General features: G+C 45.0%; 1 protein-coding gene and 1 long non-coding RNA gene across 2 annotated transcripts; one reads left to right on the top strand and one right to left on the bottom strand.

Moving 5' to 3' along the window:
• Positions 1-8,126: 8,126 nt before the first annotated feature.
• On the bottom strand, positions 8,127-14,687 carry EVX1 (even-skipped homeobox 1). The gene is made up of 3 exons (XM_080975174.1): positions 14,200-14,687; positions 10,995-11,251; positions 8,127-9,219 (listed from the first exon to the last, which is right to left on the bottom strand). Exons 1-3 carry the CDS (start codon positions 14,648-14,650, stop codon positions 8,683-8,685), a joined length of 1,245 nt encoding a protein of 414 aa, XP_080831300.1. The 5' UTR covers positions 14,651-14,687; the 3' UTR covers positions 8,127-8,682.
• Positions 14,688-17,019: 2,332 nt separating this feature from the next.
• Positions 17,020-19,956, top strand: LOC308460102. The gene is made up of 2 exons (XR_013978482.1): positions 17,020-18,983; positions 19,852-19,956. It is a non-coding gene; the product is annotated as an uncharacterized lncRNA (long non-coding RNA).
• The last annotated feature ends 45,479 nt before the right edge of the window (positions 19,957-65,435 follow it).

Below are 65,435 nucleotides of genomic sequence, written 5' to 3'. Positions count from 1 at the left end.
AGGCCCATGGTCTGACTCACTCTAAGGCAGGTTCCTATGCTTTAAAGTCAATGGAGCTTAGGTAAAGGTAAAGGTACCCCTGCCCGTACGGGCCAGACTCTAGGGTTGTGCGCTCATCTCACTCTATAGGCCGGGAGCCAGCGCTGTCCGCAGACACTTCCGGGTCAGGTGGCCAGCGTGACAAGCTGCATCTGGCGAGCCAGCGCAGCACACGGAATGCCGTTTATCTTCCCGCTGGTAAGCGGTCCCTATTTATCTACTTGCACCCGGGGGTGCTTTCGAACTGCTAGGTTGGCAGGCGCTGGGACCGAACAACGGGAGCGCACCCCGCCGCGGGGATTCGAACCGACCATGCGATCGGCAAGTCCTAGGCGCTGAGGTTTTACCCACAGCGCTACCCGCGTCCCTCAATGGAGCTTACTCATCATTAAATAGTCGGCGTAGGATCATCTCTAGTCCTGCAGATGACGCTGACATCATCACTAACCATTGGCCATTCTGTCTGGGGGCTGGTGGAGAGAGTTCTGCCACATTTGCAAGGCCACAGCTTAGCCAAGCCTAGTGCAGGATCGGAGTCTTATCTATGTGGGTTTGTACCGAGCCAACCACTGGTCCACTTGGCTCACTAACGCCTACTTCTGACTGCCAGTGGCTCTTCGAGGTCCTTCAGAGCCTACGAGAGATTCTCCAAGATTGAATTTGGGAAGCAAGGTCTACCACTATGTTATTGTCCTTCACACAATATCGTGTGGGTATAGGTCAAATTACTACCTTTTAAGGAGGAAATCACAGGAGTGGCTGTGGACTCCCTCCAGCATCGGAGGCCTGATGCATCTCGGAGCACAAGCAGGGAGAGTGTTAGCTCTTCCGTCCTCCTAGTGGGCATCGCATGGACATCTGATTGAGAACAGGATGCTAGACTCTTTTAATGTTCATATGAAGGTTATGGCACAATTCTATACATGTTCACTATGTTCAAGGAGGCTTGTTGCCCGTTAAGTGTGCATAGGAAGGCAGGCTTAGTAAGTTTCATTGAAAGCAGCGGGGTTGACTTCCGAGAAAGTACCGGGTTTTGGAACCCTTATCCGAGGGTTAGGGGCCGACCTAAGAGACCTCTCAGTTGGTCCCTTCCACTATACTGCCCACAGGGCGACTTTGCACTCTCACCAACCACTCATGCAAACAAACGTATGTATTTTCTCTTAAACCTTCTGAAGCTCAGCAACACTCAAAGAGGGTTGGCTGGAAAAATCTTCCACTTTACAATATCTTGCTTTTTGCTCCGTTCCCGTGCGTGTCAATGAGAATCCCACTGAAAGAATTCCCGGTGGGTTTTTGAGGTCCCCCTTCCCCCCATTTATTTGTGCCTTACTTGGGAAAGTCAGGGAAACTCACTGATTTCAATAGATCCCACTTACGGGGCCACCGCTCCGAGACATTATTCGAAAACGGGCTCCTCTACTTGAAATCAGTGGGATCTTCTTCCTTGGGCTTTAGAAGCAGTCTTGAAATCAATCCGTTTAAGATGCTTAACTGGGTTTCACACTGTGTGTGTGTGTATTTGCTTGACCAATTTACATTACATATACCTATAGAAGTTTCCTTATACCAGCTCAGGACATTTGTTCAACCAGTAGTTAACAAATGGGCATTTAGCCCATGATTACCTATGATCACATTCACACCATACCTTTAAAGCTTCTCACCGAGGGTCCTGGAAACTGTCGTTTATTCCCAAGAACTAATATTCCCAGCACCCTTAACAAACTACAGTTCCTAAGATTCTTTGGGGAAAGGCATGTGATTGACATGTTGCTATGTGACTAGGACCCCGGTCTACTCCTCTAACAGGCAGCGGCTCTCTGCAATATTCTGTCACCTTCTCTTTTAACAGGAGGCACCAGAGACTCAGCTTGGAAACTTCTGAGTGAAAAGCATGTGCTCTAACCACTGAGCCTTTAAGTCGTTTTCTCCCAGTGATCTGGTTAACGAATTTGTCCACCGGACCCAAGATTTGCTGTTTTATGCTAAGGACCTTCGCCTAGCTGTTAAGGGCGCGCACACAGAGAGAAAAGCTCCTATTTGCAGTTCTCGCGGTTACGCAAATATAAATGGAAATCGACGTTTTGGATCAGAAATTCAAGACCGAAAGGATGTTTGAGCTCCCTAGAAAGTGAACTAGCGAGACAGTGGTTGGGGTACAAATTAAGGTGTGTATGTGAGAGGCTGGTGGGGTGTGTGGAGATCAGAAGCAAAAGTGGGGAGAGGGAAGGCTATAGGCAGAGAGATTATTTGCCTGCTTCCCATTTTGTAATCTGCAGTCGTGGATAATGAAAAGAGAAGATTAAGCCATTCTGCTGTGAAGAGGCCAACTAAGCTTGACGTCGTGTTCACCCCCGCGACGACACTGTCGTTACTGGCAGGATCTGGGGCGTTTGGCTTGACATATGGTGGCTAATGTTTGCGGTGGCTCGACTCAGTAGTTAAAATAATATAACCAGCGGGAGCAAGAGAATAATGGGAAACAATAGACACCAAACCCCGTCCCGCTTTCTGATGGAGCCAAACACCAGCACTGCAGAGCTAATGGAGCCACGTGCGTCCTTCTTGCAAGTCTGGGGAAACCAGCTAACCGCCGGGCTCAGAAAACCTGAGTGAAAGACCGGGGAAGGGGAGGGGATCCGTTTTTAGGAACTGGAAAAGAAAACAGCTCAGAGTAGATCCGATTTAAACAGAAAGGTTAATTAATAAAAAGTTTTATCAACAGCAATTTATTTTTATTTTTATTTATTTTATTGTTTGTTTGTTTGTTTGTTTTATTTGTATACCGCCAATAGCCACGGTTCACAATATAAATGGAGAGGCCTTTTTCTCAAGCCACGCAGGTAGCAGCATTTTCTTGTCAATGAAACCGGAGTAATTCTAGTTCACAATCGCTAACGCGGATTAAGAACTCCATTTCCCTGACACCCGGAGAATTCATTAAATGGGTGGGAAACCTATTCTGATTCGATAAAGGTTCTAAACCGGGGTAACTAATCCGCAGTAAGAAGCCTCGCTGAGAAACTACCTCGAGAGACAACAGATTCTACCCAATTTAATCAACAGACTTTCCTCGCTGAATGGTGCGGGGTGACTGTCAGAGCAGCGCTTTACAATTTGGGGAGGGGGGAGAATCCCAAAGACAGGACTGCATGCAAAAGAGGGGTTGAATTATTTGCTAGAAAACCGAGCAATTTAATGCGCGAGCTCCAAGCCCACTGAGTGGGATCACGGAGTGCTCCTCACCCTCTCTCCCGAGCTCATCTCCCTTCCTCCAGTTGCTTAAAATGAGCATTATTCCAAACATATGCAATGCAATCCGTTCGGTCACACTTACAAGAACACGCTTTAATAAGGCAATCAATCACACGCTAACAACCCGCCGCCGGCCTGTTGGAGCCGAATTGGGCTGGATGGAAAGTGGCACCTCGGAGGGGCCCGCAGACAACTGGCGTTTGCTGTTGACGAGGAAGGAAGGGAGGCAGGCAGGCAGGCAGGCAGCCTGGTGCTGCTGAGTGCTCTTTCTTCCCATCCTCCCTCCCTTCCGCATGAGTGTGTCTGTGTGTGTGCAAAATGCCTGGCTTCAGAAACGCACCCTCTGGAAGCAAGCCCCACTGAAACCAAGCAGACTTAACTCCCAGTTTCCTGGGGCGCTAGCATGGGTTTTTAGACCTAGGAGGAGTTAGCTATAAACCCCAGATCTTCTTTGTTACTCTCTCTTGACTTCCTCTCCCATCCCTTTCTGCTTCATAGAGAATGACTTGCGCCAATGTTTATTGAAGTCTTTAATTCCACTAGGGTTTGGGGACCCTCCTTTTCCCGACCCTATCTATTTTCCGTTTCCTATACTTTGCACATTTAAGGCCACGTAGCTATGACCAAACTGCAGCCCCGGCGTTAGTGTGTGTGTGTGTGTGTGTGTGTGTGTGAGAGAGAGAGAGAGAGAGAGAGAGAGAGAGAGAGAATGCAAGAAAAAGGAGAAGAAGGCGAGAGCGCTCAGCCCACCCACTCCACAGCAAAAAGGAAAATTTCATTATGAAGTAATGAGTAATTCCTCCCAGCAAGATGTATTGTTATATCTTCCACTTCAATTTAGAGGCAGAGTGGCTCAATTACCTAGAAAATACAGTCAATTAAAGGCTGCTGATTGGACACGAGGACGGATCATCGATCTTGTACTTTCCAATATTGCTCCAGACACCTCATTTTCCCTCCCTATTAACTGAAAATACGCCTGGCATTACCGCAACCTCGCAGCCTATTTACCTGTCGCAGGCAATCTCTGCCCTATGACCGAATCACGGGGAAAAAATTCACTATCATCTTTGTGCTACGCCGGGATCCGCCAGAGAAAGCCCCATTTGAAAGACAATGGCTCCCAACGGGATAGTGGAGAGAGAGTGGATGGGGTGGTGGGTGGAAGAGCTTGAATGAAGGAGGGGGAGGACAGGGGGAGGGGGAAGGGGAGGGCAGCCTCCCTCTCCGTTTTTAACCAAGAGTGTCAAACTCGCCAGCAGATGCTTGCGGATGGCACCCAGGATTTGGCGTTGTAGTGTTAATCCAGCATCGCAACATTGACGCCAGGTTCATCTTAGCAAGATCATGAACTCTAAAGAATTCTCCTTCCCTGTTTGAGGCTTTGGGAGAGATCCTAACTCTACAACGTTCCTGTCCTGTCCCCGTTTCATGCTCCCATCAAAAGACTTAGCAAGTGCGGAAGCAAATGTGATCTGTGTCCTTAAGTGTCTTAATCAAAAACTCTGCAGCGTTTAGGATGCTGCATGATAAGGGCTCATGTATGACATTGCGGCGCTTTTTATCTGCCGATGACCATTTGAACACCAAAACAGTCCCGAGTATGCCTTCCTCAGCGCACTCACTCGACAGTAAGTCTACTGAACACAGTAGGACTTCTTTCTGAGAAAGGGATGCGCTAAGCAGAAATGCAAAAGGATTCATACGGGTAGGCTGCAATCCTGTGAACCTCAGTTTCTCCTGAGATTTCCATACGCCTGTAGAAATAAATGGGGAAACACTGTGCCGAAGAGTTCAGTGATCCTCGAAAGCCTACATCCATCAACCTAAGTTGGGAAAGTAAAATATATATTGTCATACTTCCTGTAAACCCCCTTTCACCACAATCACAAGCGGTGTATACATTCTTGTTAAATAAAATAAAAATATCTTTTGATCTATTTTTAATTCGTCATTTCCTTTGGGACCATCATTGCAACCACGATGTGCTGAAAGTGAAATCATAGTAGATCAGTACTCATGATCCGCTGTTGCGTGATTTTCTTCTACTCATTACTCCCAGAGGAGGTTGCCTTCATAAGAAGAGGGGTGGACATTGACGCTGTCCTCCTCTGGACTGCCAAATTGTATATGCTTAGGATTGGGCTTGCAATGGCAAGTCATTGACCTCTTAGTGGGGCATGTGCATTGATTTATACAGAATTTAGCTCTAATAAATGCGCTTAAGCCCCCTACCCACCGTCGGATTAGGAACACGCCGCTCTAGAGACACGCGACCAAAGCCTATGAGTATCCTCCGCGGACTGACTAGCATTTTTGCCATGGATTTCAACAAGAACAGGAGAAAAGGAGAATTGGAAGCCAATAGGCGATCTAGCCAGGCGAAGACTGCAGGCTTTAATCTAGGTGTGAATCCTGACAGCCGCCAGTTTCCATCCCACCCAAAAGGTGGGAAACCGCTTCCTTCTCTCTTCGAGGCGACCCGTGTCACCGGGAGGCATCCACTCAAAGCCGAGTTCTTATGATCTCTGCACAATGGGCTGCTTCCACATTTCCAAAATTAGACATTGTTCGCTCGCTTGCATTATTTTTGTCACGTGAGAGAAGGTGATCAATTTTCAGTAGACATTTACACACACACTTAGACGTCTTTTCTCAGAGTGAGCCCCATTGAATTCAGTGGGACTTATTTCCAAGTAAATCAGCCTAAGGTTTCTATAGAAACTTTAGTGTCCCTATTGCAATCTTCTTGTTTGCATGTTTATTCGTATGTGGTGTATCAGTCCATAATAATAGGGACAATATCAAGGAGATATGTATCACTCTCATAGCTGACATTTCTGTGGAAATCTGCCATGTCCTTATTTTACTTTGCTTTGAGGGAATCGCATTTCAACTCCTAAATTTATTTATTTATTAACTCTCCAGGGTCAACCACTTTTAAAATGAAAAGCAACGTTTTGAAATGAAGGTTCATACTTCTTCTTGAGAGACCAATTAGCGTAGAAACCTAGGTTGTTTGAACCCTTTGTCCTACCCATAGAAAGAACAGAGCCTTCTAGAGAAGTTCTCCTGACCTTCGGCGTATCCTGTTGAAATGAATGGGAGTTCCGTGCTTCTGTTTCCCCTTGACCCGAGCTATTCTTATTCATTCATTTCAGAGCTGCTCTTTCTAAGTCGAACTTTTCCGAATTAAGTCTCATCGCCATCCACAATCTCATACTTTGATCTCAGGCCGGCATGAACACTGTTTGGAATGAACCCACCACAACTACCACCGATTTTCTTTGAAGTTGCTTGCCATTTAAGCAAACTTTGGGTCCCCGCTTCAAATAGCCAATAATTCCTACGCTGCGTCTTAACTGATCGGTGGATTTGGACTGCAGATCGCGACAACTCACACACACACTCACCCGAGATTTAACACACAAAACTAGGCTAGCAAGTATGTCAAAAACATGTTTCCTCCTAGCCATTCCCTCCAGTCACCGTTTATTTCCATTGCAATCGGAATGAAAATATAAACTGGGCATGTGGAAACTTCAAGAATGGATTTTAAATATATGATAAATAATAACAGTATTAATAATAATGCCCTGCCGAAAGATGTTGGAAATTGTGACTTGGTTAAAGACACCAGTGAGTTAAATTGGGTGCCTTCATTGTTTGAAATGGCAGATTAAGCAATTGAAGGTAGGGAGACATGACTAGCCCAGTTTAATGGAGGGAGGGAAGTTTTTCTTAATTAAATTGTGGTTGCTATACTTCCGGTTAATAATAATAATACCAACAGCATCTGCTACAGGAACTTCTTTTACTTGATACAGATAGGTAGCCGTGTTGGTCTGCCATTTTTTTTATTCTTTTACTTGAGGCTGTGGAAGAAGCGGGCTGGGGGAGCGAGGCGATTATGCCTAAGGAGCGTCGAGAGACAAGTACAAGGAGAACGAAATGCGAGAGACAAGTACAAGGAAGATGAACAAAAGCTCAGTTCCAAACTCAAAGGCAGCGAATAAAAATGAGAAAGGGGGAGAGAGTGGGGGGGGGTGTGGTGGCGTGGAAGGCAACGGGAGAACTGAAGGTGAACCAGGAAGGAGAGGCAGAAAGCGGCTCGGCTTTAATTTGCAGACCAGTGATTGCGTGAAGAGTTGAGTTCTGCTCCCTGTCACTTAATCTCTTCCCTTGGCGGCTTGTTAGCGTTTGGCAGGCGCACGGTCTCTGTGCTGAGAATACTCTTGCAGCCGACACATTAAAGAGGGAAAGAAAGAAAAAGAAAGAAGGAAGGAAGGAAGGAAGGAAGGAAGGAAGGAAGGAAGGAAGGTGGTGGAGAAAACCAGCACCTTCCGCTACATTATACATCACTTTCTAATTTCGCCGGTGTGGTCACAATTCAGAAACTGACAACGCGACGCTGTTCTTTTAAAGGACAAATAGCTTTGACCCTTCTGGGCTTCCCTCTGGCAATTTCGCTCGCCAGCCCCTTCCCTTTACGCACACACACACACATACACACACACGCCCCGCCCCACCCCATCTCAGTTGGCAAGACACAAAAGATCGCACCTTCCCCCTTTCCTTTCAGGGTAAAAGGTGGGTGGGTGGGTGGGTGGGGTGGGGGGATCTCTCCGGAAAGCCAGCATGGAGCTGGAGCTGGAGAAAGAAAAAGGCACACCGAAAATGTATAGCGAGTTCTGCTGAGTTTTGTTGGTGTTTTTCTGAAGCCAATTAGCCTAATAATGATGATGGGAGTGATAATAGTCAGAAATAACGGGGATGACACTCTGACATGGCAAATCCAACAAAGGCCCTTCACTTTCTCTTTTTAATCTGGCAAATAATAAACCTTTACTTTCATCAGGCATACATTATTCGTTAGGATCCACAATTTCTTCCTTTCAAGTATTTCCCTTTTTAGTCACATACAAGGTTATGCATAAGCTATCGATGCCGCAGTTGGTGGGCATCCTGCCCTCTTAGGCTGGAGAAAAAAGTCCTTCGGAGACCAAAGTTCTCGGTTATTTCCCCCTGTGGTGCAAAAATCACATCTTCTTCCTTCCTTCCGCCTTCGTAGACGCGTCACTTGGCAAAGTCGTCCCCCGCCCGCCCACCAATCAGTTGCAACTCTGGTACTTTTTCCACAGAGAAGAACGAAACAGAAATCCTTCCATTTTTGTTTCGTTTTTGTTAGAATTTTATTTCACAGTTCCGTTCCCTTCCTCTGTCAGTGTTCCATTGGCGTCCATTGCCCGCAATTAAATAAACACGCTATGGAAGTTCTTTGACCGGCTGGGGTGAGGGAGGGTGTCTCTGGACAAGAGTTGAGGGGTGGGGTGGGGTGAGGTCGGGTGGGGTAGGGGAGAGCAGAGAAACCTGAGATGAAGCTTTTTATCTGGTCAAAGGGACTTCTTCCCGCTGATCCAAGGAGACCGAGGAGGCCTTGCTCAGCACCGAGGGCGTGAAGGTGAGGAATGAGTCAGTCCTGGTGGTGGCGGAGCAGCTAAAGTCCGAACTCGAAGGCCTTTGAGGCAGCCCGTTGGCCTGGCTCCCGTGGCAAGCCAGGCACGAGCAAGGGCTCCCTCCGGCGCCGCTCAGTCCGTGCGTTGGGCCAGCGTAGAGGGAAGGGTGTCTGAAGGCGCACAGAAGTTCTGGTCTGGGATAGGGATGAGAGAGGACCCGGAAGGTGTCCAGAGGTCTCAGGGGGGAGCTGAAGGGGGCGGCGGCCGCAGCAGAAGCCGAGGTGGCCCCCAGGCCCATATGGGAGTAGTAAGGGAGCGGCAGGTGTGACGGGAACGGGTACGGCAGGTTGCCGGTGGCCGCCGCGTGGCTCATCATGTAGGTGTAGAAAGCCGGGTCTGCCGGGTGGGGCCAAGTCATGGCCAAGCGCTGCCTCTTGTCCTTCATCCGCCGGTTCTGGAACCACACCTGGCAGAGAGACAGACAGAAGAACCACAGGAAGCTCTTAAAATTCCCGCAAGAAGACGGAGCAAGACCGCGATCTTCACGCGCGCCCTGTTTTTGCTCTGGAGGGAGGCTGCAGGCTTAAGCAAGCTCACTTGGCCTCAGAGAACTCTGTGCGGTCAGAGTTCCGGCCCAACGGGTCTGGGGTTGCAGCAGGACCTATAAAACTCCTGGCTTGTCTAACTGGGCCTGGGATTGTGTGTTGACCAGTGGACAAAAGGACAGCAATAAAACCTAGAGCCTCGGTGGTATTTAGCAATCCACCAAAAGCCTCGGGAGTTTTGTTGCAACACAGCACTATCGTTTCATCTCACAATATTAACTGGTTTTCAGCATCCACTTGCTGAATCGCCCTTCCAACGCCGGGGGGGGGGGCAGGTAGCCCGCTTGGCATTCCCCGGCGTATATATTTAAATATAAATGAAATGAAAAGTGTGCGTGTGGGGTGTCTGTGAGCTTGATCAACTACATCCAGTGATGGAGTTTCACAGTGACTATTATTATTTTTACTACAGTGCTATTATCGTTGCTACAGAACTGCCTTCCTGCTGCATTCCCGTCTGCCTCTGCTATCCTGCCCGCTTTTCAGCCTTTGCAACATGCACCCAGTATGTTTGGAGCTATATGAGGAGACGGGTGCAAGCTACATCCGCTGAAATTGAAAGGAGCCTCACTGCTTCCAGATGAAACCAACTTGTATCCTTGACAGCCTTCGGGTGTGAAATTTCTTTTGTGCCAGTAGCTGCGTCCGCAAATAGTCTGCCATCCTTAGACTGTGCAGTGCTTATAAATTGAAACAGACGCACAGACTCCCCAGGAGCTATGAGATGAAGGAAGGGGAAGGGCGCAGCGAAATCCTGCGGCTGTTTGCACTGACGGAAGTCCCATCGACTTCAAAGGAGCTTAGTCCCAAATAAGTGTGCATAGAATGCAGCCTTAGATTTTCTTCTGGGTTTTCCTTGTTCTGGAGACAACCTGGTCCACAAGATATCCAAGGCGCAGCAGTGCTTCCATCCTATTTAATCCCACTCAAGTCAGATCCCATTCTGTACGCATTTACTTGGGAGTAAGCGCCATTTGTTTCAGTTGCCAAAGTTGGAAGCAACCATTTTACTCGGGGAGGAGGGGAACCCTGAAGGATCAGTAGCCTAACAGCTCCATGGGGGACCAACTTTGAAACATCTCGAAGTCGTAAGCAAGGTTACTCGCGAGTTGGGGACGTTTCAGTCGACCGACCGTGGTTAAAAGCTGCTTTTGGATTAATTTCAGTGGACTCCGAAATAAGTGGTGCGTAAACTGCAATGCTGTGCACACTTATAGAAGCTTTCGTCTACACACCGTCGAACTCAATGGAACTTACTTCTGAGCAGGCGTGTATAGATCGGACCGCGCTGTCGGAGTTGCACCTCTCCAAAAGTACACAGAAATAAGCCCATTGAGTAAAGAACGCGAGCAGGTTTCAGTGAAACTGACAAGCTACTAATGCGGATTGGGATCTCCACTCTGAACGCATGGAAAGGGTGAAAGGGGGTAATCGCTCTGCCTTAAAAGCTCTTGAATGGCAGCTCCAATAAACTGCCATCGGACTTAAATCAGCGCAGGGGAGCCTTGGCCGGAAGGCCACCGCAGGGGAACTTTGCTGCTTGGCTGTAAGCAAGCGTGGGGCGTCTCGGCCGTTGGGCAGACTGTACATGCGTGACATTGTGCTGGAACCTTGAGATCCCCGCTTGCGATCCTACCTTGATGGTGGTTTCTGGGAGGTTTAAGGCGGCCGCCAGTTCGCACCTCCTGGGCCTGGAGACGTAGTTCTCCCGGTAGAACTCCTTCTCCAGCCGAGCTATCTGCTCCCGGGTGAAGGCCGTGCGGTACCGGCGCATTTGATCGCTGGCGCTGCAGGCCAGCGATCCTTGAGAGCCCCCTCCGCCGCTGCCCCCGCTGCCTTTAGGGGGGTCCCCTCCGCTGCTGGGGCTGCCCGCTGAGGTCTCCGAGCAGTGTCCTGCAAGGGCAAGTCGAGAGGAAGACATAGAAAGAGAAAGAAAGACAGCGGGGCTCTGCCAACCTGTGTTTCCTCCCCCCCCCCGCTTAATTTCAGTTTGTCCACTTTCTCCCCTCCCCCCCAGTTTGGAGCCCCTGAGAAATGGGGCTGGATGCCTACGAACACAAACTAGCCCATATTTAGTAACCGAATAACTGGAGAGATCCGAAAGACTAGTTAGATCAACAGCCTAGTTACCTTATTAGGATTTAAATAGATGGGCAGCCCAGTTCCAGACACCTTTACTCAGGAGTAACTCCTCAGTCAGCAAGACTCTATGGGGAGTATTATCTCCTGGGGCCGCGCACTTACTTTGAGGGTAAGTAGGACTGAACTCGTGGGGTTTTCTTTTGAGCGAATATACCTGGGCTCGGGTTGACTGACTGGCTTTAGGTGTACATTAGGCTTACTTGGAAACAATGTCATGGAACCATGGAAGGCCCCTTGAAATTAGTAAAAATTATTATTATTATTATTATTATTATTATTATTATTATTTCAAAGCAGGTGTTTAGCTATGACTACCCAAAGTATTTAGCTCCTGGGTGGCAATCTGGTTCCTTTCTCTTTTTTGTGTTAAGGGTGCAATCCTCTTCCCCACTTACCCGAGAGTAAGCCCTACTGGCTATAATAGGGCCTTATTTGGAGCAAACCTGCCTAGGATCGCTCTGCGCATCGAGGTTTACTCCTCCGGTAAAATTCGCTGAAAGCCAATCGCATTTCCTTTTGTGTTTAGGATCTGGATTACAAGGCCGCATTCCCGAGCGCGCGCACACACTGACACAATTTACACTGAAAAGCGCTGGCCAAACGGTGCCGCTATACCCGGACACGTTTGTTGGTTGTTGTTATTATTGTTATTATTATTATTATTATTTAATCGGGATTCACATCGCATTGAACAGAGGCCAGAATAGGTTTCTGATGGTAATCCCAGATGTTATTTAGATCTAAGGAATGCACACCGGCTTCCATGCAAACGCTTTAGCATCCCTAGTCACTGGGAATGGGGCAGAAAGAAGCAGAAAGTAAGGAGAGCTTTTTTCTTTGGCTCATTTTCCCCAGCACCTGTAGTGGGAAATAACTGGGAGGAGGGAAATAAGTATCAAAGAGGCCTCTTTCAAAGCCTACTGCTTTTTTAAAAAATCCTACTTCTGGAGTAGCATGTGAAATCCCCCAAATCATCTGCTGAAGTAGGTTGTAGTTACACTAAAGTTTGTGCTATAATAAATCTGTTCGACGTCTAGGTGCCTCTTTATTGTTGTTTGGCCTGCGACAAACCAAGGAGGATAGCCTTTCTAGAGAGGCTCTAGAAAGGGTCCACACCACACACAGAGACACACAGAGACCTGAAAGGAACAAATCCCTCAGGACAGTGATCACAGGGGAATGAACTTTCAATACAACGTAGATAGGATAAAGACGTTAAGAGACCTCTCTGACACCACCAGGTGATGTTTCCCTTCTCTGCAATACAAAGGAGATCCTCCAAAGGCTATGGGGGTCCTTAGCGTCCATCTCTGAGGCCTGTTGTCTCTGTGCGCAGAGGGAAGTGCTTGCCAAGGCGATAGCCACCCTCCCCTCCATTTGTTGGCCTCTGATAACCGTCCTTTGCCATACATGACCATAACTGGCAAGTGAGATGGCGGAGTCACCTTTCTTGTGTAATGGCCCCAACCTTCTCCCCGCAACAACAACAAAAACACCCTTCTTCCTTCTGGCAATGGAGATGAAAGAAACCTCCTGGGCCAAACCAGAGCTCTCCCTCATTCCAACACTTTCCCAGAAGATATTTAGGGCTCTGAGGCTGAGGGGGTGGGGTGGGGGGTGCGAGTGATGGTGGGAGGGGGTGGCGAGAAAGAGTCCGTGGTCTCGGCTTCTGTGTGTGTGCGCGCGCGCTTGCTTTCAAATGCAGCCAGTTCTCATTGTGCCCTGAATAAGACCGAAGGCAATTAAAGCCCTGGGACCATTTCCGAGCTGGCGCCACCGAGACACGGAAGTGACAAGGCAATTGGGACATCGAACCAATGTGCAAAGAAAAGGACCTGAGTACTGGGCGCTGGGCAGCAGGGGCGTCAGCCGCTCCCCCCCCCTTTACTGTCCTTTTTTCTTGCGGCTGTTTCGGGGCTCCCGCAGGCACGCTGCATCCCTGCCAGGGGAAAGGCGCGCGCCAGCAGCCCCAAAGAGCAACTTGCAAGCCTGGCCAGCAGGCGCGGAGTTTTTCTTTTGATCTTGGCCAAATCCCGGAAAGTTCGCCTTCTTTCCTCCTTCCTTGGGGGTGGGAAGCTGGGGAGCCCAGAGTACTATAATCCTGGGTAGGTGTGGGCGCAAGGGTGTGGGCGGGGAGGGGAGGGGGGTCTTGCTATGCCCTGGAACAGGAAAAGCTTCTGGGAGAATTCATTACAATAAAAGTCTGGGCTGCAGGAGGGAAATCTGCAAAGGTCATAATTCTCTGTTGCAGCGAGGATGCGATTTCATGTCCCCCATTAACACGTCGTTAGACTTCAAAGCGGGAGATGTGTGTGGGTTATTGCAGATGTCTCTCCGCGGGCAATTAGAGATACCAGGGGACCCCCAAGCCATGGCTCTACGGATCCTGGAAAAGGGAGAAGGTGGGGGTGTGGGGGGGGGAATCCAAACCGAGGCAGCAAACATCATCAAAGCCCTTGAGCCAGATCAGATGATATATGGCAGGCTGCCTCCCCGACAGCCCCCCCACTAGCCCTTAAGCGCTTTGGGGATCGGGTTGGAAAGCAGAGACGCAGCCTGCTTTCCAGTACCAGGCTCTGACTTTCTGCTCCTAAGCTCCAGGGCAGATGGGATGGCCCGTCCTGGGATGCAGCCCGGCCGGCCTCAGCCCCAGGACCAGAGACTGGGAGGCGGGAGGAGAAAGGGAGGGGTTGGGGTACCTTTGCCGTGCTGGTGGTATTCCGCGTTGCCCGTGGCGCAGTCCGGGGTGCAGCTGACCTCGATCTCCTCGTAGAAATCCGACTCTGTGTCCGAGCTGCTCTGCTGGCCTTTGGCGGCCAAGCGGTTGAGCGGGGGCTGCTGCCCGGCGGAGAGCAGCGCGGCCGCCGCGGACCGGCTCTCCGGGACCGTCCCTGTCGCCGGGAGCACTTCCACCTCCTCCTCCTCTTCATCCTCCTCTTCATCCTCCTCTTCCACCCTTCCTCCTCCTCTTTCCCGGGAGGGTAAGGGTCCAGACCTAGGGCTGTGGCAACCTCTATGAATCATCTTGTCCTGCGGCTCTGGACCAGGGCTTCCCACGGCCTCTGCCAAGCTGGGTGCCCTCTTGGCTACTGCCAGGGAGCCAAGTTGACCTCCTTCCAGAAACATCACCATCTCCTTCCTAGTTTCCATTGTGCTGGTCTTTTAAATAAAGTCCGGATTCTCCTCTCCCCCACCCCACCCCACCCCAAGCCCCATCCACCCTCTTGCGCCTTCTCTCCCTCTCTCTCTCCCCCCCGGGCCACCCCACCCCTTCTTCCCAGCAGACCCTCTCCTGCCAATGCAGAAAGAGAGAGAGAGAGAGGGAGCCGCGAGCGGTGGTGAGCCGGGGGGTGACCTTGTGATGCGAACGCTCCACTGTGCAGCGGCGGCTCTGGGAGGGATCTCACCATTGCCCTCTTCTTTCTAAAGCTGTCATCCCTTAATGGTGCAATCGTCATTACAGTACCTCTGGTGACGCCACTCACTTGATTGCCGGGGGATAAATAGAAACGTCTGCCGGCGACGAAGATGAAAGGAAGAGCCGGAGAGAAGAGTTAAAGGGGAGGCGGGGTGGGGGTGGGGGTGGAGGGGGTCGGAGAAGGGAGGGGAGAGATGAGAGATGTACCAGGTGTAACAAGCGCTTAGGATGGATGCGAGAGGCAAGTGTGAAAAGGGAGATGGCGGATGAGATCCAACTGCAAAGCTGCGTTTCTTTTGAGTTCCTCAGTGGGAGAGTTAAGTAACCTTTCGATCTGATTTGAATACCTTTTTCATTATTTTTTTTAGAGGGGGGAACTGCACCTTTGATCCACGACGGCTGAAACGTGCGAAGAAGACACACATTTCCCTCCTCTCTCATCCCCGGGAAATTCTTTATTTTATTCTTTACAGATCGGACGGCTCGAAAGTTGTGCTTGCAAGATAAGGACCCATTCGTGAATATTAGGCCACTTGTTCTGATTAACATATGCCACCTACCCCGTTTATAAAACACTATTTGATTTCGAGTCATTCAAGCCATCTGGTTTGAACTCGAGAATTGGTGGCAATACTGATAGATATACAGGCAAGCAGTTTGATTGATGTCCTAAGTACTTTCCATTCTTATTGTCCTTAATGATAATTTATTTCAATCACTATCCTATATATAATTCTTTTTTTCCTCGCCCTCCACAGGACCAGAAGATGCTTTGATAAGGTTCAACCCGACAGAAATAATCAAGCGGCAGCTTATTCAAATTTCAAGCGACAGAGCAGATATTTGTAGTGCACAGGCGGGCGGGCTTTAGGCTTTTTGGATCTACTTTGTTTGTTTGTTTTGCCAAGATCTACCAACCAGAGCCATCTGCAAAAAAAAAACCACACAAAAAAACCCCACAGAATTATTGAACAAGGTGACTCTGAGCCCTTTTATACAAAAGTCCCTGCCTAGCTAATTGTCTTCATTTCAATCCTTTAATATGGATGACACAAGTCACATAGGTTGTTGCCATTAATACACAGTTGGGTGTCAGAAATTTTTGCTGATCTGCTGTAAATCAGAGATCTGCCAGTAGGTTCAGATCCACATTCTGTCTCCTTTAATAAAATATAATCAGGAATGTGTTGTGGACGTCGGTTTCTCTTGCATTTTTGCGCAGTCATTTAACATAAGTAATCTTTTCAATGTATCCCTCCTTTTTTGCAGTTAGAAAATCAGTTTGTTAAGTAATATCAAATGACCGCTAAACCATCCTATTACCCTTATTTTCAAAGAATGTTAGTTGCGCTGTAATGAACCTTCAATCAATGTTTCCAGTCTGGTAAAGAATTTATGGGCATTTTTGAGGGTTTTTGTAGAGAAGCAAAACAACAAAACGCACAAAGGCAAGTACACACTCCCTCCCCCTTAATAATTTCAAGAGAAAGGGTTGGGTTGAAGGAGCGTAAATGGGGATGGAAGGAGGGGTGAGTCTAAACAAGTAAGCAAAAAAAATCTAGGATCTGTTTCCAGTACAAAGACCAGGGTATTATTTCTGAGGAGGACTAGAAAACCATATTATGCTGAGGAACTCCATGGACGGAACCGCCGTAAGTAGCACATTTTACTTACTGTGGAAATGTTACGTTTTAATTACTCCAGATGCGTTCTTTGTTTCCATGCCTCCGTTCAGTAAATCTTCGTGAAATTATTAGACATTAAGCTCAACAATTTCGGTTTGGCTCTGAGTCAGTAAGGTTTGGTCAGCGCCCTTGTTGCAATCCTAAACGCACTCACCTGGGAAGGTAGGGGTGTCTCACTGGCTCTCAAGTCTTTAGGATCGGGGTGCCAGTTGCGCTGAAAGCTGACAGACACTCATTCCGATCCTAAACACAAAGCAACCTATTTAACAGGATAGCAATATATATGGATATATATATGGGGGGTCGGTTTCAATGGGATTCGTTTGTTGTAAGAGGTTTGTGGATGGAGTTGCAACTATAATCAGCAAGATCTCCGACATACTTCAAGGCGAGAGGCTTAACACCCCAGTCTTAAATGTGTTAAGGCCAAACAAAAGCCACATTCAAATAAATGCGAGGCTAAATACGTTTACTCGGTAGTAAGTCTCTCTGTGTTGAATGCGATTAAAGTCCTTGTTAATTAATTACTTTTATAAGATCAAATGGGTCGTCAGAGGCATGTTCCATAGTTGATTATCCTCTGCGAACGTTGTTGTAGTTGTTGTCGATTGAGAAAGTTTGGGCAGCCTTAAGACCTCCTTGGATAAGTCAAGGGGGATGGAGAGGAAGAACGTGCATCCGTTCCTGAAATCAAGAGAACTGAAACCGCTGTTTCAGTTGATCTGGGGTACCATCTGGGGAGGAGGGGTCTCCTACTACAGGGGGCCTCCGCCCCTCCAGTCACACGCGGGAGGAAGTTAGTGATGAGCAGTTGACTTTTTAACGCCCACCATGGGAAACAAGGAAAGACTGGGAAAACACACACAGAGGGAGGGAGGGAAAGAGAGAGAGCTGGAGATCTCCTCCCTTAAGCTGGGTCTTCCGTGTCACATCCAAAGCAAGGAAGCGCGAAAGAATCATGGAAAGTCCCTTCCCGTAAACAGCTTAAGAGAGTCTTTAAACTGTTAGGAGAAAGGAGTTAATTCAGAGCCTAATGATTTCCCGGGGCAGGGGGTTGTTGGCAAACTGACAGGTCTGTGGCGAGTTGGCACCGGCTTTCCTTGAGAGGGGAGGAGTTTTCATACTGGCCAGACAGGAGGCTCCCCTCATTTTCCTCCTAGGGCGTATACTCAGACCCGGATTTGTTAACACCCTTTAGCCAATGAATGGGTGGTTGTGGTAGTCAAAGCGGAACATCAAGTGATCTATTTTTTTTCACCCCTACTTTAAATCCGCCTTAGTCACAGTTTAAATCCGCCTTCAGTCATAGCCAAAAATTAAGGGTAGGAGTTATTCCGTGTTCGTTAACACGGAACAGAAGAGTGAGGGTTCTGTGTGGCTTCTCAGTCGGGGCTTTTGAGAGAGTAGAAGGTTTTCCACGCTCTTTCTAAAGAGGTTGATTGCTTAGTTCAGCTCGCCTCTTTCTTCCTCTGTGATAGCATCCCGCCTTATCCGGGATAGAGACGCTCCATATTACAATAAGGGCACCGTAAGAAGAACAGTAACACCACATGGGATAAATTCTGACGGACCTCCCTGCCCCCCAGCGCTGATTATCTCCTGACTGGTGGGCGACTGAGATGAAGAGAAAGACAGCCCTATACCAATCTCGGTCCAGCCCCGCCAATGTAAATTGCGCGGCTGGCTGCTTTGAAACGTGGGAAGGGAAATGCTTCCTTGGTTTTTCAAAGCCTTTCCATCAGTGGGCGATGCCTGCGACAGAATACCTTTGGCGGATCGTCTTCAAACCGGTAGTGTAATTGCAGGGAACAGGAAGCAATGAGAGGGAGGAGAGTCTCGGAAGAGGCCCTTAAACTGGCAGTCCTATCCTTCTCCAGCAGCAACCCCCCCCCCCGGGCCATTAGTGGGATGATTCTAACCAGATCTGCTCCCTGACCCTGTGGATTTACGTTATATAGTGAGATTAAGTGATCTGATAAGCCTCCTAAACCACAGAGCCTACCTTGAAACCTGAAGGCCGACTAGAAATGTTTGTCAAAACGAAAGTGCCTGGTCACTGCGCGTTAAAGACTGGGGCAGATCCAATCCCCGGCAGACCTTGACCCGAGTCCAGGCTAAACGCTGATGCCAAAGAGCCCCACTGAGAACCTATGAATGATCTGTTAAGCGCGGGATCGGGATCTCAAGCGGTTCTTCTTCACTCTGAAATTGGGTTGTGACCTCTCTCTCTCTTTCTCTCTCTCCTGCTGTACAATCCCATAGGGTGTCTACACTCAGCACTCGTCCTCGATGAGCTCGTGGGGATCTTCACTCAAGGAAGCGCGTACAGGGCTGCAGCCTAGATCCATGTCATTCCCTTTCTGTCTACCACCTCTCTCTAGTAAGTCCCTAAGCTTCGCCATTTGAAGCCCCTCTTCACATCACACTGATGATTCAGCCAAAGTGAAAGTAAACGAGATTAAGAACTTCCTTTTGTGCTTGGTGCGTACAGTGGTACCTCGGGTTAAGTACTTAATTCGTTCCAGAGGTCTGTTCTTAACCTGAAACTGTTCTTAACCTGAAGCACCACTTTAGGTAATGGGGCCTCCTCCTGCTGCCGCGCCGCCGGAGCCCAATTTCTGTTCTTATCCTGAAGCAAAGTTCTTAACCTGAAGCACTATTTCTGGGTTAGCTGAGTGTGTAACCTGAAGCGTATGTAACCCGAGGTACCACTGTATCTAAATAGGAAATATCTATCTATTTATTTATTGTAGTTGTATCCAACCCGTTTTCCCGTAAGTTCGGGAGAGTGTGCATTGAGGTGGTTGGCTGTGGTGTCTTCCTTCCTTTTTGCCAGGATCACGCCCACCACAGTTCTCTGAGGTTCGTTGGTGAAATTTAGTGAGTGCCTCCGGGTATTATTCATCTCCTCTCGATCTTGAAAACACACACACACACATTCAGATGAAACACCCAGGTGTAAAGTGCCCCACTTCAAAGGTCCAGAACCGTCTGCTGCATCACCCCGGAGCAAATCCTTCAAAGACGACCAGCGCCCTCGCTCAAAGTGAATGACAACCCAACAACCACGCGTCATCCTAAACATCACCTGTTTAATACAGAAAATTGCCTGGAAAGGAAAATGTAATGTGCAGAATATAGAATCTGTTTTAAACGGTTCTTTTTCTATGCTTTTCTGAGCTTCCTTGACTCTTGGGAAGGCGCCATAAAAAGATTTAAATAAATAATTTGTTTCTTCAGAGTTCTAGGAATCTGCACAAGGAAGAAGGCTGGACGCTGGATTGAAATTTTTGTTGCCGAACCTGTAGATCAATGTTAAAAACACTTAATAAAATATCCTTCGGAAAATGCAAGTTTGAATATATTTCATTTGTGTGTATTGTGTTATTGAGAATTCCCAAGAGACCCAAACTTGTCAAATAATAATGTTCATTATGCTGAATCATCAGTAACTAATTTTGGATTTTCCTATCTCAGTCCCCTCCCCCCACATTTCAAACACAACAAATACAAATGTAAAGAAAGGCTCTACTGTCTCTGATCCAACCCACAAAACGTCAAAGAGCTTGATTTGAAAGAGAATCAGATTTAGCAAAGCAGAAAGCCTAATTTGTTAATGGATGCTATTAACTATAATGACGTAATTATCGCTGTTTTATTAAGTCTATTTTTACGACAATGTTAGAGTTGAAACGCTGCAATGAAGGAAATAATCGGAGCATTTATTCTTCAGCTCTCTAGAAAGTCAACTCTGCAAATGTTTTTGAGACAACGTGAAACTGGAAAAGGCAATATGTGCATATATGTGCACATATATTTGCGATATTTGGCTATAAAATGGACAGAACAATTTGTGTATTATTAACAACATCACATTTGGTTCTTTAACTCACAGTCAGAAACAAGTGGTTTTTTTAAAAAAAGTAATGACAGAAGCAGGAAGCAATTCAAACCATATTAAATGGCAAAAGGGGAGAAGAGACTGAGCGGTAGCTGCAATGATGGGGGAAAAAATGCAAACAACACTTTCTTATTAACATTTATTTATATAGCGCCATCTATGTACGTGTCTCTGCACACAATTAAAGTAAGAAATTCTACACCAGGGGCATAGAATCTAAACACATAAGGAGACTTCTATGATTAATCTTGGTAGGCAAAGAGGAGGTGCTTCATGTTATCACTCTTACATACGGAGTATCTTGCCATTTTTCAAGTTAATCCAATCCAAGTCTGCCAACAGGATGATTGCAACGAAGTCAGATTCAGAAGAGTCCTGTTACCCCTTCAATATTTAGTGTGAAAGTGCACTGTCTCCGAAGACTGTCACGCCTGAGGGCTATAGGAGACAGCGCAGTAGTAATCTGGGCATCCGCTTCTGTTTATATGCAGTAAATAAATATACACGCAAACTCATTTCAAACGGCTCAAGTGCATTGTTGTAGTTAGTTTAATCTCACTGACTAATTTTACCCTGACTGGTTAAAATCTAGTTATTGTATTTTGGATTAGCAACAATCTGAACAGTTGGGAAGTCTATAAATCACTATAAAAGCATTCTATCCAAACTCTGGCACTTTTAAATGCAATGGGTAGTGCAATTCTGTGGATGCCTATAACCACTGCGTTCACCCCTAGGAATCTATGTATAAGACTGCAATTTAAAAGCAGTGCGACAAACAATTTTTTTGGCTTTGGCTGGTTCCGACTTCCTCATTTTTTTTAAAAAAAAGCAGCAACCTGTCCTGTCTTTTAAATAAAAGAAATTACTCGAGTTCCTCCTTAAAAATTGAGCATCAACATTGTAATTCTCCAATGTTTCGAATGGATGCCTAAATAAGGCAGAGGGGGAAAGCTGGACCTCGTGTGCCTTTCACGTAATTGTTATATTCCACAACACTCTAAAGGAGGCCCCCTTTGCACCGTCTGCCAGCTTTTACTGCAAAGTCGTAGGTATCTTCCCAGATGCATTTGGGAGTAACAAATATTAATATACACTGAAATCGCGATGAAGCAAATCTGAACAATGGAAGGGTTAATTAGACCTGGGCGGGGTATGTAAAACCAGATTCTTTTGGCTGCGGTTATAAATCACTGCTAAGACCTTTTCCTTACTTCATTTTGAAAGTGTCTCCAAATTATGGGGTCATGTAGAACCGAACAGGTTATTACCTCTTTCCGTCCTTCCTTTCTTCCTTCTTTACATCTCTTGCAAACCTTTATATCGTGCCTTATGTATCATCCGACCTGCCTACATATATGTCTGAAAGAGATGCAAAGACTGAAGGACCGATCGACCCACGATCGAAGAGGTTGCGCGCACGTAATCTATAAACAAAACAAACGTCCCGAAAGTATGTTAAGTCCCTGTCATATTTATTAACAAAGTATGTTAAGTCCCTGTCATATTTATTATATTAGAATGTTAGCCCCCCAAAATCTAATCCCAATAACCATTTCCCATGCGGTAAAATACGCGGTGGACGTAATTTACAAAGCTGGAGTCTTTAGTAAAAGACATCTCGTTCATTCCATGTTTGGTGCAAGCCATGCGAATAACCTCCATAAATTTCCCAGCGCTCTTTCTGCGATTTTGTACACGCACATTTTCATTGCAATTCACATGACGTCTGCACTGAATCATATAGGAAAGGAGAAGGGTGTCTGCATTAGTGAAAACGGTGCATAATTTTCAGAATTGCTGCTGCGGATCGGGGGACACGCACAACGCAAATATTAACTGTATATCATTCCAAGTCTTTCGTTGTCTAGATCTCTAACCAGCTAACTGGTCTAAAAACGAGTTCAGCCGGAGTGCTTGGATTTAATTCAGTTCCAGTGAATCCAGTGGAATTAATTACAGTAGTCTGGTTTATATTTGGTTTAAGGTTCATTGGCGGGCATAATTAATTTACCGGTGTGTATCTATCTGATCGACTTCTCAATTGGTCCATATTTGGACAACTTCTTGATTCTGAAGGCGATTTGATCCGATGTCAGTAATTGGTTTATTTCAACTGATAAATTAAAGCAAACCGGATTCAAGCCAGTGGTTCCTGGGTCAGTCGGTTAATAGGTGCAGGCTGCATGTCGAGCACAGCGCCCTTCAAATGGAGTTGTACAGATCTCAGCTTTTAATCAAAAGAAATCAAGGGGATTTCCTCCCGCGGTTCTTCTTCTACTAGATAAAACACCCCCCCCCCCATTTCCTAACACTATGGACGTGCTTTAGCAGAGACAGCCTTCCCCGTCGAGGTTTCTGATGGAAGGAAATAACAACATCGTTAATGCAGACTTTGGTTGCTGGCGAGGGCGTGGCGCAGGGCATCTGAGGTCAAATCTCTAGTACCAGCTCGATTTGACCCAAGAGATAAGCATCGCTTGTTGAAGGCAGCAGGGAGAGCTTCGCCTTTGATTGGGATGGATGGTCCTGGGCTCGGCCCAGTTCCGCCAGACTAGTGTAGAGGGCTTTGAAAGCCCCAGGGCCGTATCATAAGGTGGCTCTGGGGTGGAAACGGGCAATGTGTCATTAAAGGAAAGAAAGAGCTTTAAAAAAAGAGAGATAATGGTCAGGGTGTCCAGACTGCAGCTTAGTCGGTCTCTTTCATGTCCCATCCTCTGTTCCTGCACCAGTTCCATTGGGGCACCAGGAATCCCATCCTAAATACATACTGCTTGGAAAAGCAAATTGCATAGATGACTTGCTCTTAAGTAAACAGTGCTCCCAGTTCTATCCTAAGAAACAAAAGAATGAGCTTAAATTGGACCTTGATGCTAAGCAGCACGTTCCTCTTTCCACATACTATTATTAGGAGCCATAATCTTCATGGAAGGTTTTGGGGGATACCAATGGCTTTCTTGTCCCAATTATTTATGATATGCTGCCATCAATGGATCATACTATTTTCCTGGGTTCAGGTTAGGGATGCTGGAACTGGTCTATATTCCAGTTTGTAAACAGGTTGCATGGATTTTGCACAAAGGGTTGATACAGATTATAATACACATGTACTTCACTGGGTAAGTCTAATCAGTGGATGACTTTGAAGTGTGAATGATACGAAATACTCTCTCTTGTCCTTGATTTGCGGTGGCCAAGCCCTCGTGCTGATGTTTTAGTCCTGGGGCTATGTGCCTCTGGGAACTTGCCTTTCTAAATTTGTATCCTCCTCTTCCACCCAAAAAAGCCCAGGGTGACAAAATCCAGAGGGCTGTTTCCAGAGCTAGCCATACTCAGAGTAGACACATTGAAACGAAGGAACATGACTAACTAAAACCTACTAATTTCAGTGAGTCTAATCTGAGTAGACCTTAGCTGGATACAGTTCAGAAGTACTAAGTACTGTATGTGTAATCTTAAATATGTATATAATGTATAATTTTCTTGACTGGCATGATTCAGTTGCATTGTCTAGTACAGGAATAGAGAACTTGGACCCAAATCCCTTCAATCACAGCTACCATGGCTATTGACCAAGGATGATGAGAGTTATAATTCGGTAGCATCAGAAAGGCCACAGGTTCCCCATCCATGCACTAGCCAATGCAATTAAAGTAAAGCCCAGGATACAAAACAAATAATCTGTAGTGCTAATAAATATATGAAGGCTGTCCAGTCAGTGTCCCAAGAGTCTTCAGCCTTCCCCCAAACTGATACTCTCCAAATGGGAGGCTAATGGGAGTTGAAGTCCTGAACATCTGGAGGGTACCAAGTTGGAGAAGGCTGGTGAAATTCACTAAACTGGTGAAAGCTAACTTCGAGTGGCACAGCCCAGAAAAGGCATCACCCCTTGATTGAAAAACTGGGCCATAGGAAGAAGTCCAACAATTGTTCTAACAGAAACGCCTCACTAATCTTTTCATGAAAATATCAAGAAAGGGAGATTTCAGTAAAGGGTGATATGCCATAATGAAGCTCAATTTTTCAAAGAGCAGCAGAAAGGAACATAAGGACGTCTGTCTGTCTGTCTGCTCTTTTACATCTGCCTAGCCAAGACACTTACCCATTCACAAGAAAAACCATGTTAGGTGAGAATGGTAGATTACTTTGTGTAAACAGACTCCTTCAGTACATTAAACCAAGAGTCCATTTTGTTTTCTTCAGTGACCAACAAGAAACACGGTACAGAAAGGGCAAAAGTAGGGCAATAAAGGATTATTCCATCTCAACTCTATTCAATCACAGAGGAAACACTTTAGTGGAAGATCTTCTAGCCTATCAAAAGTTTTCGTGGTCTATTTTGGCTCATAATGTAGGGAAATGTGGGAGATCATATGGATCAATGAGACAGAGTATACAGTTCTAGTCACTTCTCCTCAAAAAGGATATTAAAAAGGCAACCAAAATGATCAAGAGGATGGAGGAAGTCCCCAAAAAGGAAAGGATTCCACATTTGGGACTTTGTAACTTAGGGACGCGGGTGGCGCTGTGGGTTAAACCACAGAGCCTAGGACTTGCTGATCAGAAGGTCGGCGGTTCGAATCCCCACGAAGGGGTGAGCTCCCGTTGCTCGGTCCCTGCTCCTGCCAACCTAGCAGTTTGAAAGCATGTCAAAGTGCAAGTAGATAAATAAGTACCACTCCGGCGGGAAGGTAAACGGCGTTTCCATGTGCTGCTCTGGTTCGCCAGAAGTGGCTTAGTCATGCTGACCACATGACCCGGAAGCTGTACGCCGGCTCCCTCGGCCAGTAAAGCGAGATGAGCACCGCAACCCCAGAGTCGGACACCACTAGACCTAATGGTCAGGGGTCCCTTTACCTTTTAACTTAGGAAAAGTAAGAGGTGACATGATAAAAAATTTAAAATTATGCATGGAATGAAGAAAGTGGATAGAGAAAAGTTTTCCTTCCTCTTTCATAACACTATAACTCATAAACAACCAATGAAGCTGAATGTTGAGAGATCCGGGACAGATAAAATAAAGTACCGTATTTTTCGCTCTATAAGACGCACCAGACCATAAGACGCACCTAGTTTTTGGAGGAGAAAAACAAGAAAAAAAATATTCTGAATCTCAGAAGCCAGAACAGCAAGAGGGATCGCTGCACAGTGAAAGCAGTGATCCCTCTTGCTGTTTTGGCTTCTGTGATAGCTGCGCAGCCTGCATTCACTCCATAAGACGAACACACATTTCCCCTTACTTTTTAGGAGGGAAAAAGTGAGTCTTATAGAGCAAAAAATACGGTACTTATTCATGCAGCACATAGTTCAGTTGTGGAACTCACGCCGACAGGTGGCAGTAATGGCCACCAAGTTGGATGGCTTTAAAAGAGGGTTGGACAAATTCACAGGGGAGACGGCTATCAATGGCTACTAGCCATGATGGCTATTTTCTGCCTCCATAGAGGCAATAAAGGTGCAAACCACAAAAGGGGAGAGTGCAGTTGTCCTTGGGTCCTGCTTGCAGCTTTCCCACAGTCATCTGGTTGGCCACAGAGAGAACAGGATAATGGACTAACTAGAAGGGACACTGAGTCAAGCCAGCAGGCTCTTCTATATTCTTACTGTTCACCTAGTCCAGCACCTTTTTTCACAGTGACCAGCCAGATGCCTCTGAAAATCCAACAAAGAGGGAATGAACACAATAGGGTCTCCTGTTCTTCACCCCCAGAAGCATTTCAGAAACACATTGCCTGTGAACCTGAAATTTGCATAAAATCATCACCACTTCTTGTGACCATGAATTACATCATTCAAGAGTTGGATGGCTTCAGGCCTGCAGCGTGTTCAAAATGTTACCACACTACAGATTTGTATCAAAGATTATGATATTGACAGTTTTATTTTTTATGTTTTAAAAAGTAATTCCTTGCATAGAATTAGCCTTCCTCACAGCTGCAACACAGAGTCAATGTTTTCCATTGAGCTACCCAGCATGACCCCAATATATTCCTGGTTACAGTCACTACCAGCTGATAAAATTGTAGAGTTAGAAGGGAGCTTGAGGGTAATGTGGTCCAACTCCCTGCAATGCAGGGATCTCAGCTAAAGAGCATCTATAACAGATGGCCAAAAATATACAGTTGTCCCTCCGTGAAGCAAAGAGTGTGACACACTGTTCTCAGCCACCTCAGTCAGTAGTAAGAAATCACTTGTCCTCGTCAGCAAGATCCCCTACTCCATTGTGGAGATGCTTCAAGCTTTAAGTACGGCCTTGTTGCTCTCAATTCTCCTTTGGAGAGCCAGTGTGGTGTAGTGGTTAAGAGCGGTAGACTTGTAATCTGGGGAACTGGGTTCGCGTCTCCGCTCCTCCGCATGCAGCTGCTGGGTGACCTTGGGCCAGTCACACTTCTCTGAAGTCTCTCAGCCCCACTCACCTCACAGAGTGTTTGTTGTGGGGGAGGAAGGGAAAGGAGAATGTTAGCTGCTTTGAGACTCCTTCAGGTCGTGATAAAGCGGGATATCAAATCCAAACTCTTCTTCTTCTTTCCCACCCCAACTCCATTCTAGAGCCCCATTTGCACTCTATGTTCAAAGCTGTATCATAACACCTTAAGCACTCATGGCCTCCCACAGAAGAATCCCAGAAGCTGTAGCCTGCCCAGAGTGATGAGAGTTGTTAGGAACCCCCTTATTCTCACAGAGCTACTCTTCCCATCCGCGGGTGGCGCTGTGGGTAAAACCTCAGCACCTAGGACTTGCCGATCGCATGGTCGGCGGTTCGAATCCCCGTGACGGGGTGAGCTCCCGTCATTCGGTCCCTGCTCCTGCCCACCTAGCAGTTCGAAAGCACCCCTAAGTGCAAGTAGATAAATAGGTACCACTTTCTAGCGGGAAGGTAAACGGCGTTTCCGTGTGCTGCTTCTGGTGCCGGTTCGCCAGAGCAGCTTCGTCACGCTGGCCACGTGACCCGGAAGTGTCTGCGGACAGCGCTGGCTCCCGGCCTCTAGAGTGAGATGAGCGCACAACCCTAGAGTCTGTCAAGACTGGCCCGTACGGGCAGGGGTACCTTTACCTTTACTCTTCCCATCAATGTATACATAAGATTAGGATCCTGCTCTCCTCACAGGGTGCATAACTTTACACTTACATTGCACAAGATTTGCCATGTTGCTGTCCATTCATGTTGTTTGGAGAGCATATCAGAACTCTTCACTATTTGCTTGGGTATTCAACACCGTGAATAATGCTGATGTCATTTTGTTACATCATGCCCGTTCCTAACTAGGGGTCATTTCTGAATACACTGAATGTACAGATCCTGATACAGATCCTTGGGTGAACCCACATCCTATCTCCCGTTCTGTAAGAACTGCTATTTTTTTCTCTGTTTCTGGTTCCCCCCACCCCCAGTGCTAATCCATAAACAAGTACTAATCCATAAGAGGACTAACCATCTTGTCCCATGATTGCTAAGTTTATTCAGGAGGCTTTGGAAAGGAATCGTCAGGCTTCAGGGAATCCTATCCCTCCCACTGTGACAGCCAAGAAGCAGATAAACAAGAAGAGTTCTTACCAAGTAGTTTATTCAATATTCACAGAGAGAGACGAAGGAATGTTGTCTCTCTTAGATAATGGCGTTGCCACCCCCTCAGTCTCTCCTATTCTATGTCATCCCTCCACCGGCTGATCTGTGCTTTCTGCCTCTGAGCTTTCTGTTCTACTACTCTCAATGCACACCTGGTCCTGGGAGGGGGCGGCCAGGAATGCTTTCTAGAGGCACTGAGTCTGTTAGCTGTCTCTCCCCTGGTGCTTCTTCTTCCTGCTGCTTTCCCAATATTTCCCAGTATCTCCCCTCTGCAGCCTTTGAATCTATACTGTCCTCCTCTTCTCTTTTTTTTTTTTTAAAGCAATTTATTAAATTTTACAATAAAAATAGACATAATAAACAATGTAACATCATTCTTGACATATTTTCACATTTTCTTTGGACTTCCTCACATCTCCCGCTCCCATTTTCATCGTTGAAACATTTTGTCAGCAATTTATCATCTTATTTAAAATCTTATATCCCTTCTATATTTCATAATCATATAATTCTCAAAAGGAGCTAAGTTTTCACAGTCTTACTTATTTTCTTAAAAAAAACTTCTAAATTTAGTGGTGCTCGGTTATTTTAGTCTAGCATCTTATTTAGCATTCACTCAAATTACAATGCTTTTGTAAATAGTTCTTAAATTTCTTCCAGTCCTCCTCAATCCTCTCTTCTCCCAGGTCACGGATTCTGCCAGTCATTTCAGCCAGTTCCATGTAGTCTATCAGTTGTATCTGCCATTCTTCCAGTGTGGGTAGATCTTGAGTTTTCCAGTGTTTTGCGAGAAGTATCCTTGCTGCTGTTGTTGCGTACATAAAGAATGTCTGGTCCTTCTTTGCCACCCCTTGGCCGACAATACCCAAAAGGAAAGCCTCTGGTTTCTTAGTGAAGGTATATTTAAATACCTTTTTCAGTTCATTATAAATCATTTCCCAGAACGCCTTCACTTTAGGGCAAGTCCACCAGAGGTGGAAGAACGTTCCCTCGCACTCTTTGCATTTCCAACACTTATTATCAGACAGGTGGTAAATTTTAGCAAGTTTGACTGGGGTCATATACCATCTATAAATCATTTTCATTACATTTTCTTTCAGGGCGTTACATGCAGTAAATTTCAATCCATTACTCCACAGCCTCTCCCAGTCCTCAAACATGATATTATGCCCAATGTCCTGTGCCCACCTTATCATAGCCGATTTAACCGTTTCGTCTTGTGTATTCCATTTCAACAGCAAGTTATACATCCTTGAAAGTACCTTAATCTTTGGTTCTAACAATTCTGTTTCTAGTTTCGATTTCTCCACCTGGAACCCTAATTTCTTATCATTTTTAAAAACTTCTTTGATCTGAGCGTAATGTAACCAATCTCGCACTTTGTCTTTCATTTTCTCTAGACTCTGCAATTTCCATTTGTCTCCATCCTTTTCTAGTATTTCCCAATATTTTGGCCATTTAGCCTCCATATTGGGTCTTTTTCGGGCCTTGGCTTCCAAAGGTGAAAGCCACCTTGGTGTTTTATTTTCCAGCAAGTCTTTATATTTTGACCAGACATTAAACAATGATTTTCTGACAATATGGTTCTTAAAGGCCTTGTTTGCTTTAACCTTGTCATACCATAAATATGCATGCCATCCAAAGGTATTGTTAAACCCTTCCAAATCTAACACATCAGTGTCTTCAAGAAGTAGCCAGTCTTTTAGCCAGCAAAACGCTGCAGCTTCGTAATACAACTTTAAGTCTGGCAGGGCAAAGCCCCCTCTTTGTTTTGCATCGGTTAATATCTTAAACTTAATTCTGGGCTTTTTGCCCTGCCAGACAAACTTGGAAATGTCTCTCTGCCACTTCTGAAAGCACTCCGTTTTGTCCAGAACCTGAAGTGTTTGAAATAAGAACAACATCCTTGGCAATACATTCATCTTAATAGCGGCAATTCGGCCTAACAAAGAAAGTTTCAATTTTGACCAACTATCTAAGTCTCTCTTAATTTCTGTCCAACATTTTTCATAATTATCCTTAAATAGACTTAGATTTTTTGCTGTTATGTTTACCCCTAGGTATTTTACTTTTTTCACCACATTAAGTTCCATCTCATTCTGAAACCGTTCTGACTCTGTATTAGTCAAGTTTTTCCCCAAAACCTTAGTTTTCTGTTTATTTAATTTAAATCCAGCCACCCGACCAAAGTCATTAATCAGTTGTAATACTCTTTTCGTACTGGGCTCTGGCTTCTGCAAGGTCAAAACCAGGTCATCTGCAAAAGCTTTTAATTTATATTGTTTCTGACCGACCTGAATTCCTTCCACCAACTGATCCCTTCTAATCATGTTCAATAGCACTTCCAGAACCGAAATAAATAACAAAGGGGAGATAGGGCAACCTTGTCGTGTCCCTTTTTCAATTTTAAACTCTTCCGTAACCACATTATTAACTATCAGTTTAGCTTTCTGTTCTGAATATATCGCCTCAATCCCATTCTCAAAACCCCGTCCCACTCCCATCTCTTTTAAATTTCCCATCATAAATTTCCAGGAGATATTGTCAAAGGCCTTCTCCGCATCTATAAAAATTAAAACTGCTTTTGTATTTATATCTGTTTGCAAAAGTTCCAAAATGTCAATAATGTTCCTTGTATTAGCAAACAGATGTCTTCCTGGGAGAAAGCCAGCCTGGTCCTTATGAATTACTTCATTTAAAACTTTTTTAAATCTATTTGCCAAAATGTCTGCAAATATTTTGTAATCCACATTTAAGAGAGAGATGGGACGGTAGTTCTTAAGTTGTGTCTTTTCAGCTTCCGACTTTGGTATTAATGTGATAAACGCTTCCTTCCACGACTCCGGTGCCCTCCTCCCCTCCATAATTTCATTGCTGACCTCCATCAAAGGTTGTATCAAGTAGTCTTTCAATGTCTTATAGTACTTGGAGGTCAGCCCATCTGGTCCTGGAGATTTGCCAAGTTGCATGTTCTGGATAGCTTGTTCAATCTCCTGTCGTGTTATTTTAGAATTCAGGATTGTCCTATTTTCTTGTGACAATTTAGATAATCCGTTTTTTGCCAAAAATTGTTTAATCTCAACATCATCTTGCGGCCCTTGGGTGTATAGTTTTTTGAAGTATCTCTGGAAACACTTTCTAATGTCCACTGGATTCTGAATGTTTTTTCCATCAACCTCTAAGTTTGTAACAGTATTTAATCTTTGTCTTCTCTTCAACTGCCAAGCTAGCAGTTTTCCACATTTATTCGCCGACTCAAACGTTTTTTGTTTCATTAATTTAACCTTCCATTCAATTTCCTGATTTATCAATTTAGAATATTGTGTTTGATAGAGTTTAATTTCTCTCAAAGTTGGCTGTGACTTCGGATTCACTCTTAGTTTCTTCTCTAATTCTTTTATTTTATCCAGGATCTTATCTTTTTTCTCATTTTGTGTTCTCTTCTTCACTGCATTCTGTTGTATCAAGAATCCCCTCATTACAGCTTTGCTTGCGTCCCAGATTATTCTTTTTTCCACCATATTATTCATGTTTATCTCAAAATAATCCTTCAAAACTTTTTGGGCCTTCTTGGTAATTTCCTGATCTCTAAGCAAATTGTCATTCATCTTCCATCTAAAGGATCCAGTTGGTAATAGTGTCATATCCATCTTTACTGCATTATGGTCGGAACAGGTCTTTGGGCAGATTTCCACTTTTCTGACCTTAGGTGCCAGGCCTCTAGAAATCCATATTTGGTCGATTCTTGTCCAGGTCAGTTGGGCTTCAGAAAAGAATGTTCCCTCTCTTCCTAGTGGGTTCTTTGTCCTCCAAATGTCAATCAAATCCATATTGTCAGTCATTTCAAAAAAGGTTTTAGGTAGTCTGCCGTCTTTTGTAACATTTTGACTTTGTGACTTGTCCATGTTAGTTGATACGACCCCATTCATATCTCCCATCATTATGATGTTGTTGTAGTCTAGATAGTCCAGCATTGTCTCCTGCAACTTCTTGTAAAATTCCGATTTCCCTTCATTAGGTGCATAGATTCCTAATATCAGCAGTTTCTCTCCTTGATATTGTATCTCAATAGCCAAAATTCTTCCATGTTCATCTTTGAATAGGAATTTAGGTGACAGGCTCTCTTTTGCATATATCACCACGCCTCTCTTCTTAACTTTGTCCGACGATACAAATTCCTGGCCCAATCTTTTATTTATTAACACTTTTCTGTGGAGCCTCGTCACATGTGTTTCTTGTAAACAAATAATGTCCAATTGTTCTTTTTTTAATATATGAAATATTTTCTTCCTTTTTTCCGGAATGTTACAACCATTAATATTCCAGCTCAACAGTTGCAGAGACATCCTGATCTATCTGGTTATTTTTCAAGGGGTGGTATCTTCTCAGGGTCTTCAGGTTCCACAGATGCTGGTGTTGGTATTGGCGTTGCCTCAGGCCCAGAAGGTAGTTCAATTCTTTTTTGAAGGTCCTCTCCGTGTGTAGACAGGAATTTGTCTCTCTCTTCCAGTGTTCTCACTTTGACCTTTCTCCCTCTAAAGGTAAAAGATAATCCTTGAGGAAATTCCCACCTGAATGGAATTGCGTTGCTCCTTAGTAGTTTAACAAGTTCAGAATAGGCGGTTCTAAGGTCAAGCAGTAGTCTTGGGATATCTTTATAAATTTCAATTCTTCTATCCAACACCTCCAGTGATTTTACAAAGTGTAGTCCCAAAATCTTATCCCTTTCCTCCTTTGATCTCAATGTTATCAAACAGTCTCTGGGCCTCTCCTTCTTTATGAATCTTCCAAGTCTGAAAGCTGACACAATTTTAAAGTCCTTTTCTTCCAAGTTCCAGAACTTGGAGAATTCTTTGGTCAAAAACTCAGTTAGATTTCCTTCTTCTGCCTCTTGTAGTGATCTAATCCTTAAGTTGTTCTCACGGTTTCGCAGTTCTATCATCGAGAGATAAATCTGGTGTTCCCCAACTTGTTTAGTGAGTGGTCTTACCTCTTGCTCTAAATTTTCAAATCTTTGTCTGGTGTCCTCAGTCAGTTTCCGATTTTCTGCTGAAGCCTCCGTTAGCTGTCCAATTGCTTGTGCATTCTGTGCCACTTGTGTGGTTAATTTATTTAGACATTCTGTATTTTTATCAATCTTTGCTGATTGCGCATCTGCTTTCTTGTCCAAAGCTTCCAATTTTTCAAAGATTTTGTCTAGTACAGAAGCAGATGCTCCTGAGGCCATATCTTCCAGTTGTAACTGCTCTGCTTCGCCCTCACCCTCTACTTCTGAGGGCAAAGTAGGCACAGATGATCTGCGTGTCTGTGAAGCTGAGGTTAGAGTTGTTAGAGTTGTTTGTTTAGCTCTCCCTCTTTTTCTTGTGCCACTCATTCCAACGTTATCTGTCAGTCAAGGTCACACTGAGTTGTTCCCATGGGAATGGAAAGGTCCAGAGCAAGCAAACAGCAAAGGAATCGAAAGTAAAAAGTGTATGTAAAATCACTGTTATAAACCAATCCTCTAGAGGGAGCTTAATCTGTCTTTCGGAGTCTAATTTAATGTCCAAGAACCTTCAAATACAAATGTTTAGCAGAGTTTATAAATGGTCACCTTGTTGCAGACAGTGCTTATTTATCTCCAAAAAGAATGTTTCAAGTTTAAAAGGTCTCAATACCCTCAGATTGTTTCAAGTTCCAATATACAGTATCCAAATCTGCAGTACTGACAGCTCCCTTAGTACTCAGGCAGCTCCTGACTCTGGGTTTCACCTTTTAATTTGTAATCCAATAAGAGGAGGAAAGTCAAGTGCAAATAGAGATCCCAAATCTTTAACTTAAAGTCTTTACTTTAAAATGCAAGTTCAAGTAGATGCTTAGAACTGTAAAACTTAAAGTCTCTTTCTTTCAGCCTCCACTCCTCCAGCTGATTGCTTTTTTTTCAAGTTCAATGGCTGCGGAAGACGGACTTCCTGCTTCCACGTCTCTCCGCTCACAGCCAAGTTCAAGCCAATTCAAGTTTCCCTTTTAAAATCTCAAATTTCAAGTGATTCAGTCTTTTACTCACAAATTAGTTGCTTTTTCGTCCGAATCCGTAATTTAGCAGGAAAAGGGATCAGCGCTCACCGACAGTAGCAGCGCGGCTTCGCTCCTCAGGCTGTGAAACAGCTCACAGCGCCGCAACCCCCCTCCGTGCTCCGGAGCCCCTTACGGGGTTCCTTCTGCACTTGGAGGGTCGCTCTAGGCGCCCACCGAGCCTCAGGACCCCAGGCTCTTGCCGCCTGGGGTTTTCCGAAGTGGGTCTCCGCTTCGCCGTAGCGGACGACCCGTTGCCTGCGGAGCCTCCTCTCCCGGTTAGAAGAGGACCGCCATTGCCGTTCGCGCCGCCCCCGGAAGTCTGTCCTCCTCTTCTCATGAAGGTTCAGGAAGAGAGGGGGAGGTGGTCCCCACTATTCCTCCTCAGTCCAGTCCCTGACAGGAATTTTGTTAAAACCTTTTCAGAAGTCTAAATACATGCCTAGTTGCAACATTTCATGTCTGTGGCAATCTCAAAGCTGAACCTTCTAAAGTCAATCATCAGTAATGTAGCTCTGAAAACTATATCTGTAATGACGGATGGTTTTAATGTTGCACTGTACCCAAATATTAGGCTCAAGTTAGGTTGAAGTATACACTTACCTGAGAGTAAGAGAATTGTGCTGTCATACCCTTCAACATTTCTGCAATGAAAATAGGGACATCCTATTATTATTATTATTATTATTATTATTATTCTCCACCCATCTGACTGGATTGCCACAGCCACCTCTGGGCAGCTTCCCACATATACAAAAACATAATAAAACATTTTTTTAAAAAACTTCTCTATACAGTATAGTTACTTATCTTCTTGGCTCAGGGGGTTGCATAACTCCATATCCTACCACATTTCTCCAATGAAAATAGGGACGTCCTAAGGAAAAGCGGGACATTTCAAGATCAAATCAGAAACCAGGATGGCTTCTGTAAATCTGGTACTGTCCCTGGAAAATAGGGATACTTGGAGGCTTGTTTAGCCTAGAAAATAGTCTCCTGTGCATTAATGATGATAGGCCTCAGGTCAGTTGGGCATTTAATAGCATTAAAATTGTAATATATTTCATGAAGATCTACCAGTTTATCCCATTTTAACCAGGCTATAGCATCCCCTTCCCTCCCTCCCAACAGCTGTATCAAATTACTACAACCACCACTACTCCAAGGCAGGGACGGCTTGATCAGTGACGAAAACAATGTAATTTGAATCACTGGAAATTCATCTCTGCTGACAATGAGACTGAAAGGATAATAGTTCATTTGGGTTTTCATGATCAGAGCAAAATGAAGCACAGATTGGTAAGAGGTCAGAGGAGTAATTCTTACACTACACTAAGTTGAACTCCCCCTATAAATATTAGCATACTGTATTATGATTACCAGGTTTGAATATCCATCTCTAGCTGCTACTTTTTCCCTGCAAGCTATTTAAAGAAAAGGGAAAATCCACAGGTTAGATTATGAAGTGTCATTCTTTTGGTTTGTTATTTAAGCACGCATTTGCACTGTGAATGTTGTGAAATACTAAGAGTGTCATATATGGTTGCCTTTACTAAAAATCGAAATGCTCTTGTAAAGAGAAAGAGTATCTAACTCTCTATGGAAACCTTAAAAATATTTCAGATGGAGTTTTACAACATTATCAAAAAGAATTTTATATTTTATTAAGAGGAGGTGCTTAGAACCAAGCTGTGTATTGTACACATTTTAACTCAAGGGCCTTTGAAGAAAGACTGGAGGAAACTGGAAAAGATTTGCATCTTAGTTAAAAGGAATACAGGGGCAGCTAGAAAAGAGCCACAGATTTAATTCAGTCGAAGATCAGAAATATCCCCACATACTGGCAGGATTTATGAGCTGGGCTCACAAGACAGAGTTTTGTTTTGAATCCCACAAACATGAAGCAATGGTTTAAAAAAGTGAGCATGTGCAGAGCGATTCACCAATGAAAACCCACAGTCTACTCTCCCAAACCTGGGATTATGGACAGGGCTTTGGGGAGAGTGAGCATGACCCACAGGGAGCAGAAATTGCATCCTTCCTATTTCAAATAAATGAAACACCAGATAAATGATATAAGGCAATTTGCAGTGCATAGTCACACCTTGGCACTTCAGTTAAGTCTGGACAGTCTTTGGAAACTGACCATTAGTTTGCTAAGGTGAGAAGATAATCCTTTTACTTTACTTACTTGGAGAGAGGAGAGAGAGAGAGAGCTGTTGTCACTATTCCATTTTGTATACAAATTAGGGCATTTATTCAGTTCCTTTATTTTAGATGGAGACCTGCTGCATGCAAGGAATTTTTGGAATCAGTTTGTTGCTGTATTTCCCTAGATTCAGCAGACAGATTGAGAGCAAAGTATTTGCAGAGATAAACTAGAGCTCCACTTGCATTCATAAAATGGGTTCAGCAAAGGCTCACTCTTTTCCTTGTTATTTGACACACCAAAGAATAGCTCTTCTCCAAAACAACAGGAATAAACATTCTAATAAACTGTGGAGCTCAGTCAAGCATTGCTACAAATATAGCATGGTTTTTCAGAAAATGTAAATAACATTTTAAAAGGCAAACAAGCAAAGAAGAAAATCTTTCTCTGTGGGAAGTCCAGCAACTCTAATGGCATTTACTCAGGGGAAACTTAAATAAGAAAAGATGCACCCTGGCATTTTAAATGGCACACTCCTGCATTCTGTGGTGCCTTACAATGACAACACGTCTCACAGAAGTAGCATGTGAGGGCCTGAAGATCACTTTCTAATATCACATGGATATTGTCTATGTTGGCCAAAAACAGTCATTTCCAAGCTTCCTACCATCTGTCAAGGAACATTTTCAGTCCTCATCCATCAATCAAGGATGCTCTGCACTCCTCTGTAACTTCAGTACATTGCAGACAATTCTGGGGCACGTCCCAAGTATGGTGACCAGAACAGTAAGGTGTTCGGAAAACAAGTTCCATAAGCAATGGTTGAAGGAGCTGAGTATATTCACCTTGGAGAAGAGAAGATCACGGAAGACATAATAGCAGTCTTCCCATATCTAAAATTACAGCCACAATGAAAGGGAAAGGACATCAGAGTTGGTGCTATAAAACTCTTCATCAACCATCAGAAGATATTTGAGTGGTCCACCATCAGTCAGTATTGTGTGAGAGAGATAAAATAATCATTATTATTATTATTATTATTATTATTATTATTATTATTTACTTATACCCCGCCCATCTGTCTGGGCAGCTCCAGCCACTCTTGACTGAAGCTGGTTTTCTGCTGACATTTATACTCCTTCCTTATTATCAGCTCCCTGCCTTCCCACAGCCAAGATGAAAGTGAGGAATGAGATTTCTGAATGGTGGGGCCCTGGGTGCAAAAACATGGCACAAGCCAAGGAATGGCTGGCTGGTAGTGTCACTGGGCAAAGAGATCTTAGCACTTTGAACTGTGCCTGGAATTTGTGCTTGGGAACCAGTGGGATTATTTTAAGACTGGTGAAGTATGTTCTGTTTGTCAGATTCCAATCAGAAATCTAGCCACCATCACTTTAATCAAGTGATACCTCTCATCTGTCTTCAAAGGCAGCTCCATGTACTATACACTGCATTAATCCAAATGGTATATTATGAACATGTGGATAACTGTGGCCATGACACATCTGTCCAGCACTCAGCCAATCCTACTCCAAAAATAAAGCTACAGCAAAGAAGTCCCCGCCCCCCTTGTATCTCTGGGCAGAAAAAAGTTATGACTATGTTTGAATTGTACAGGGACAACCTCTTCTCCAACCCCTGCTAGAAAGGCTCCTACTCCAGCTGTTGTTATGAGGAGTGACAAACAGTCTCCGCACTGGCCTGACTTGAAGGGCAGTCTGAGCATGCTCAGAGCTATTTTCTTGAAAGCTACACCTCAAAGTACATTTTTTGTAGCTAACCAGGAGAAGGGATTTGGTTACAAGTTTGAGCAGCTTGGGGTTTTTTTAGTTGATTGTTAAGAGAGAGCAATGGTGACCCAGGTGAGTATCTTTCTGTAATATTTATGTTTTACTTAATCATTCACATTCAGTTTTGAGAAGGATTTGGAGGGGAAATGGTGGCTTTTGTGGGTATTGCAACTTTCAACACTTAGGTTTTATTGGAACTGTAAGGTTAGTGTATGTTTCTAGGTTTGAGAGAAGTATGGCTGTCTAGCATTCCTGAAGACTCCAGCTACAAAAGCTGAGGTTGATGAAGAGGCCAGAGACCACCTAGGGTTGTGAATCCTGGAAGACCCATTCTCTGCACTGCAGGCCTTTTCCCTCCTGGCCATGGAGGGCAGGGCCCTGACTGACTCCAGCTACAAAAGCTGAGGCTGCTGAACAGAATATTGGGCTAGGGTATTGTCTGTGGGGGTTGTTGTGGGGGTGTGTGCTGTTATTGATTTTTTGTGTGTGTATTTATTTTAGATCTTAAGATTTATGTGGAAATTATTCAATGTGGTTATGTATTTTTATATGGTATTGTTTGTAACTACTTTTGTTATGTTGTAATTATGTGTGTTTTCATGTTGTAAGCCGCCTTGAGCATAGCTTGAACTATGGAAAGGCGGCATACAAATAAAATTACTTATCATGTATGTATGTATGTAGGTTTAAAAATTGTTGTGTGTGTGTGCTTGTTTGGCTACTGTGAAAAGAAGATGTTGTACTAGATGGGCCTTTGGCCTGCTTCTGCTTCTACAGTGGTAGTTATACTGTTTATACAAAGGTTGAATGATGTGGGATTGATCACCTTACTCAATACAAGCAGAGGTTCCTCATTTGATGACACAGGTGCACTCAGAGCATGCTTAAGTCATTTTTTTCCAAGTCTCGTAGTTCCTAATCATGACTCCTCTTATAGGAGCCAACTCCTAGGAGCTGTGAGGGCTTTGGCCCCCACAATAAAATATTTGTGGGGTCTGGGTCCCCACAAAATTAGTAGGCATTGCCATTCAAACGGTGTGTTTACGCCATGCCATGTAATTGATTATGTGGGGTGGGGCCTACCTGCCCCCCCAATATTTTATTCAGGTTGGTACCCCTGACTCCTCTGTTCAAGTCTGTCTGTGAGAAGAGGCTGTGATTTGTGGTGAGGAGTCAGTGGTGCTAATACATAATCTCTGAATCACACTTTGGGGAGAATAATTCCTGAAGACACCAGGGATTGAACCTTGTGTGGGATGTAATCCTCTGGGAGCAGTCAGGTACAACATTCCTTGTAATGCTAGAGAAGACATGTGAGGGAATGTTTGGTCCAGCCAGTCGAAACTTCTGGTTCCTCCTGGCTGGAGCATCCTTCCTTTTGGATGTGATAGAAGGTGGGTGTGACCTAACTTGTCCAGGTAACAAAAGGATGAGTCACACAGCACACCTCTTTCTCTTTCACTTCCTTTGTTGTTTGAGCAGCTTTTAGCTAGGACTGCTCTGCTGGCTCTCAGCTAGCAGAAGCACCGGGATTATCCCCCCATATGGGGTAGATCCACATGTATATATTTGTAACTAAGTCTGCCTTCAGGGACCCAACTGTGAACTGATGTAAGTAAACTTCTTTTATTGACTTTGAATAAGGTTGTGGCATCTTTATTCTTTTAAGAGGGATTCAGGGGAACTTACCAGGAACGTACAATTCAATCTGAAGACAGAATGAATTGTATAATAGTGAGAGGCTTACACAAGCCTGCAACCAGCAATCTGCTGTGCGTGTAAAAGGGGAATGTAAACTCTGCTAAGTAAAGGAACTTGCTAGCACAAGTTAGGATGGATATTAATAAACAATATACCTCTCCTGCCACCCTGAACATTCCCATACCTTGGACCCGCTGCATATAATGCAGATGCTCTAATCCTGAGCTGTGGTGAGCTCGCTCATTGGTTTCATGTAGAGGTCAAACAGAGGTCAAACAAGACGAAACAGAGTCCCATGACATACCAAAGTCATACTAATAAGGGGCAGAGCAATAGTTGCCCTGCACCATCTTCCAGAAATGGTCATCCAAATAGGCTGGAATTACTCAAGCACATTGTCCCCAGTCCCCACCACAGACAACTAGAGCAAAATTATACCAGTGGCTTGGGTTTGGGTGACCTGGAGAATGGAGTCCAAGCATCATTTTCATCACAGACTTCTTGTTGACCTAGATCAATTCAAAGTATCATCAGAAAAACTGAAATAAATGAGATGCCTCTTGGAAAGGGAAATATATATTTTTTAATTCTCTTAAACCCCCCCCCGTGAACTTGATTTGCAATAAACTTGAAACAAATGAAAGGCAAGACTTGTTCACACCATGCGTAATTAACTTGTGGGGTTCAATGTGTGCAGTGTTGGGTTTGAATTTTGGGGATGCAGGTTCAAATCTTGCTTCAGCCACAGAGCTCATACTGGGTGACCGGGGGCCAATAGCTATCTCAACAACCTAGGCTACTTCAGCCATGGAAGAAGTTTGGGCTAAAAATGAATTTTATAATAATGAAGTATGCTAATGGCTGTGCCTACTGGTTTTTATAAAGGGATTAGACAAATATAGTATGAGCCCACCTCTTGTATTCTCTTTGCAAAGCCCTTTGCAAATTTGATGTTGCAATGATGGGCTAGAAATCAGGGGTGCTGTCAGGCAGTGGTTCAAGGGAGCCAAGCCCTGGATCTTGTGTGATGTGCTCTCCTATCCCTCCTTTTTTAAAACAACTTTGTTTAGTGGGTGGCTGGGTGCTGATGAGACCCATATCCACCACCATAATTTCCCAGATGCAGATTTTACATACAAAGTAGCATATACAAGCGGTATGCAAGTTTGTGTCATCGGTCTGTGCCACAATCCTCTGAGTACTTAGCAACACCTCTGCTGCAGATACCCCACCCAAAGGTACTTTAAGTATCAAATGTGAGCATGCTCTTCATTGCCACTACATGCACGGGGAATCCAGGTAAGTTGGCTTGTCTACAGCGCTTAATTTGAGCGAAGTTCAACTCTGGAGCCACTTCAGCGCCTAATTCCAGAATACGTGGACTGGAATCAGTTGGGGGCAAGTTTCTTATCAGGGCGCTGATCATTTGCAGAAGAAAGTGCCTCTGCACATCTGCAAAGTCCTCTAGCTCCAGCACTCCTGAGTCACCACACACACACCCTCTATAACTGTGGGTTTGGGGAGCCCCTGACACCTCTCCTTTCAGAAATTAAGTGCAGTTCATCCGGAGCGTGTTTCGGACACCAGCAGCCCTTTCCACTAAACTGAATTTTTTGGCTGCTCGGGCCGCCCGTGGAAAATCCGAACACTTCTGAACGACCTCATTCTCTTTAGGCGGGCACTTCTCGTCCTTCGGTTTGGTGGGTTGTGTGCAAGAGTCTGTCATCGCAGCCCGGAAAGGTAGAGTTGCTCTTCATGGTCAGCGACCACCGACAAAAATAAAGTAAAATAAAATGCCGGTTTCACGTGGATGGCCGGATATCAGAAGGAAAGTAAACCCAAGCTTTCTTGTCTTAAGGAGGGCGCCTGGAGGGAATGGAAACGGGGTGGATGAGTTTGATTATTATTATTAATAGTGGTGATGATGCTAAATATAGCGCATGGGCAGTATGGGTGCCGCCCCTCCCCTCAGTCCCCCTCCCCACCATTTCCATCTGTGTAAATTCCAGATCTCCTCCTCCGCCTCCTCTCATTTATCACAAAGGCTCGTCCAAACTGCTGTCTTCTTGCGCCCCCCACTGCTGACGAGCCGCAGAGATCAAAAGGAGCCACACAGCCCATTTCTCTCTTCCCTTTCCTTCCCTCTCTCCCTCCCGGCACTGCGGGCTCCGTTTGGCGGCCAGGCTTTGCTTTTGTGCGCGCGTTTGCTGCCTCTCCCCGGAGCGACTTCTCTTTCCCCTGCAAAAGAAACCTCCTGCAACTTTGCCAAGGAGGAGAGGAGAGGAAAGGACGACGGCGCAAAGATATTCCGAGTCCTTCCTGTACTGCAGAGCTTGGCAACGGAGCCTTTCCAGGTGGGGACCGATTCCTGGACGACCCCCGGGAGCGAAATTTGGGCTAGTCTAACAGGTCCGATTGCCAAGCAAAGTCTGAAACGGCCCGAAATTTCCACGCTTAGCCCATTTCCTTGGAGGAAAGGTGAGAAACGGGGGTTTCTTTGTTTCTGTTTCTTGGGGGGTGGGGGTGTTTTAAAAGTAACAGGAAAATAGTAATGGTGAAGATCTAGGGCAGGAACCCGTTTGCCCCCACCCAAGATATTTGTTGAACTCCAACACCCAAGTATGGTCAAGGGTCATGGGAGCTGCAGTCCACCTGTCTGGAGGGCCACAAGTTCGCCATCCCTGACTTAGAGAGGTGACTTCAGCAATGGACGATATGTGCTTCTTTTATATTTCAGGCACTCGGCTTTGTTCTCATTAACCTGCAGGAAGGTCAGATTTTCAGGAACCGAATTAATGCAGACTCTGCTGGTCCTTTGTTTTTAAGAGTATCTGAGCCCTTACACTCAATCATTACCTATCATCATCATCATCATCATCATCATCATCTCTGTACTACGGCACAGAAGTATTCTGTGTAAATCCAAAACTTGTCGCAACACAGTCAAGGGACCAAAGTCTGATGTCAGCAAAATTATACACAGCCAGTCAGAGAGCATAGAAGGGAACCCTTAAGACTGATTCATCACTATTTGACTCCCCTCGATCAGCTTGCATTATTCAGCATTGCAGTGGTAAAAAGAGGGGGTTTTCTCCAAATATTGTGGCTATATTCTATTTCCACTGTCAGAACCAGTATGCCTCTTAATATCAATTGCTGGGCTTCACAAACCGGGAGAGTATTCCTCCGCTCAGGACCTGATTTGGGGCATCTTGCTGGCCACTGTAAGAACAAGATGCTGACTAGATGACTCTGTGGCCTGATCCAGCCGGACTCTTCTTACGTCGCTGCCCTCTTAATGAAGGATTACTGGCAAAGGGGAATTCTGACTCGCTTTAGCGACTGTGAAGCCCAGTCCCACCAAGCATTAAGGTATGTGGTGTAAGATGCTGATCTATCTATCCCAATGTTATTTTCCTGTCTAATCCTGTTCTTCAGTCCTGCCCACAAACCAGTGAGGCCGAAGCACTGGACTCCATCGTTTAGAACAGCTGAGTCTTCTGGGCGGCGTACGGTGGACACGGAACCGTCAGCGATTCACAGGTCGCGCAGCCTGGAGACCCTTGAGCGCTTTTGGGCCAGTCAGTCTGCCTGCCTTTCTCTGCCTCTGCCTCAGTTTGTCTTCTCTGAAATGGGAATGTTTAATCATCTAGGATTGCCGGATTGCCTCGAGAGTAAGATGCAAACTGCGAGGCGCGTTGTACGGCCTGCGCAAAACAAAACCTAGCGAAACGCTTGAGGAGCTCGCTCTTCTTAACTCGGAAGTCAATCCCACTGTTTTCAATGAGGTTTCCTCGCTAGCAGGCGTGTTTAGGGTTGTAGCAGAATCCCAGTGGCAGAATTAAAAGAACTGTTGCATTGAAGCCAATGGGACTTAAAGGACTTAACTTGGCCTGGGCTTTCGCGCCCAGTTTAATTTCGGGCTCATCTGACTGAGAGATGGACGGTTGACATCCGATATCAGTAACAAAGAGCCCGGCGGCCCCTGAAAGACCAGCACATTTTGGATGGCATTTGCTAGTCTCTCAGGTGCCGCGGGACCCTTTCTTTTGTTTTGCTGCAACCAACTAACATGGCTACCCGCCCTGAAGCAGAAATGTATCCAACACACTTCCGCGTATTTGAATGGACTTGCTGTAACGGCATGGTAATAAAATCTGCTTTTCCATTCATTTTAAACTGTTTATTTGAAAGGTGTTTTTTTATTACGCGCGTGCGTGCGTGTTTGCTCGTTCAAAGCCCCGAGTCCAATTTTAATCATTCCTTTACTGTTTTACTGTTGGTAATTAGGGTAATTTATTAAAGCAAACAAACTTCGAAACTAATTGCATCTGGATTTTCCCTCTTGCATAAGTGTATATCCGAACCTCGCTCCTTTCTACTTTTCTAGGTGGCTTCTGTGGGGTGTGTGAAGAACTCTGAAGGAAATGAATAGCCCCAGCCTGAAATAAAATCCCTCCCCTTAAAAAAAAAAACACAAAAAACACCAGGACACCACGTTTGTACTATAGTAGGACGATAGAAAGGCATTTTCCTGGTTGCAGTTGGTGGAACAAGAAATATCTACCAATACCAAAGGTGAGTGGGGAGTCACACTGATATTTAATATCCACTTTTTTTCTTGAATGGGAAAGCTTTTAATGTTTGATGGACTACTGTATTTTAATATTTTGTTGGAAGCCGCGCAGAATGGCTGGAGAAACCCAGCCAGATGGGCGGGATATAAATAATAATAACGTATTATTATTATTATTATTACAATCTAGCCGCACCAAAAAAAGTTAGGTGAAATCCTACTTGTTTGAATGAGGTTGTTTATAATCGCAAGTTTCTTGAAGTTGCTTTTGCTTCCCAAACAAAAGAATCGGGGAGAATTCTGAGACACAGTTAACCAAGTATAAATCGTTTCATCGATCACCTTGCATAAATGAACCAATGGATGCCTCCGGTCGCCCACCTGGATTCGAATAAAGTAATACTGAGTTTTGTTCAACCAGTTGTTGTTTCGAAAATGTCTTCCAAAAAAAACAAAATTAGACAAGGATCGATCAGGGTCCACGATCCCATCAGAAAACCTATTCAAAACCAGGAAGGTGATCGGAGAAGTCAATATATTTATACTCGATAAATGAAATGGAGTCACGAGGAATCCTCATTCTTGCAACAGAGTTTCTTTCAAACCCCTGAGGAATCCCTTGTAATTTCATACACGGAGAAGGACGCAGGTCGCCATCCTAGAATAATTCTGTACTATAGTTTACCATCCTATAAAACAGGTCACCGTCTTTTTACATAGAGAAGGCCTTCCTATCTTAACAAAATAGTGTTTAGTTTGTTTAAAATTGTGCATTTGTAGCCAGGACAAACACCTTCTTGAAAAACTCTGTTGATTGAAATACCACCCGTGGAAGAAAGAAACAGAATATTGCGTTGAAATTCGGAAAAGACAAGAACTACCGTCCACCAAGCATTTACTCAGGTATTATCTCAGTTACGTCAATAGAACGAGGGCGAAGTATTGCAGGTTTCAGTCCAAAATATTCCCCATTTGATTGCTTCGCGTTGTCATGTTGTCCACGATTGGGGGGAGGGAGGCTGAAAAACAATGTACAGGGGCGGAGCCTTGTCCCGTTTCCCCATTTGTGGTTTGGAGGGGTGTTTTTAAACCGCTTTAGTAACTGTATATACCGAACCCATGGATTGGTCTGATCTTCTGGTGCGGAATAAACACGCGCGAACTTGGATCTGCTTCGCCCTGAGCTGTAGGGAAAGGAGCTGAGAGCATCAGATGACAGAGGGTTAAAGGAGAGGAAAAGATGAACCCCTATATAAAGGAAGAGGGAAAACAGCTGGTTCGTCCACAGCTGCCTGGAGTTGGGGAAGTGAAGAGACAAGCAGAGATAACTTTCGCAGGAGCAAGAGGAGGAGCCAGAGAGCAGAGTGTGTGTGTCTTTTTCTTTCTTTCTGCCTGCCTCAGCTGGCTGGCACCGGGGAAGGTGGATCAACTGCCCTCCCCCGTTCCTTGCATTCTGGAGGCCAGATGTTCATTTTTAAAAAAACAAAACAAAACCTGACTTCCACGGAAAGGCTTTTCACCGAGTCTCAAAACGTTTTTCCGAGATCTTCTGAATTGTTTCAAAAATGCCTGTTAACCTCCCACAACAGTTAAATGTGTGGATGGGGACATTTCTCACTGCCCTTTCCTTAATATTTTTTTTCAAGAAGAGGTGAAGAGAAGCGGGGGACAGACAGGCAGGCAGGCAGGCAGAGACAAAGACACCAAGGGCACTATTTTTCTTCTCCGCAAGGAAATAGAAAATATAGTTAAGCAAGAATAAAATCCACCCAGATTACTACAACGCCTTCCACTAAGTACTACTAGTATTACTATACTGTTAGTATCTTTGGTTGGGGGGGGGGGGAGGCCAGGAGAGCCCTGCCGCGCAAGCTCCTTACTCAGATGTAAATTGCACTGACTTTTGTTTTTTTAGTAAATCTGTTTCAAGAAACCAGGTTCTTCGGTGTTGCGACCAAGCTGGCTTGAAGGCCACCAGAATGGCCGCTCACCTCACATCTCCGAAAGAAACAGTGCCCCTCGGATGCTCTGAGGCTGCAGGAGGCGTCTCTTTCGTCTATGTGCCCAGTCACCGATAAAGCGACGCTCTCTTCCTCAGAACTTCTTCGGTTTCTTGCGCCAGGAGGTTTTTCTCTCCTCGGAAGCAGTACCTGAAGTCAGTCTGTTCCAGCCATTGCAACCTAGAGTCTTCCGGCACCTGGAGACGAACTAAGTTGTTGTCGGCATATACTTTCCTGGTATGGAGCGCGCTTCATGGAAGGTTATCCCAGGGTATGGTCATGGTCTGAAAATACATGAAGCCACCACCTTACTGAAGCTAGGTCAGTCTTTTAGTTATGGCGGCACCTGTCCTTTGGACCTTCCGATTCAAGTCTTGCTGATTAAACCTACCACCACCACCAATTTACAAGGGACCTCCAGCAAGCCCACCGATACGAATTAGTGACCCATATTCGCTTTTTAAAGTTCTTATGATTCCTTATAGGTAACAAATGAGTCGCCTATATTGGTTTTCAAAATTTCATTCATTTTTATCCGTGTCTCAATGATTATTTTATGTCTATTTTTTATTTTTAAAATGTCGATCTTAGCTGCGTTTTATCTACAGTCTTATGGTTTAGGGAGCGTTCTGATTAAGCTGTTTCTAAACAATTTCCGAAGTAAATAAATATATAAGCAAACAAGTCTGGCTCTGGTGGTCAGTGCCTAGACTACATGAGAACCATGTGTACTTTGTCCTCAATTCCATGATGGAAGAAAGTAGGGGCATGAATGTAAAAAAAAAAAAAAGAAGTTGTTTTTTTAAAATAAAAAAAAATTACAGGTATAATTACATGTAAACTGTAGGCCCCAAAGGCCATGAAATGCATAGGGTACAGGATGTGGTCTGAGAAAGTAGGTACAATATGCATCTGCAGTTTGGAGACAGCTTATAAAAGCTGCTACTACGTTACAGATTTGCTCAGGAATATAAACATTTCAGGGGCAGGGGTGCTTGCAACACGGTCATTATATTTTTCTGGAGGAAGAAGAAGAAGAAGAAGAAGAAGAAGAAGAAGAAGAAGAAGAAGAAGAAGTTGTTATTATTTCTACCCCGCCCATGTGGCTGGGTCTCCCCAACCACTCTATAATTTTTCAATTATAGTCCAATGTTTCTCAATCCTTCTGAGCTTCATCTTTTCCCCTCCGCCCCACATACATTCAGTGTCGCTTCTGTCCCCATCAACCAGCTCCGGGAGCCACCCAATTTTCTTCTGCCCCCCTTTAGAATTTAATGCCCTGTCCACCACGTGATCCACGGTGGGGCTGCCTGTCTTGCCCGGAAGAAGAGGACGTGATGCCCAACCTCTCTTCCAGCTGTCCCGCATCAACCTTTTCCACCGGTTGAAAAACTAGGGCAGAGGGATAGTCAACGTGGTGCTCTCTAGGAGTTGCAGCTCCCATCATCCCTGGCCATTGGTCATACTGGCTGGAGTTGATGGGCGTTGGAGTCGAGAACATGTGGAGGACACCGCTTGGCTAGCTCTGAACCAGAGTGTAATTGTTATTTCATTACAAACGCCCATGAAAACGCAATCCACCTGGAAGTTCTCTTGCCCAAGCATAGGAGCCAACTCCTGGGGGCCGATGTCCCTCCCCCCCAAAAAAAAAATTTGAGGGGGAGCCCCCCCCAAGTTAATAGGCATTGTCATTCAAATGGTGTACCTGCCACGTGTCTTGCAATGCATTATGCAGGGCGGGGCTTACCTGGGCTCCCCAATATTTTATTCAAGTTGGCACCCTTGTGTCCAAGTAAGCCCAGTAGGAAGGCAATTTGGAACTGCTGCTTAACGTGTGTTGCAGGGTGGGGACCGTGCCATTTAAGAGCCCCAGAGGGCAGTAAAACTTCACTTGGTCTAAGTGTTGGGCACGGATGGATCATGAAAGGACAGGATGGGGATCCCTTCTGTGATCTAAAGATTAACACAACACAACACATACCCTCCCTGATCCTGATACATGTTTCTGCTGTACACTTGGTATTTTACAACAGTCAGGAACTTTCGGCTTCTCTCTGTTTTATGTCAAAGGAAGCGCTGCTGTGTTTTGATCCGGGTGGGATCTGAAGAGCCCCAGCGCAAACACAATACTCTCCAGATAAGTCCCAGAGCGCAGCATGCGCTTGCCTATAGCCAGCCCCCCGCTCGGCGTTCACTTCCTGGTTAGAGTAACCCCGCCCCTGCTGCAAGCGTCCAGCAGAGCCCCAGAGGCCAATGCGGAACTGAGCTTCGGTGGGTTAAGCTCAGCCTTTGCTTTCGCTAAGATTGTCTTTCATCAGCTTTAAACTCGTGGTGTGGCTGCTGTTGGTGGTAAAGGAATTAGTTTAATTTTCTGCACCGCGACTGTTCCCTTTTAGACTTTCTGCAGTTTCACTTCTGAATCGGCCCTGCTAAAGCGAGAATCCAGCTGTCTGGCTTAACCACCCATGGCGCTCAAAAGACCTCCCAGGGAAACAATACCCCCTGGTTTTGCAGCCTGACGAGTCACGGGAACCAACTGGTTGTCACTTGGTACATGATCAACAGGCAATTTTCATACTCTCTCAGCACCAGCTTCTGTCTCTAAATCACCAAGTAGCTGCAATCAATACAGTTGTGGGTTATCCACACAGCAGTATGGATTACAGGGCTGTAGACAAGGAGGAGCCCAGGCCTTTAAAACAACAACAACAACAACAACAGATGCTTCCAGGTGGGAGTTAATTGTGGAACCAGTACTGCTCATGCGCAAAAGTTTATCACAGTGTCCAAACGACATTGTCACGATTGAAATGCCAGACTTCTTCTTGTTGTTGTTGTTGTTGTTGATTTAATCAAATGAATCAAAACAACCCATTATACATCCACCATCACCACTGGCATGGAAGCTTGTGAACACATGTTGAAGGGATGAATGGTTTGGGACCTGTGTGGGTGGTCTTGATCATCACACTGTTACATCCATTTGCTAGTCACCTGAGCACAATCTAGCCATTTTTTTACTCTGATGGCACCCAATTCCAATCAAACTACGATTGCTGCATGGTGACGGCACATCCCAGTTTCAACAGTACGGTTCGGCAGAGCTATTCCTCCCCAGTCTCCACCCAGTAAACATGGAGGTTTTCTTTGGAAATTGTCATCACAGTACATACATCAGACCTTTTATTAAAGCAGGTTTCATGAAAGATAATAATTGCTGCATTTCAATAATAATAATAATAATAAAAATAATTTTTTTTTATTTATACCCCGCCCTCCCCAGCCAAGGCCGGGCTCAGAGTGGCTTACAAGCAATAATAAAAACAAGATGAATGATTACAACTTAAAAACAAAAATAAAATACAACATTAAAATAATGGAACATTAAAATATTAAAATGTAGCCTCATCGCAGGAGGAGAAGAAAAAGAAAAAAGAAAGAGAGGGAGGGAGGGAATCAAATTGGCCCCAAGCCAAAGGCCAGGTGGAACAACTCTGTCTTACAGGCCCTGCGGAAAGAAATCAGATCCTGCAGGGCCCTGGTCTCATGAGGCAGAGCGTTCCACCAGCCGGAGCCAGAGTTGAAAAGGCCCTGGCTCTGGTTGAAGCCAATCTAACTTCCTTAGGGCCTGGGACCACTAGGGTGTTGTTATTTATGGACCTTGAAGCTCTCCGTGGGGCATACCAGGAGAGGCGGTCCTGTAGGTACGAGGGTCCTAGGCCATGAAGGGCTTTAAAGGTCAAAAGCAGCACCTTAAATCTGACCCTGTACTCCACTGGGAGCCAGTGCAGCTTGAAAAGCACTGGGTGAATATGCTCCCATGGCAGAGACCCTGTGAGGAGCCTCGCTGCAGCATTCTGTACCCGCTGGAGTTTCTGGGACAGCTTCAAGGGCAGCCCCACGTAGAGCGAATTACAGTAGTCAAGCCTGGAAATCACCGTCGCATGGATCACTGTGGCCAGGTCGGGGCGGGAAAGGTAAGGGACCAACTGCTTGATGCGGCGAAGGTGGAAAAATGTCGCCTTGGCTGTTGCTGTAACTTGCGCCAATAAATTGCTGCAGCAGTTTTTTGGGTGCATGGAGAGAATGCATGGTTGGGTTAATGCTCACATGGAATGGACATGCATAAGATAGGAGGGCAGGGGGCAGTCGTCCTCCCCCCTCCGTACAATTCATTTTCCCTGCATTCCCAGCTTTGCTTTGCTTTGCTTTTGTGGAACAAGTCTTTAGCCCTTGTAGAACCCAAGATACAGGGCAAAATCTACAGGCATGATTCTGCTCATTGGTTTTGTGGGAAATTAGCCTGCTCCCACCCATCATTCAGCCCAGACACTGAGATCCAGTGCCAAGGGCCTTCTGGCGGTTCCCTCGTTGCGAGAAGTGAGGTTACAGGGAACCAGACAGAGGGCCTTCTCGGTAGTGTCACCCGCCCTGTGGAATGCCCTCCCTTCAGATGTGAAGGAAATAAGCAGCTATCCTATCTATAAAAGACATCTGAAGGCAGCCCTGTTTAGGGATGTTTTTAATATTTAATGCTGTACTGTTTTTAATATTTGATTGGGAGCTGCCCAGAGTGGCTGGGGAAACTCAGCCAGATGGGCAGGGTATAAATAAATTATTATTATTATTATTATTATTATTATTATTATTATTATTAACTGAACAGAGTCATGCTCAAAATGATGGATATCTTATACTACATCGAAACCTTGCAAAGCCATCAAACCAGATTGGGGAGGCGGAACTTTCATTTTTCAAATGCTGGACTGACTGGCTACAAGTTCCTTATTATAGTGGAGCTTCTTTGCCTCTTTTGTCCTTGAATATCATTCCCCAGTGTGTACTGCCTCCAAAAAGTGCAGGCAAGAGTGGACAGCATCAAGCATGCAGAGAGGTGGCATAAACTGCAGCTTAGAAAGAAGACAACTTATACCATTCCAAATGGACTTATTTCTGAAAATTAAAGAGGAGGGTTCGTGTCCCATGGAAAATTTTGGCCTTCAGAAAGCACACATTGGGCAACCTATTGCCGCTTGTCTCAAGAGAACCTGAAGTGTTATTTCACAGGGGAAACTACAAAGATAGCAAAAGGAAGTGTTTTGAAAATCAAATACAGTGGCACCTTGGTTCTCAAACTTAATCTGTTCCGGAAGTCCGTTCCAAAACCAAAGCATTCCAAAACCAAGGTGCGCTTTCCCATAGAAAGTGATGCAAAACAGATTAATCCATTCCAGACTTTTAAAAACAACCCTAAAACAGCAATTTAACATGAATGTTACTATCTAACGAGACCATTGATCCATAAAATGACAGCAATACTGTACTATACAATAAATAAGACAGTATTGTAGATGATAAAAATTAAAATTATTTTTTTTCTTAGCTGCACTGATGATAGTCATTGTTTGAATGGAGGGCTTTTATCCATTTCCACAGTCACACAATCAATCAATCAATCAATCAATAGCTGGACTGGGTTCCACAAAGTCACAAAAACAAATTAATGAAAAATCCTCAAAAACAAAAACACAACATAAATAGCAAAAACAAAAGCACTAAACTTAATTCGTTCTGGAAGTCCGTTTGACTTCTGAAATGTTCGAAAACCAAGGCACAGCTTCTGATTGGTGCAGGCGTCCTAGAAACAATAGCTGACAGCTGCATCGGATGTTCGGCTTCTGAAAAGCGTTCAAAAACCAGAACACTTAACTTCTGGGTTTTTGGCGTTTGGGAACCAAGGCGTTTGAGTACCAAGGTGTTTGAGAACCAAGGTACCACTGTATGTATTCTGCATGTTTTGATTTGTTAACATCACCAAATCTGCTTTGCACAAATCCTCCCTGATTTCACAATTCACTCTGGCAATATCACCAAATCTGCAGTTAGGACCACTTCGATGTTTGGGGAAGTCTGAGATTTATAGGTCTCTTGCACCCATTTAAAACATAGCAAAACATAAATTACAAAATAATAATAAAGGCAGACACAGGGATTTCTGTTGTTCTGCAACTGAGAAGGGAGCAAGAGGTGGACATTAGCCAATCACATTCATTCTTTTCCCCCTTGAGTTTTCCAAGGGGAAACTCCAGAAATATTATTTGGTTCAATTTGTTTTTCCTACCCCCTACAGCTTTAAATAAAGGAAAATAATGAGACTTGGCAAGTGTGTAAAATCCTTGACTAATAATTGCCATGCCTAAACCCTTTCAGCTCTCAGAAATCCAAACTTGCGTATGAAATATCAGGGTGAAATCAAATGGCTGAACTTGGGGCAGCTGTTATTAATGGCTTTGAATGCTAGAGTTCCCAAAGGATGGGCAGAATGAAAGAGCTATAGGTAGCTGGATACTAAGCAGAGCAGAAATAAGTGGAATCCCACACAAAACAAGCTGCAGTGTCTCCTTGACTGCTTGACTTCACCCTTGGAGGTGCACCCCATTGCCTCTTGAGATGCCAACAACATTCCAATTTCTGCCTGGTACAGTACTAGCAGAACAGCTCACACACACTGCAGTAAAATTGTATGTCCTTCTTCACAAACTTTACACAGTTTCCCCCCCAAACTTCAGTGTATAAATTGTCACAGGCGTGTATGTGAACCCTAAATGAGTCCAATGCAGTCTTTGCCCACCCACTTCCAACAGTGTTTTCAAGCAGGCTCAAAAACTGAAGATATAAATACAAGGCCTTTCCAAAGTCATTTTATGTCACCTATACTTCCAACCTCAGCATTCCAGTTTTGGCAAACACAATCCTATGCTAACCCCAGCAGTTTCATAAAAGTGTGCAGGTAAGTTGAAGACAATACTGGGTTTCGTGTGATGCAACCAGTTCAGGTGAACAAATTTATCACAATGATATCTCTACCCATAGCAGACTGACTGGCTGGAGCAGCTTATTCAGAAGAGAAACAACACAATAGATATATGTTTGTTTGTTTGTTTGTTTGTTTGTTTGTTTGTTTGTTTGTTTGTTTTACTTTGGGGCAATTTCCATGGCTGAAGGTAATATTCAAGATGGCCATGCCATTGCTAATACAATACTGCCAATACATTTGCAATGCAAGCACAGTTCTACACCTCAGCACAGTGTTGTGTAAGCTGTAATCCACAACCATTTTATGTCAATGCGTGGGCTTAGCTGGAGGTGCAGGGGGGCAGCTCCTCCCCCCCAAATAAGAAAATAAATAAAAATACTTAACCAATAGTTGAAATAATCAGAATATTTGAAATGTCTCGCCAGATTTTTCTGAGCACTTGGGGTCAAAAGAAAGAAATTTAAAACAACTGTTGTTGAGACATTTCATTCCGAATCTGCTGGACAAGAGTAGGATGACAAGTGGGTGGTCCTGCGCACGCGCACCCCAACCTAAATCCTGGGTATGCCCATGTGTCAATGGGACTTATTTCTATGCAAGGTGTATAGATTTATGGTGTAGGCCAAGTACTCTACTTCCTTATCTATAGAGGGAACCAATAACAATAAATTTCATCTTGGAAATGTCACATGTAAAACAATTACTAAACAGTACTAAGTCGTTCTGATGTTTTATGTAGACAGGCCGCAGGCAAGACTTATCTTCAACACACCTGGGAGAAGCCCTGTGGAGGAGAAGTGTTTTTCCAGACCTCTGGTGAAGGTTGAGAAAACTCCCAGCCAGGAGTCTTGGCTAAAATCCACAGTAGCCTTTTCGTTGTTTGTTCGTTCGTTTTGCTATAACAGACAAAAGTTGGCTGAACAAGTCCACAATTCCGTAGCTACTTTTCCATTGGAGAAGCTACTGCTAGGAGCACTTCTGGTCAGAGAAGTTCTGGAAGATGCATGTCCCAAGCCCACATATTTATCCCATCTCACCTCTCTCTCTCTCTCTCTCTCTCTCTCTCTCTCTCTCTCTTTCTCTCTCGCACACATTTCCTGAGGAAGTCTTTGGGCGACTACAGCTGTTGCTTAAACCTCTAACCACCCTCCCCACCATAGCATAGTGTTTGTATGTGTGTCAAGGAGAGAGAAGAAAGGGAGAGGGGGATGTGTCTATGGAAAAGGAAGTGAAGCCAGTACATACCAACACTCTAGCAATTCCTGGCTGCAGTAGTAGCCTCAGGGAAATTCTACCAGCTGGTCTAGATTACAGTATAGAAGATATATGCTTTAAATTGTTTGGTGCTGGGCTGGTAGGCAATTGGCCACAGCAGCAAAACACCCCCTTCTCCTTAAAGAGCATTTGCTTCTCTCCCCATAATCAAGCACCATATGTGACAATGTGGACGGTGGGCAAACTGGCCCAAAAGATTCGCTTTTGGATGTGGCAAAGCATTTTCTTGTCCGAAGTACCAGTATGCCTCAACAAGCATGCTAAGGAAATATAAAACACAACTCCATCCCCACCCCTTAAAATAACTTCAAATTCCTAAAACCATTAAAGACCCTTTGCAATAGGCCCCATAACTCCAGTTGTTATAAGTTTTATTGCAGGAGTTCATAGAAAACCTTTCCCAAACACCTTACAAAGGCTGACCACATCCTGGCTAAGACCTAGTGTTGTGTGATAAAATGTCTGTCTGGAACAAACCACAGCGAATTCATCACAAACAGGCTTCTGCTGAAAACAATCCCTCTGGTTTGCTCAGAGTAAGCAATCTGCATCTGAGAGTGGAATACGTTTGGTCAAAAGATAGGGTTAGAAAACCCCCTCTTCTGCCCATCATATACATCTGATGTTCCCACAGAATTGTTTCAGCTCATGCACACAACCTCCACTCCACCCCAGACAGCCTGATGGTCTCATGCCTTAGAACTCATTGCCTCATTTCCTCCTTGCTCCTATCCATAAGTCACATGGCTTCTAACCACACCCACATCGCAACGATGTGCTGCATTTTCTCAGCATTATGCCCTGTGCGCTATTTAAAAGAGGAAAAACTTGGAAATCAAAATGTGTGCCATGCACCTGTTGTAACTCACATAAGCCAGATTTTCCATTCCAAACCTCTGCTTTGAAGCTCCTGTTTTTCACAAGAAGCAAATGCTAATACAGATGTGATTAGACTACAACTCCCACCATCCCTGGCCATTGGTCATGCTGCTTGGGGCTGATGGGAGTTGGAATCCAACATCTGGCAGACCGCAGATTTCCCATCCCTACTATAAAGGCATTGGCATATTATAGACAGTGATAGGACTGGGCAATGAATATTGAGGAATCAGTTCATGTCTTGGAGTTACATTTCACATTCTGGTTCTTCAGACATTCTCTCTTGAACTAGTTGATAAATATGGTAACCCAAAACCTCACCTACAGAGGGATGTGGCTGCTATTAATACAAAAATATAGAATCATAGAATTGTAGCATTGGAATAGACCCTGAGGATCATCTGGTCCAGCCTTTCTCAACCTGTGGGTCTCCAGATGTTGTTGAACTACAACTCCCATCACCCCTAGCTAGCAAGGCCAGTGCTTATGGATTATGGGAGTTGTAGTCCAGCAACATCTGGGGACCCACAGGTTGAGAACCACTGATCTAGTCCAACCCCCTGCATTGCAGGAATATGCAGTTGTCCCATATGGGGATCAAACCTGCAACCTTGGTGTTATCAGCACCACGCCCTAACCAGCTAAGCTATCATGGACCATGTTCAGCAGAAAGATCCAAACCACAGTAGTAGCAGTACATTTCAAGAGTTCAGAATGTTTCACATACATTGTCTTAATTATGCTTACAACAACCATGCAAGGTAGGGCATTTCACATGGGCAAAGGGCTGAGTACTTGACTCAAGGGAGAGTAGAAATGGAGACTTATTGGCTTACAACTTGCATGCTTACAAGCTGTACCATCCTCTACTGCACTTCTCTACACCCTTGAAGTACGTGGAGACCAAGCTCTGTCATATGATAATGGTGCAAAAGCGGAGATGCATCATTGGTATCCATGATACATCTAGAGTTGGAATAATCCACTTAAGGGCGCAAGTGAAGCTCAAGTGGTGGAACACGTCTTGCATTTCTTTTTAGTCAATCACAAAGCATTCACAATAGAACCAGCCAGCGTGGTTTGGTGGTTAGAGTGTTGGACTAGGACCTAGGAGACCAGGGTTCAAGTCCCTACTCAGCCATGAAGGTCGCTTAGTGACCTTGTGCCAGTCACTGCCTCTCAGTTGAACCTACCTCACAGGATTGTTATGGGGCTTAAGTGTGGAGGGAGAGAAGCAAGCAGGCCACTTTGAACTCCTAGGAGGAAAGTGGGGTATAAATGTAATAAAGGAAGAAATAACTTTGTTCTATCTGAAATAAAAGCTCAATGGACATAGAAAACTAACATATCAGGGCAGTCGGGAATGCTAGACTTTAGACAATATTCAAGAGCAGGGGACAGTTTACATGATTATGTGCATTCAATTACAATGGTACCTCAGGTTACAGACGCTTCAGGTTACAGACGCTTCAGGTTACAGACTCCCCTAACCCGGAAATAGTACCTCGGGTTAAGAACTTTGCTTCAGGATGAGAACAGAAATTGTGCGGCAGTGGCACGGCGGCAGCGGGAGGCTCCATTAGCTAAAGTGGTGCTTCAGGTTAAGAACAGTTTCAGGTTAAGAACGGACCTCCGAAACGAATAAGTTCTTAACCCGAGGTACCACTTTATTTCAAAGTGTGGTAAAGCAGTATTTCAGGGCTCTGCTGTTCATTCTGCTGAATTTCTGCCTCCAAAGTCCTCCTCCATCAGTACCACTAGTTAGGATGAGGGCTCAGGCACTCACAATCCTCCTGGCACGCTGGTTTTCTATGTACACATGGCGGGTGCTTACTTGTTTTTCATATAAGGAAGCATTCAATCATTGGATTCCCACACCTACAGCCTCAAATGGGCCATTCAGCAACATGTGAGCGTGTTGATGGTGGAGCTGGCCATTTGTGGGGGCGGGTGGCTGAGGAAAGCCTGGCCTTGTGACTGGAGCCAGGAAATTAAACTCCTTCCCCTCCTAGTCCCTCCTTGTGTGTCATGCCTTTATGACTGTGGTGACAGCTTGATGGCTCCACTGAAAGGTCCCTTCCTCTAGCAAGTCCTGTCCAATGTTCTACTTCATTCAATTCATAAAGGCTGGCTGAACACTGCAGGATAGCTGTGGGACCCTTCAGCTACCCTTCTGAGATGCAAGGACTGAGAAGCCCCCTTGCCCCCCCCCCCATCATTCTTTTTCTATTCTTCTACCTACCTGTCAAAATCCCACAACAGCTTTCTTTTCCTTGTAAGAGGAAGAAATCAGCTTCCTGGAGCAAAATCAGGGCTCCCTCTGCATTGAGGCCCCACCCAAACCTGTATTCAGGGTCAAGGCAACTCTAGATTGTTAAGTAGGTAGGTTTGCCAACACAGAGAGGGGGGGGGCAAGGTCCTTCTGTCTTTAAAGCTACATGAAATTCAGCATGTGAGGCTTTTTCTGCCATGTAGAAGTGCTGATAAAGTTTCACCCAATAAATATATATCCATGTCACACCATAATTAAATGCCCAAGACTCCAGCAGAGTGTGGGGGATATGTTGTTCAGTTTGGTTGTGTATTTTTTTAATGTTTTATTTCTTGCTTATGACTACTTTTGTTATGTTGTAGTTAAGTATTTCTTCATGTTGTAAGCCAGCTTAAGCATGCTTTGAACTGTGGAAAGATGGCATACAAATACAATTATGTATGTATTTTTGTGCTTTCCCATAGGTAGATTATGATAGATAAAAGATAGACAGAGAGAGCAATATATATTCCAATATACAGTGGTACCTCGGATTAAGAACTTAATTCGTTCTGGAGGTCTGTTCTTAACCTGAAACTGTACTTAACCTGAAGCACCACTTTACCTAATGGGGCCTCCTGCTGCCACTGCGCCACTGTTGCATGATTTCTGTTCTCATCCTGAAACAAAGTTCTTAACCCGGGGTACTATTTCTGGGTTTGCGGAGTCCATAAACTAAAGCGTATGTAACCTGAAGCATATGTAACCCGAGGTACCACTGTACTGACACACCGTAGCTGTCTGAGTTTAACCAAGGCAAGGGTGTCTTTCTACACAAGCACAAAATGTCATTACAACAGATCCAGTTAAACATTTCCCTAGCACCAGTGACACAAGGAATCACTGAGATGACCTACACAATTATTGTCCAGAGGGATCATAAACCGCAATAGAACAACAAGATTTTGGGAGCAGACAGTAATGAGTTGTGGAGATGATATACCAAAAAAACCCCCAACCCTCTCTCCCCTAATGGGAGGGTGGGAAATGCTGTCCAAATGACCTTTTATTGCTTTCTGTAATTGATTTTAGAAAGGCCTTTGGGCTGCTCCAGACATACTTGGCTATCTGAACGGCTAGGGAGTTCCCTTCAAAGGAGACCTACCAAAGGGGAGCTAAATGTTTCTCCCGAGATGAAGTTAAACATTAAGGAAAAAAAGAAAGCACCGATCTGTGGGGTCAGATCTGTTTTGGCTGCCTGTCCCTGGTTTAAATTACCACTGCTGTGAAAGGCAAGTTTACCAGCTCAGCCGTTCTGAGCGCCTACAGCGAACAGCGAGAACGAGTTTCAACTGGAGCGCCTAAAAGCTTTTTCTTTGCATTACCCAAATTTATTACTTGGAAACTAAATATTTGTTCAAAGAACCTCTGGAGGTGTTCGAGTACATAGGCGATTCCACCCCCCACCCCTCCCGTCTTCTTCTTCCTCCTCCTCCTCTTAAGGGAGTGGGAGAGAGCTTAGATATTTCTTTCTTCTGCGATAGCCACATGCGCCACCCATATTCTCAAATCCTTTGATTAAACAGGGAATGTTTCACCTCTGTCTTGTTCTGTGGTGGGCTTTTATGACTTCTCCATGATCAGTTTTCAAAGTGCTTTGCAATCTCTTTTTAACTGTAGTCATCCTTGGAACCACCTGTCCTGGGAGGGAATTGGCTATTGTCTCCGTTTTGCAGTTGGGGGAACTGAGCCAGCAACATAGCATGGGTTACTGGCACCCGGGGCGGTGCAAGTATTCCCCCCACCACCAGCGAACTGGGCAGCTGGGGTGGGGGCTCATGCAGAGCCCACGTGGAGGGTGAACAGAGCCTGCCTCCAACAGGCTCCTTGCCCACTGCCTCCATCCACCTGCCCACTAGATCATCCCACCTGCCGTTGCACCTCAGCTGCCAAGGCTCCATGTCTGTCATGGGGGCACCTCCTCAAAAATGTGTGCATGGGCCGGGGCCTGCAGGAGGCCCCCCAGCCTCCCTATGCTATGCCTCTGAACTGAGTGTAAGGTAAAGGGACCCCTGACCATTAGGTCCAGTCGTGACCAACTCTAGGGTTGCGGCGCTCATCTCGCTTTATTGGCCGAGGGAGTCAGCATACAGCTTCTGGGTCATGTGGCCAGCATGACTAAGCTGCTTCTGACGAACCAGAGCAGCACACGGAAATGCCGTTTACCTTCCCGCTGGAGCGGTACCTATTTATCTACTTGCACTTTGATGTGCTTTCGAACTGCTAGGTTGGCAGGAGCAAGGACCAAGCAACGGGAGCTCACCCCGTCGCGAGGAATCAAACCGCCAACCTTCTGATCGGCAAGTCCTAGGCTCTGTGGTTTAACCCACAGCGCCACCCGCATCCCTTCGAACTGAGTGTAGCATAGCCCAATTAATTAGATACTACCCCACTCTTCCTCTAAGGAGGTGAAAGCAAACGTGTAAGGTTCTCCCACCATGGCCCATCATCCATGGCCTGGAGACAGTGATAACCATGATTTCTGACTGTCAGAGAGGAGGCAGATAAGCTCTGATAGATGGTACCAGCCCTATTTGCAAACTATATAATACTGTTACACACCACCCCAGTCTCCGAGAGGTGCTGGATTCCAGGGCTCCAGGCATTTACCCAGGGTTCCTTTGGGAATGGGGCACAGTGCAGACTGTGGTGTCTTTATGATGCATGGCTTACACACATTTACACATATATACAACCTGAGCCTATGATGGAGGGGTTCAAAGTATTACACTCCCAAAAGGTCCCCTCTCTCCCATTACTGTTGCCTCTGATTCAAACAGGCAGCCCACATTGTGTTCTACACACACACACACACACACACACACACACACACTCCTGCTTGTAGGGCCGGATTTTGGTTTGATGAGGCCCTACGCTACTGAAGCTAATGGGGCCCTTTATATGTCCAGCTGTCCTTTGTCAACAACAAATTGTCACTGTTTTTTGTGTTGAATATATGCTATATGTTAATTTAGGACCTAATAGGTATCTAAAGCCATTTGCCACTGTTGCTGTATGTAGGTTTTATTTTATTTGTTTTTTATCTTATATTTTGGAAATGTACATCCAGGTTGTTTTTTCCTTTTTTGGGGGGGGGGCAAGAGAATGGGGCCCTAAGCTATAGCTTTTTTAGCTTATGTGTAAATCTGGCACTGCCTGCTTGCTTCCTTTAACCAATTGACCCCCTTTCCCCTCAATCACATTACAGTCAGCTGAATTCCTAAAACTTCATCGAATAAAAACCCTGATTAAGGAACTCAGAGCTTAGGGATGGGCTCCCTTCATTTAGCAGGTGGCACAGAGTCTTTGCCTTGCCCAGCAGCTTCCTTTTTTCTCCTTTATTTTTTTTCCTCCCAGGTGCTTTCCTGAGCAGAAAAAACTGGTTTGCCCTGTATTTTGACACTGCTAAATTCAGCAGCTAGCAGCCCATCTTAATACTCCAAGCATTGATTAAATTCTAACACTTACTAAATCCAGGAATTGGGATGTCTTGCAGCCACCAACTCTGGCACCCACAAACTCCTAACAATACAATAGGAAAAGACTGTGTATGAAAGAAGTACAGAGTGAATTTTCTTCCTTACTGAGTAACCAAAGTCAGCCCTCTCCCCACATTGTTTCAAAAAATAAGAAAAGGGTCAGAGGATATGATTTCCATTCAGATTTGAGCCAGCCTCTCTTTTTAGAAATCACTTACAAATTTAGTAGTGTATGATATATTATTATATTACTATGGTGCAGTATCAAGTATTATAGTGGGCTAATATACCTCTCATTTCGGAGGGCTTTGGTCACTTCAGGGCTGTTCCCACATGCACGACTTACCGCTTAATAACTAGCAGTTGTGTGTGTGAACAGTCTCTACTGAAATACATACTGTGAAAGTTCTGCTGGTGTTACACAGGCAATGCCCCTTTAGCATTTCACATTGTGCTCTTCATCTCCTGATGAGCTTGCACATCTCAGCACACTCCAGAAAGTATAGGCTATGCACTTGTTGGTAGGGCTGCTACTCCCCCCCCCTTCTTTCAGGAGTCCTGTCCCCGTAACAACTGGCTGGGAGGCAGGCATCCAACAGGTCAAGCTTTTTTCCAATGTGCTAATAGGGCAAAACCTTCACCCATTGAATAGCTGCCTGTTACTGCAGTTGTTTAAGGTCCTAGAGCTCTGTCCCCAAAGCACAGCAACCTTACTTATGGGGTTTATTGAAAAGTTGTCTGCTGCTGTGCATTCCACATTTAAAGATCAGAGAGTGGTGGACAGCGGAAGTACCACTGCCTACCACGTGGTCGGAACTGGAGGCAACCAGATATAGCCAACCAGTACACACACAGCGCTGTACGAAGAAGACAGGTCCCTGCCCTGAGGGGTCTGACAATCTAAAACAGACACAGAGGGACTCCGAAAGGGGGGCACGACGAATGGAGGCTTGGGTGCGGGGAACAATATGCGATCATTTCCATTTACACTTACTTCGGCTTAGTTTCAATAAGATATGGCGGGCTTGGCGTAGGGGCGACAGTTCCAGAGGAAACAGGAGAAAGGCTGAACAGGAATTAGATTAGACGAGAGAGGGCGGTTGGGTGCCGTTTATTCAGAAGATGTTTTTATAGCATCCTTCGTCAAAACGATCTCAGTACTAGATGCTGTGGAAAAGACGAGAAGGGGAGGGAGCCGTGGTCTTGCTTGTTTGCTTCCCGTGAGAGGGGGCGGGTATCCGCTGCCACTTTTCACTTCTTTGCTGTTCTTATATTTATTTATAATACTTATAGCCCGCTTTACAGCCCCGAAAGCTCTTGGAGCACTTTGCAAAACATTTACTTTGATCGAAACAAAAGTCCCACCCAAATCTAGCACACAGGAACAGGAACTACACTGGTACCTCGGGTTACAGATGCTTCAGGTTACAGACTCCACTAACCCAGAAATAGTACCTCGGGTTAAGAACTTTGCTTCAGGATGAGAACAGAAATTGTGCTCTGGCGGCGGCGGCGGCAGCGGGAGGCCCCATTAGCTAAAGTGGTGCTTCAGGTTAAGAGCAGTTTCAGCTTAAGAACGGACCTCCGGAACGAATTAAGTACTTAACCCGAGGTACCACTGCATACGGTGTCCGTAGAGGCCAGCTCCTAGGGGCCGAAGTCCCTTCGGCACCCCAATAAAATATTTGAGGGGCTGGGTCCTCATAACAGTTTATGGGCAGTGCCATTCAAGCGTTCAAGTTTGTTCGATTGTGCAGGTCAAGGCTTACCTACTCCCCCCCCCCCAAATATTTTATTCAAGTTGGCCCCTCTGACGGTGTCACTATGGATAATTTCAGGTCCTGGCGGTGTCACTATGCATAATTTCAGACGCCTGCCATCTCTACTGCATATTCCAAAGAAAGATGTTTTCATATTTCCCTCCACTAAAGGAGCAGAGGAATGTTTCGCCCTTAAAGGGAATTTTGAACAAGCGACGTTAAAAAAAGAAACAAAACCTTCACAAATGATGAAATGTTTATGGCTAGCCCCTGTAATTCAACACAGCATCAAATGTCTCCAAAGCAGATAGAGAAGGATACAGTTCATTTTTTTGCAAAGCTTTCTTCCCAGCAAGAGAGACACACACAAGCTGTGATCTCAAGCTAGGGGTTTTGGGTGGTGATTTGATTTTTTACTAGGAGTCCATATTTACGTCTTCTGCATCAGACTTATTTGAATTCGCTTTCGTGAAGTTCCAAACGTTGTTGGGGTTTCAAGGCTGCGCGGCCCCCCGAGGCAATTAGCCGCTCAGCCTTCGCAAAGCAGAGAGGATTTGTTAGGAACGAGATCAAAGCGGGATCATTTCTGTGCATTAACAGTAGAGCTCTTAGCCTGGCTGCCCCTCCCCCACCGCAAATATGCGTTTGATTCTCTTCTTTTGCATTCACACAGACTGAAGGTAAACATCCAGGGCAAGAGAAATGTATATTTAAAGGAGACGGTGGGAAAAGTAAGCGAACTTCTTTCTTCTTTTTTTTAAGGGAGGAAAATGCAGAGAAATCTTCGTCAGACCGTCGCGCTCTGCTGCTTTGCCTTCCAGAAAGCAAACCTGATTAGGCAATAAAAGGCAAGGGGTCTTTTTTGGTGTGTGTGTGTTTTTTAAAAGAAATCGTGGTTCCAATTAACACAGAGACAACTCACGTAGCTTCAGGAGAGAGAGTGGGGCGGGGGAGTTAAACAGACGAAAGAAAAATACTTTTAAGACTCTCCTGCAACCGGCAAGTACTGAAGTGACTACACCGTGTTAAAGAAAAAAGCGGTGGAAAACGAATTGTTCCTAACACGAGGAAATATTTCCCTTTTGGAAGTGCGCTGGATTTATCAGCTAGCAGTTCGTCAAATAAATCCTGCAGTTTATATATATATCTCCCTGGTATGTATTTCATACCTGGAAAACTTGCTTCAACGTTTTATTTCTTCAGGGGGACCTATTAACCCTACTTTGCACCGCTGTAACCTTTTGGGGAAGTAGGGGGTGTGTGAGTTTTCTTTCTTTTTTTGCAGAAACCTGCAGAACTGGTGCTCCCTTGGCGTCACCAGTTTTGCTCAGCGCTGGTCTGTCTTTGCAGTTCTGCAAGATAAACGCGTTTCTCTGTCTGCTCTTGTGCCTACGCGAGGGGGGGGGGGAGAAGTCCAGTGCCCTCAATTCCTCAAATGGCCGCAATGCTGAGAGCTGCTTTAGCTAAGATGCTTTAGCTAAGATTCCTGCATGGGGGCTGGACTAGATGACCCTTGGTGTCCCTCCAACTCTACAATCTATGATTCTCTGTTACATGAAGCCACAACGCACTTCTATTTTAATCCTATTGAAGTGGGGCTTCTCATGAGTAAGTAGAGGACTGATGAACTCCAAGTCAAGCACTTTTAGGCTGCAACCCTAGACTCTTTCCCTAGGATTCAGGCCGATTTAACTTAGTGGGGATTGCTTATGAGTAGAACTAGGATTGCGCTGTAAGACTTCTTTCCTAAGCACATTCTGACAGAGTTAAACCCCTTTGAACACACTGAGGTTTCCCTCCAAATACAATATACTTATTCGGGATCGGGTTGCGCGTGTCTGACTGATCTCAACTGGAGAAATTCACAGCTCCATCCCACGTGTGATTATTGGTAAGTCATTGGGTTCAATAGGACTTGTTTCCAAGAAAGTGCGGCATGAGACCGCAGCCTTAAGGACGGCCTCAACCCTTCCAACTCAAATCAAGTACTTAAGAGCTTGATTTTGTCTAACTGCTTGGTCATATCCTAAACTATCTAAATGACGCACGTGACACCCAAGATGTGCATTTTCAGGACCCACCCTATCCCTGTGACTGTATTTTGTTTTAGCTGCTTTAAATACTGAAATTTAAATTGTTGTAACCCGCCCAGGTGATGAAAGGCGAGCGACAACGATGACGACGACAGCAGCAGCAGCAGCAACAACAGTAATAATTGTGCTACAGTAATCCTAATGCACTAGCAAAGGATTTGGATTTAACTTCGTAAGTGGGTTTAAACATCTTTTTTGCTTCTTCTTAAAGCCATTACATGGAATTAAACGATCCGCTGGCATTTAGAAGTGGGGTGTCAGCTGCCTTTAAATCCATTGGGCTGTACTCATACGCTGGCTATATATAGGCACAAACCAGAGAAAGCTGAGTGGACTAAAAATAACGTCTCGTCCAAATAGATGGTACTGGTTTCTTAGTTTCCAAGTAAATAAATGTGCTGGTGGCCATCATAGTCGTGACAGTAGCGGCAATAAGAGAGGAGCCCCACTGGTCCTGTATCAGTCCGGGCTTCCATCGAG

This window comes from Podarcis pityusensis (genome assembly GCF_964106645.2).
Source record: "Podarcis pityusensis genome assembly, chromosome: 12".
NCBI classification, from domain to species: domain Eukaryota; kingdom Metazoa; phylum Chordata; class Lepidosauria; order Squamata; family Lacertidae; genus Podarcis; species Podarcis pityusensis.
This window is presented reverse-complemented; position numbering and strand designations above follow the sequence as displayed.

Excerpts from the sequence above, each read along its gene's own strand:
- EVX1 (XM_080975174.1), bottom strand. The coding sequence starts at position 14,650 with ATGGAAACTAGGAAGGAGATGGTGATGTTTCTGGAAGGAGGTCAACTT. Across the intron at positions 11,252-14,199 it reads ATACCACCAGCACGGCAAAG|GACACTGCTCGGAGACCTCA; the intron begins GTACCCCAACCC and ends TTGCCCTTGCAG. Across the intron at positions 9,220-10,994 it reads TCCCAGAAACCACCATCAAG|GTGTGGTTCCAGAACCGGCG; the intron begins GTAGGATCGCAA and ends TCTCTCTGCCAG.